This window comes from Microtus pennsylvanicus, chromosome 5 (assembly GCF_037038515.1).
Source record: "Microtus pennsylvanicus isolate mMicPen1 chromosome 5, mMicPen1.hap1, whole genome shotgun sequence".
Lineage (NCBI taxonomy): Eukaryota > Metazoa > Chordata > Mammalia > Rodentia > Cricetidae > Microtus > Microtus pennsylvanicus.
Genome location: NC_134583.1, coordinates 36607347 through 36679435, shown reverse-complemented (window position 1 = coordinate 36679435; position 72089 = coordinate 36607347). Strand labels below are relative to the sequence as shown.

The following is a 72089-nucleotide window of genomic DNA, read 5'->3' as shown; positions in this document are numbered from 1 at the left end:
GTGGAGGGCAGCGTTCAAGGCAGGGTTTCTCTGTGTAGCTTTGTAACCTCCTCTGGAACTCGCTCTCTGTAGCTCAGGCAGGTCTTGAACTCACAAAGATTCACTTGCCTCTGTGTGCTGAGTGCTGGGATTAAAGACATGTACCACCACCACCCGACTGAAAATTTCATTTTTAATTGCTGAATTTAGATAATGTTTTGTATCAAATTCCTGAGTGTATTGTTATTCTTTCTATCTATTGTTGAATCTGGTGTTAGGATTATTTCGGTTTTCTAAGGTCAGGAATCATTCCTTTCTCTGTTTTTCAGAGCTACTTGAATACTGTTAAGAGCTTTTGTTATTGGAGTCTTCTTAGAACTTGTCTGAAAGACTAATTTGACTGATAATTCCTTTAGTTTATCAGATATAATAACCGTTTCTATTGTTTTTAATAAATGACTATAGTTTATTCAGATTATACTTGGAAAAAAAAGTTTTGTGTTTCTTATAGAAATCAACAGCTTTTATGATTTTAAAAATAAAGCCATGTAATACTATTCTTCATTTTCTTACATGATATTCTATTACTTTATCTGTAATTATACATCCACTTTCAGTGCTCCCTACTGTGGTTATTCTCAAAGAAGAGAATTTACAAGTACCCCTGTGCATGGTAATTACAAAATAGCAGTAATCTAAAAAGATAAGCATGACAAAGAAATTGCTTGAGTTTTTATATGTATTTCTTTAATATCTGTGTTCCTCTTTAGTAATGTTTATAAAAGGGTACTGCTTCAGTACATAATTTTTCTTTGCCTGCATGTTCTTTATAAAGGCATTCTGTGAGACTTTAGAAGAGACAAACTACCATTTACAGAGAGAACTACTGGAAAAGCAAAAGGAGGTGGAGTCCCTGAAGAAACTACTCGGGGAGAAGCAACTTCACATAGACACTTTAGAGAGCAGAATGAGGTGAGTCATGGCACATTCCCTCCAGTCCTGCAAGCTGACCCCTCACATTCTAGGCCCAGTGGCCTTTAGATCTTAATGTGACTTAAGAAATTTCTGATTCTCCATGCCCTGGGCTCTTGGCCTACTTTCTTGTAAACCGATTGGATGTAGGAGGCTGAACATTTCAGGATGAGAACGCTCAGGAGATAGAACTCTGACTGTTGAGAAAGCTGGGGTTTCCTCCCCACTGGTATATACTAATGCATGTGGTGGGGAAGACTCAGTTATTACAGCTGCTGAGTTCACTCTTGAGTCCTCATTCAGCAATTTACTAGCCGCTTGACTGCAGACCTAGTGGCTGGAGACTAAGAACGCTGCGTGTTTTCATGACAGCGAAGGCACACCCGTCTTATTCAGAAGAAGTAACTTTGTGTTGTAATGTCCTTGTAGAACATTGTCCTTAGAACCTGAAGCATCACCGTATGTGTCAGGAGCAGAAGGTCGGCAGATCCGAAGGGTGGAATCCTCTGTACTTCAAGTCAGTCGGGATGTCTTGGATGAAGACTCTAGGTATATAATTGTCTTAGGGTTTCTGTGGCTATGGTGAAACACCAAGACCAAAAGCTACTTGGGGAGGAAAGAGTTTATTTGTCTTGCCTGTTCATCTTTGAATGGAGTCAAGACTCAAACACGGCAGGAACCTGGAGGCAAGAGCTGATGCAGAGGCCATGGAGAGGAGCTGCTTCTTGGCTTGCTTCCTCTGGTTTGCTCAGCCTGCTTTCTTACAGAACCCAGGACTGCCCAGAAGTGGACACTACCTTCAGTGGACTGGGCACTTCACTATGATCATCAGCTAAGAAAATGCCCCACAGGCTTTCCTATAGCCCAATCTTGTGGAGACATTTACTTAATTGAGGCTTCTCCTCTCAGATGCCTTTAGTTTGTGTTAAGTGGACATAAAACTATCCAGCACAATAATGTTTAGTTTTCTACAGCCTGCACATTTCGATCCAAAGAGTATTCTTCATGAACTTTGTGTTACTAGATCATGAATCTGCTCATGGAGAAAAAAAGAAAAGAAAGAAAGATATTAAAGTACCCTAGTTTCTCCCTAAGAAGTGAGTTGGCTGGCTCTCCAGTCTTTCCAAATTGGCAAATTGCAGGCCACTGTGAGACTTTTCTTGGGAAATCAGGTAGAGGCCAGTGAGGTGGCTAATTGAGTAAAAGTGTTTGCTGCCAAGCCTGACAACTGGCATCCAGTTCCTTAGTCCCACCTCAGTGAGAGGAGAGAACCAACTCCCTTAAGTTTTCCTCTGACTTCACACATACAGGGGCATACACGCACGCACACACGTATGCACACACTCTCTCTGAATGAATGTAACTTTTAAGTGAATAGCATGTAAGGAATGACACCTAAAGTTCACCTGTGATCAAGATAAACTTGCATATACATGTACATGTACACATAGACACACAAGTAATTTCTGGTTAAATATGTAAAGACTCCACATTAAATGTGTAAGTAGCCTTTCTGTGAGAAGATAGCAATGAAGTGAACGCATGTGTCTGCCCTTGTCCACTTCACTGACGTGATCCTCTTCTTTTACAGAGCTAATAATAAGCCACACTTCAACCCTAGAGAAACCAGGAGTACAATCGCAGACATAGAGGTGGCACAGTTGGCGTACAGTGTTGAAGATGACTAACACTGGTGACAGGGCTCTCCATCTCAGCAGGCTGCTCTGAAGAAGACTGGAACAGAAGAGAGCACGAGTGCACGTGTATAAAGTTTACATGAAGTTTCCTTTTTTAAGTTATTGGAATAAGAACTATATTCATGGCTGCTTTTAACTGTCTTTTCCAACATTGTATTTACTACACTGAAAAAAACTATTTAGAATTGTTATCAGGGCCCATATTCTTAAATACTTCACATAAATTATTACAGTGTCTTGCCTGTATATTGCTCCAAGCTCTACTGTGTGTGTGTGTTTGTGTGTGTTATGTGTACTTGTCTTAAATCACCAGTTATATTAGGTGAAAACAAATTGCATGTTAGAATCTGGGTAATGTTTCTATCTCGGACATGATATAGGTTTAAATCAGTGGACACCATAGGGAAGATAAAGATGAATCAGTTTGAAATGTTGCCTTGTCTATCATCTCTAAATAAAAATTGCTTACTTGAAATGTTAATACTATTTTTTTTAAAAAAAAAGATGACTTTCTAAAGCCAAAGATAATGTGTCTTGAAGATCTGTAATTAGATAAGCAAAATGATAAAATAGCCTTGATTTAAATGATGATTAATTAATGTCAGGATACTTACTATAAGTGTCCCGATTTATTAATATCTTATACTTGGATATTTTCTGCATAATCCAACTCAATTCTCTACCCATTGGTCCAGTGGAGTTTGCCTCATTCGGAACACTACCTCTTTGTGCTAATCAAGGCATATTCTTTTCAAAATAGATTACAGTTTTGAGGCAAGTGAGTTACAGAAAAAGAAAACAAAATAAATAACCATATATACTGCAAACTCCCCAAGTAGCTTGACTCCTGGTGTCCCATCTGTATTTCTCTGTGTGTGAAGATGTTATGCTATATGATGGCTGACTTCATTTATAATGTATTTAGCCAACTGATGCACTTTATGATCATTAAACTCTTTTGTGCCAAGTTCAACTGGTGAGTTTCTTTAGTAAGTGGAGTTAGCTGTAAGAATGATGTATATCTTTACTGTTATTACAGAAGTCTTCTAGGTCTGTGAGCCAGCCTTGTGAAATGTTAGGTCAGCTCTGGTACAGTTGTAGAAATGCCTTCCTTCATCTTGATAATGCGTGTTTTCTGTTTCCACTGTTTGCATATTATTCTTAGTGTGTATTATAATCACAGTAACATCTCAAAATCCCAATTGGCATTCGACTACATATGCTTTCTAAAATCTGAAAGACCCTCCTGGAGAAATGAAAACATTCTCATTTCTCCTTTATAATCTAAAGTGGTATCAGTGTCTAAAGATACATATTGTGGTGCAGTTGTTTAAAGTTCTGCTCACATACATGCAATGACTCTTGTTAACCTTTGATCTTACAAGGAAAATACTTTTTACCAAAATATAAAATTAAGTCTTTGTCAGAATACACAGATATGCTCTGAATCAGAACATTTTTGTTAAAGAGGATTAAAAATGTGCTTACTTATCCTTGGAGATAGAAAAGAGAATAATAAGTGAGTCTGCTTATTTGTGTTAGGTTATTGTAGGCGTGGCGAAAAGCTTGAAAAGAACAATCCCTTAAATGACTCGATACCAGTTGACCACAATGGTCTTTGTGAATTATGTGAACGTACTGGTGTCTGCCTCAAAGGGAGCTACAAACTTAGACTCCAACTTCTCAATGACAACGTCTGCGTATTAGGTAAACTAATATTTAGAAGCTGAATATTTTTTATTTTCATAATACATTTTACTCCCAAGTATCCATAAGTGAATTTTCCATTACCAGAGTAGCTGTGTTGTCAGATGTTGGCTACTTCTCCTCTCCTTTGCTTTCTCTGTGCTCCCTGTCCCTGCAGCTTTCACAAGTCAAACTCCATGTAAGAGTCGTTTCTCATGAATGGAGTGAGCTTAGGGTTCTTTCAAGCTTATACTTGATATTCTTGGTGTTCTGTAAAGTCTTTGTGAATAGGTGTCATGCCCTTTAAAGTAAGCTGGAATGTAGCTGAAACAACAGGTACTGTGAATAATCTTTCAACTTCAGCTCAAGAATCCTGCCACTCACTGATTGCAGAAAACTAAATTGCCCTTGCCTTAGCGTTTATTAGTGACTTTGGATAGCACATTCTAAATGCTAGCAATTAGTAGCCTATCAAAGGACAGTGGGTTGACCACAGTCTCAAATGAGACATACATTACCTACCGCTAGCATTTGTCATTTGCGAAGATCTGTGTCATCTCTACACAAAGTAAAAAGCAAACATCCAGATTATGCATGAGAAGTGAAATGGAATGCTTTGTCATAGTGAGGATAAATTAGTCTTAATACAATGTGTGTAGCTGAAGGTAGCCGCACCTCACGTAGTGCTACACATCCCTTTGAAAAAGTGCAGCCAAAGCCCCTCCATGGACTCCTTAGTTGGTCTTCTGCCCAAATTTCTTGTTTCTTTAGACAGCAGCCACTGTCCATGAGCAAAGTCAAAGGGGAACAGAGTTTTTGCAAAGATAGGATTTGGGAAAACTAAGCGCTGTATTTCCCAGCTCCCAGGAGGTAGATCAAGCCCATGCCCTCATTGTGGCTAAAGAGTCAAGTAGGAAGCAACTGGTTGACTTTGGGAATGTGTTCCTGTAAGAAGGTAATCAACCACTCAGAGGCCCTTGGTCCTGCCTGAAGGCAATGTGCTAGACTGTTGACTCTCCATGGGAAGCCTTCCCCTGGGGGGGGGGGGGTCAGGAGGAGGGGAGGGCTCTTTGTTAAACCACTACAAATTGAGGGTTTTATTATACTGAGAAAATCTTCCTAAAATTTGGAATCGAAATTATAAATGGAGGGGAAGCTGTTCAAAAAAGGCTTTTCTGTCTATAATGTGTGTCTTCCAAGCCAAGCAACTGTCATCTTGGAGAGTACAGTTGTGTTTCCCCTGCTCCTTTGCGAGATACCAGCTGGGCTGGTCAGCAGTTCACCCCTGCACAGAGAGGTGGAGGAGTACCCAGATGCTCACCACCATCAGGCAACTCTGCACATGGACAGTGGGAGGGTCCTATAGTGTACAGAGACCCAGGGAGGTCTTGAACTGGCCTCTACCTGTAGGGCTACTGGAGAAGCACTCATCCCTGCTGGGTAAGTCTTTTCACTTGCCGCTGGTTAGGCTTGAGAAGTGCCCACATTAAGTAACCCCTTCTCCCCCACCTAGGCTCTGTAAGGAAGTTCTGTAAATTCAGTGGTTCCCCAGAATGAATTTGGGTGGAATCCTGCCTTTGTTGTGAGGACCTCCAGAGGAATTTTAGCAACAAAGGGTACTGTATATTTTGTTAACAGCAGAATTAGATGGATAAAATTTGTTTTCTTGAAAATGAAAGGACATTTATTGAAAAATATGAGACTCCTTATAGTAGTTTGAATGAGAATGGCCCCCATAGGCTCATACATTTGCTTAGTCACTAGGTAGTGGCACTATCTGAGCCGGATTAGGAAGTGTGTGACCTTGTTGGAAGAAGTATGTCACTGTGGGTAGGCTTTGAGTTCAAAGGCCCATGCCAACCCCAGTCTCTCTCCCTCCCTCTCCCTCTCTCTCTCTCTCTTTCCAGACCAAGATGAAACTACTCCATGCCTGTCTGCATGCCACTGTGCTCCCTGCCATGAACTAAACTCTGAAACGGTAAGGAAGTCCCTAGTTACATTTGCCTTGGTCTAACACATAGTTGGTACCAGGCACTGGGGTATTACTGTGACAGGCCTGACCATGTTTTTGTTGAGGATTATGGATGGTTTGGAGACTTTGGACTAGAAAAGCAGCTGCACACGGAAGTGAGCCATCCTAGTAGGAGCACAGAGAAGTGCTAAGGGGGATTTCAACTGTGAAGTCCTAGCTGAAGGGGTTCCAGAGGGGAAGAATACTAGTAAGTAACCTAGAGACTGATCATTCTTGTCGTAGAGATTTCAAGACAACCTAGTATTGACTTAGTTCGGTAGTTATTAGTAATCACTCTTATGCGAATCTATAATGAAAAGGAGCAAGATAGACAAAGAGAAATACAAAATGTATGGTCTGAGGAGAGAAGCAACACCAGGAAGTGTGATTGAGCTAAGTCCAGTGCTCAAGGAGATAAACACATGAAAGAAAAGCCTGATAATAAATGGAATAAAGGGGGTGGTGACCTCAGAGCAAGACCCCACCCAGCTAAGCTTCCAGCTTGTGACAAGAAATTAAAGAAAGGCTTAAGCAGTGGGGAAACCACCACCAACAGAAAGCTGATACAAATGCAATCGAAAGAAGGGGTCATGTTCCAGTCTCAGCAAGCAACACAGCTTGGCAGCTTAGCTTTGGCCACGTGAGTCTGGCTTTACAGTAAAGAACACAAGAGGTGGGGGTGGAATCTCCCTCCCCAGCTAATGCCACTGAAGCTAGGTATGTGTCAGGTGCATGTCTGCATGAAGCATCCAGAGAGGCCTTGGCCTCTGAATTTTGAAGGTAAAGCCTAGATTGTATTACAGATGCTAAGATGCTGGAGATGACAAAATTGTAGAATACTTGCCAAAGAAAGCTGCAGACTGCATTTGGAACCAGCCCAAGAGAAAGAAGTGTGTTCCAGTCAACAAAGCTGAAAGGAGTTGGGGATCAATCAGAAGAGCGCTTTGCCATCAGACATGGAGATGTAGAGTTTGGAGTTTGCCCTGCTGGCTTAGGTCTTACATGGGTCCAGAATTTCCTTACTATGCTGCTTTTCCTCCATTTTAGAATGGAGTATTTAGTCTGTGCTGTGCCAGTTTATGTTGGAAGTAATTGTAATGTCTATTCTATACCATTGTATTGTGCAAGTAATTGTAATGTCTATTCTATATCATTGTATTCTGGAAGTAATTGTAATGTCTATTCTATACCATTGTATTCTGCAAGTAATTGTAATGTCTATTCTATACCATTGAATATTGGAAGTATATGATCTGCTTTCTTATAGAGGAGCCTTTGAACTTTGGATTTTTAAACAGTGTTGAGACTGTTATAGATTATGGCAGCTTTTGAAGTTGGACTGAATGCACTTTTGCATTGTGATAGAGCTACAAGCCTAGGAAAGCCAGGGACTGAAATGTTGTGCTTTGGCTAAGAAGGGCCCCCATAGGCTCATCTATTTGAATGCTCCTTCGCCAGGGAGTGGAGCCATTTGATAGGAATAGAAGGATTTGAGGGCATGGCCTTGTTGGAGGAAGTGTGTCACTGGGATGGGCTCCTGCCAGGCCCAGTCTTTCTCCCCTCTCTGCTTATGGATCACACGTACTCTCAGCTATTTCCAACAACATGCTTGCCACTGTGTTCTCTGCCGTGATGGTAATGGACTGACCCTCTGAACTGTGCGCAAGTCCCCAGTTAGATGCTCTCTTTTTCATAAGTTGCCTTGTTCATGGTGTCTCTTCACAGCAATAGAAACCCTAAGTAAGACACTCCTATTTCTGCATAAAGTATGTATGAAATAGAACATACATATATATCTAACTCAGGCTGCTATAGTAAAAGTCACAAACTGGATGGCTTAAACAACAAATTTATTTTCTCATAGGTCTAGAGGCAAGATGTTGAAGATTGAGGAGCTGGCAAGGTAGGACTCATGTATGTTCACGTCAGCACTTGCTTTGCTCAAGGTAGGACTCATGATGTTCATGTGATCACTTCCTTTGCTCAAGCACAGACCATGCATCCTGAAGCCATTTTTATTTTTTGAGAGTTTGTTTTATAATTATATTCATCTCCCATTTCCCTCCATTATCCTTCCCTTGATAGTCCCAACTTGTCAGCTAGTCTCCAGTCTAACATCTACTTTTCTGTCTTTTTCCTTTTTCTTCAAGTTGCTTGTGGTCACAGTCTTTATCACCAAGATAGAAACCCAACTGTTGCCAACTGTCCTCATGCTGCCTGCCTGCTCCCCAGCCAGTTAGACCCCAGTGCCTTCCCCACCCTGACACATCCCTGGACAATAAATAATAAAGGGCCTAATCCCCTTGCTGGGGTCTCCTTCTCAAGTCTAATCTCATTATCCACCGAAAGCATCCTCACAGTGCCCCAAATTCTAAGTTTGCTGTCTGCTTTTTAATCGTCTCTTTCAACTGTCTTCCTCTGCAGTTGCTCCAGGAAACATTTTCTGTTTCCCTCTATTCTTTCCCCTATATCTTGTACTTAGAAAAAGAGCTGTCACACAGTGCATATTCAGTTGTTATGGAGTGACTGACATCATAAAACCTGAAACTGGGTTATTGGAGAAATTAAAAGTCAAAAGCAAGAGATGTTTGAAAAAACATTTTAGTCCGAGGCCTGATACTCTTTGGTGTCACGCTCCTGACTGAGAGGGTGGTGGCGCCTCAGACCCACAATCCCAGCTCAGTGGAGCATGCTAGACACTGTGACGAAAATCCAGCTGAAGCGTTCTAGGAGATGGTAGATACACTTGTCCTAAATGAAGGGGAAGCGCCTGACTTCATGGAACTGAGGTCAGATTATCAGGTACTCTCCTTCTCTTCTGTGTCTCTCACGCATGCCGCCCTGTCTAGAAGATGGTAGAGGCCCATATGGTAGCAGAACGGAAATGAAGGTCAGAAAGACAAGACTCCACATTGCCACGGTGACATCCTGAAAGACAAGACTCCACACGTGCCACAGTGACAAGTGTCCTGGAAGACAAGACTCCACACATGCCACGGTGACAAGTGTCCTGGAAGACAAGACTCCACACGTGCCACGGTGACAAGTGTCCTTGAAATACACCTGCAGGGCCCAGGCGTCGCATCCAGTTCATTTGCTTTTCTTTCCTCAAGTTATTGATTATCACAGAATATTGTGTTTTCCTTCCAAAGAAATACAAAATAGCACAGTACCACACAGTTTCATTTTTGCTTATTTTAATAAAAACTTACTGTGTAAAACAAATGGTAAGAAAAAGACATTCAAACACAGTACATTTGAGCTCATAAGTAGTCAGAAGTGCAAGACAGCCATGGCCGTGGGGCGGGGTGGTTGTGTTTCCACTGCAGTGTGTGGACATGAGCCCTGCGTGGCTGGTAGGACTAACTTGACAAGATCCAACTGTCAAAGATGTTTATAGCAGTCTTTCCATGAGAAAACTGAAAACAAATGCCTGATATATACGGTCTCAAAACGAACAGTGCACTGTTCTCAAACATTCAGCACGACGTTTCCGTGTGGTCGGCTGTCAGGTCACACAGTGCACTGTTCTCAAACACCGCAACACGGCATTTCCGTGTGGTCGGCTGTCAGGTCACACAGTGCACTGTTCTCAAACACCACAACATAGCGTTTCCGTGTGGTCGGCTGTCAGGTCACACAGTGCACTGTTCTCAAACACCGCAACACAGCGTTTCCGTGTGGTTGGCTGTCAGATCACACAGTGCACTGTTCTCAAACACCGCAACACAGCGTTTCCGTGTGGTTGGCTGTCAGATCACACAGTGCACTGTTCTCAAACACCGCAACACGGCGTTTCCGTGTGGTCAGCTGTCAGGTCACACAGTGCACTGTTCTCAAACACCGCAACACAGTGTTTCCGTACGGACGGCTGTCAGGTCACACAGTGCAATGTTCTCAAACACCGCAACACGGCGTTTCCGTACGGACGGCTGTCAGGTCACACAGTGCACTGTTCTCAAACACCGCAACACGGCGTTTCCGTGTGGTCGGCTGTCAGGTCACTGCCGACACACAAGCCTCCCACACTGACATTTTTGGGGAAGTGACACAGCCAAAGAGGAGGAGTGGTGTTCATGGAATAGCAAGAAGCAGACTCAAGCAGCAGGACCTCGCTGGCAGAGGTTGAAAATATTCTGCTGTGTGTCTCTGCACGGCAAGAATAGTGGGCTGATGGCTGTACTTTTTCCGTGAATTATGAAGGAATCTTTTTCTTCTTTTCACTTGCCCATCTTTTCTCATTTTTCATAAAATAGGTATATATTCTAAAAATTATGTGTATGGATCGTTTTGCCTACATGTATGACAGTGCACATATGCATGCCTGGTCCCTGCAGAAGTCAGAGTCCCTGGAACTGGAGCTACTGACAGCTGTAAGACACCTTATGACTGGGAACTGAACCCACATACATCCACACAGGGATGGAAGCTGGTAAAACTGGACGCGGACTGCCTGAACTAAATGCAGCAGAAAACATGGCCAAAGATTGATTCCTGAGGACACAAATCACTAAGGACAGCGCTGTCCGGATCTTCTGTGGATCCGCATGGGAAGTCCTCTCAGGTTCTTGAGAGCACATTGGGTGATGGTATACCAAAGTCACAGGAACAAAGAAACCCCTGGCTCCGACTTTCCTGCTGCAAGTGCTTTAGACCCGGCAAGGCCACCTCAGCCCTGAAGGGCAATCACTAACTCTGGTTTTCATTTGTTTATTGTTTTGAGGAAATACTGTTTAGGATCTTGGAGGGTCATTTTATAACATGTGAACAGCTTTAGAGCCGCAGAAAGGCCTTTATTGTGTGCACTGAAAACCATAAACTAAGACCCTGAGAGCTGTCTGTCATCTGTCAGCTGGATGGCCGCAACTCACCTGAGGGTTGACCTTACCTACACAGACACGTAAACTATGTAGCCTGGGCTATCTTGGAGACTTAGAAGCTGTGATCAGCCTCCTGCCTCTGCTTCCTGAGTGCTAGGATTACAGGCATGTGCATCACACCCAGCCTAAAACAGAAAAGGGTCTCTGGGCATAGCTGGCAAAGGAAGAAATGTGAACTTGTGTCTACTTGAATTAGCTAAAAGATGTGCAGTCCGGGAAGGGAAGAAAATGTCACAGCATGTGCAGTCCGGGAAGGGAAGAAAATGTCACAGCATGTGCAGTCCGGGAAGGGAAGAAAATGTCACAGCATGTGCAGTCCGGGAAGGGAAGAAAATGTCACAGCATGTGCAGTCCAGGAAGGGAAGAAAATGTCACAGCATGTGCAGTCATCATCCCAGAGGGCAGAAAGATGGCCAGGGAACAAGGCTGCTAGCGCGAAGGCAGGAGGACAGTCTAGTAGATTCGTCCTTTGACCTCCACCCACTCTGCTCCGAGAGGATAGCACCTCATTTGCCAGGGCCCTGGAGGGTGGTTTTGTAATATGTGAACAACTTCGGGGACAAAGCAAGACCTCTGTTAGCTCTACTAAAAGTCATAAACTTGGAACTCCTTCATTTCTCAACTGGATGACAGCTACCCTCCTGAGGCCTGCTCTTACCTACACGAGCCCATAAACAGAAGGTTTGACAAATGCTTGACTTCCCTTTCCAGTGCTTTGTGTCTGCCAAACGTTTCCAAGTTTGCAACAGGTCTTAGAGCCCTAGAGCCCCCATGCTCAACCCTACCTCCTAATTTCTTCATGTTAAGAACCTATTTCAAATTTGTATAGACCTATGCTTACATTTACGTTCTGCTTCTTATCAAAGAGGCACGTTCATTCACTTTTCTGAGTATCGGTGATCATGTGTAAGGGAGGACTTGGATAGAGTATACAATATGCCCAGCAGTATGCTTAAAATCTTTACAACAGTCAGAGGACCCAGCTTCATTGACCCTGGGAAGCAGGGATGTCCTGTCCATGCTGAGCAGTGTGCTGGTTTCTGTGTCAGGTAACTACGGTATTCTCCTCATTAGACACTTCTGTTTCCCCAGAGCCTGCTACACTGTGCTCCAAGAAGATAACAGCTCCCCGAGAGTCAGGAGCTAAGCAAAGATGGCACCTGCAGTGTCAAGCCAGTCACGGTCTACCTTCATGGGCCTGTGTGGAGATGCCGGAGCCCCAGACACTGCCGTGAAATATTTTTAAAGCACTTAACTAGGCAATAAATGGGAGATTAACCTTTTCAGTCTTGTCTCCCAGTACTTGTTAAATTCACATAGAGAATTCCTGTTTCTCGAATGTTCAGAGCACATCCCTACCTCAAAACCTTGAAGCAATATTTTTCTCCACATTTCCTCTCTACGGAGAAATAATGCCTAGACACAATCCACCTTCATGTACCATTATATAATGCTTAAGAATTGTTTTTATAAGCACTGAAAATTAAAACTTTCCACATAAATGTATCAGTTTTACAGAGGTATTAATTATGGCCACAAAGAAATCAAAAAGTAAATGTTGACCTAGTCAGGATCAAGTTTCAGATTCCTCTAAGTTTTTCTTGGAAGCCTTTTTTTCTTTTGGCTTGTGTGTCAGCTGTGTCAAGGGAATGGTGGTGATTTTGTTTGCTGTCAAGACAAAGACATTACGCACAGGCATTTCTTCATTTCCAAAGTGCAAAATGGTCACATGATAAAAGAGTGCTCCCTGGAAGCTGACTGCTCATACGGCGCAGGTTTTGATTTAACGTAGTTAAAAGTGGACATTGTTTGAACCCCTTTTCCACACCTTTCTTCACCAGCTGTCTTCTAAACTTTAGAAAGGTAACTTGAATTATGAATAAGAACTCCCTCCCGTTAACCCCTCTATCCTGAGGTCCCTACCTTCTTCCATGGAGCTCTGGAACAGAGAATAACAGAAACACTCTGTTCACTGGCACGTATCCAGTTCCTGTAGATGAATATAAGTATGCCCGTACCACACTGCATCTGTGGAGGTCAGAAGACAACCTCACCTGTCTAGCTTCACCTTCCACCTTGTTTGAGACAGAGTCTCTTTTTTGTACAAGCTGCATTTGCCAGGCCAACCGGTCAACCAACTTCCGGGAATTCTGTTTCTGCCTCCTGTCTCACCATAGGAGTGCTGGGCTTACAGGCGCACACTCCCACAGCCTGCTTCGTGTGGGTTCTATGTATTTTAACACAGGTTCTCATTCTTGTACAGCAAGCACAGCACTTTATCCAGTGAGTCATTTCCCCGGCTCCATAGCCCAATGCAGTTTAATCTCTAATCCACACAGATTTCTGTCTCTCTGCGTGGCAGGATGTGTCTTTGACATGTGCTACAATAAGCAAAGACCTTCATGACACTAATATTTCTCCTGTCTCCTCTGCACAACAGTGATCGCCACCAGCCTTGCGCTAATCCTTCTTTGTTCCATCTGTTATGTGCTGCTCCTCCCAGAGTTCCCAGGAAGTTAGCGCTACCATAGAATGTTCCTCTTGCAGCCTACTTGCCACTCTGAGTTGCATTCCTTCATCTATGTCTATCCACGAGAGTGGACTCTAAGGACCCTCGCTACCTGTCCTAGTAACAGGACAAGACAAACTCTGCAGGGGCTCAATACATACTTCTTGTATTTGAACAGTCCTGAAAAGAGCACTTAGAAATGGACTATTTGGGGGCTGAGAGACAGCTCAGTGGTTAAGAGCACTGGCTGCTATTCCAGAGGTCCTGAGTTCAATTCCCAGCACCCACATCATAGCTCACAACCATCTGCAACTCCAGGTCCAGTGAGATCTGTCATCCTCACACAGACATATACACACAAGCAAAACACTAACGCACATAAAATAAAAATAAAAAAATAAAAACACAAATAGACTATCTGGAGCCAAATGTGCCTGTAAAGTTGACTCAGGAGTCTGGGGGAGAAGGGTCACAAGTTCACGGCCAGGCTAGATTGTATTTTATACTGAGTGTCTGACTCAAAAAGAAATAAATAGTATTCATAACTCTTAGGCCCCAACCAATCAATATTTTATAATCCACACACAAGTAATAGAGCCTAGAAGCTTAATAACCAAAAGTACTTCAGAAAGCAGTTGGACCAACTTACCGCAGCACATAGTTCCTTTCCGGAAGCTGCCATATTCACGCCTGCCAGGAATTCAGGAAGCTCTTCCACGTTCCCAGCAGGGTAGCAGTTTGCTGACCAACTTCACCTAGCTAACTAGCCCGAAACCTGCATCCCAAGAGAACCTTCCAAGCCTTCACTCCTAGCTGCTCATTTCACAATGAAACCTCAGATCTGGAAGGGGATGTGAGACACAGTGGGCACTGCAGCCTTGTGGAAAACGGCTGCTTGACTGCCTGCCGAGCGATTCCTATCCGCCTCTCCTGCAGAAAGACTGTCGGGGCCGCTTTCATGGCAGCCGGACCCGGCTGGACCAGCGCACCTCACAGTGCTCCTCTCTGGACCCCAGGCTAGGCACACCCAAACACAAACACAGACGCAAATTTCTAAGCACAAACCAAACGCAAAGAAATTCATTTCTGTTGTTGCTTTAACTTAATGTTTTTATTGATTATTTGGAAATTTCACATAATGCGCCCTGACCCCATTCACTTTCCAATCCTCTCAGGTCCATTCCACCATTATGGCCTCCCTCAAATCAAAAGAAAAAAAAAAGATACCAAGTCCAGTTAGGGCTGCCCCTATACTCACTGGAGCATGGTCAAACTCCCAGTGGCCATCCCCTTAAAGAAAACTGGGTGCTCCTCCCTGCCCCCCTTTATTAAGTGAAGCCAAGAGACAAGGAGGCTGAATCTGAATAGGGCAGAAACAGCAGCAGCTTTGCAAGTGCTGATTTATGAGGGAAAAGGGGGAGCTGGGTTAGAAGGAGCTAGGATGGGTTAGTGAGTTCTGATTGCGTATTTTAATTAGTTTAGTCAAAATAATAAATTTTGGTTGCTGGACCTTGGTGTTTTGATAGTTGCACCTTGGTGATCAGTCTCAGGAATGAGTCATTGACCAATCAAGGGAATAGGCCTTGGGGGCTGGCTTTAGAAATACAATCTAATGGGTTAGCAAGGGAGAGAAGGGTAAAAGGCAAAATCTATTGGTGCCATGTTTGGCATGCTTGGGCCTCCGTTTGCTATGCTTGGGCCTGTGTTTGCCTGCTAGAGTCCTTCAGGTGTGATCTGTGAAACACACGTTCATCAGAGCCAGGGGATGGAGTTCTCCATCTTGTTCCTGACCCCTGAGTTCAAGTCTATTTCATAGGCTAAATTGAGTGTTCTGGATCACATTTTAATGCCACCAACCAAGACAACAACCTCCACCTGAGGTGGCCACAGACACCTGGGCCCCCTACCAACACTATCCCCTGGCCCCACAGACCCTGAGTCCCCTACCAACACTATCTCCTGGCCCCACGGACCCTGAGCACCCTACCAACACTATCCCCTAGCCCCACAGACCTTGAGTCCCCTACCAACACTATCCCCTGGCCCACAGACCCTGAGCCCCTGGAGCAAGTGCTAACTCCTCATGTTAGCCCACGGTTCCTGGACTCAGCTAAAGACTAAGAACCCAAGGATCTGGAAGCAAAACAGGACGTCTATCCTGACAGGAGCTCAAGCAAGACAGGTCAAACCAAACCAAATTAGAAGAAACCCAGGTTTAATGGGTGCCAGTGCTCCCAGGTGGCCCTCTGGGAAAACACACAGAAGGGGAAGGAAAACCAGGAAGACCACATGTTTGTTCTCTGGGGAGCAGTTTAAACAGCCTGTGGGAGTGATCTTGACCCTTCCTGGGGAGGGGTCACTGATGTGGGAGTCTTCTGTTCTGTGTTGATTTCATTGGTTAATAAAGAAACTGCCTTGGCCCTTTAATAGGACAGAAAATTAGGTAGGCAGAGTAAACAGAACAGAATGCTGGGAGGAAGAAGGCAGTGAGGCAGTCACCATGATTCTCCAACCTGAGACAGCTGTTGGCTAGAATCCTTCCCGGTAAGCCACCACCTCGTGGTACTACACAGATTATTAAATATGGGTTAAAGCAAGATGTGAGAATCAGCCAATTAGAGGCTGGAACTAATGGGCCAGGCAGTGTTTAAAATAATACAATTTCTGTGTAATTAATTTGGGTAAAGCTAGCTGGTGCGGGAGCCGGGTGGCGGGTGCAGCCTGCTGTTCCTTCTACAGGTCACAGTCTGGTGGGCTTTCTCAGAGGTGGGGTTTGGACTGAGGCAGCTCACGGGGAGGGGACTTTGAAATAGAACTTTCCACCCAACATTCCAAACTGGATGCCAAGAGCTGAGGTGAAGCTCCCAACCAAACAGTCGAGACTCTCTGGATAAAAGGGTGCCAGGGAGTGGAGGTGGCGCTTCCAACCAAACAGAAATCTCAGCCCCTTATAAAGCTGCTCTCCTGCAGTGGCTGGTTTATAAGTCAGCTTGACAGGCCAGAGTCACCTGCGAGGTCTACAGTCAATTGAGAAACTGCCTCCATACCACCTGTAAAGCGTTTTCTTAACAATTGAAGGCGGTGGGCCCAGCCCCTCGTGGGTGGGGACATTCCTGGGATGGCAGTCCTGGGTTCTTCAAGAAGCAGACAGCAAGCCAGCAAGCAGCACTTCCGTGTCAGCTCCTGCCGCCAGGTTCCTGCCCTGACTGTCTTCTGTGATGGACAGTGATGCAGAAGCGAAGGCAAAATAAACCCTTTCCTCCCCACGCTGCTTTTGGCCATGTGTCTCATCCCATCAGTAGTAACTATAACGAAGACATCTTCCCCAATCTCTACTTTCTTCTTCAGAATTCCTTCCATTCCTTTGCAGGTTCCAGGAAGGATGCTGGCCCTTACCTCCTCAGCTTCAGCAGCAAAGAGTGATGCGGACCCTTGCCTTCACTCTCTGCGTTCTAGAGGAGGAGTGGGAAGCCCTGCAAACAGGAGGGAACTCACCGGGTGCAGCTTCAGGGAGCCAGAGCCTCGTGAGTCCTGAACATGGAGACAACCAAGATGAACATTTTTACCTGTCAAGTTCAGAGTTTATTTCAGGGCCACCCAGGCCCCTTGCATTCAGAACAGAAGCATAGCACTCGGAGTGCATGGCTGCTTTAGAAATCACAGAACACTGAGTTTAAACTCTCGCCCCTGTCCCTTCCCTGATGCGGTTCCTCCCACACAGCCAGTGTGGCTTAGATACACTAACCTGCTTCTGCAGCTTCCCTCGCCCTACTGCCTGGAGAGAAAAGAGCTTGGCTTTTTACCACTGCATGGCTACCACCTAATAGGATGCCTGGCACACACTGGTGCATTAGTAATGCATGCTTAGAGACACTCGGAGATATTTCAATATAGATTGTTGCATGTTTTAATTAATAACAAGAAGCCCCCACACTCATGCCAATTCAAAATACTGAACAGAATTATACATGAACAGATTCCCAAAGCAAAAGCTGTGTCATCTTAACTCCCAAAGGGCCCCATCCTTTCTGAGTGGCCTTGCAGATGGGCTGAGGGGATAGGCCTTGGAATGACGAGACTACCCTTGATTGTCTGGTATCCCTGTGAAGCAGATCGCCATCTCCTGGCTATTATCATAAGTGCAACGAGGTGGCTTTGAAGATTGAGGGAGAGGTAGGAATACCAGTTAGTCCCAGAAGACGACAGCCCTACTACCCACCTTCTTTGTAGCCTTCTGAGACCCTTGAGTGTTTAACTTCCAGCCTATAAGATTTAAGATGGCTCATTGCAAGCCCCGTATCCTGTGACGATCTGTTAGATTTAATAGCAACAGGAAACACACAGAGCCACAATCCCCGGCCCTTCACAAGCCAGAGCGGATCATTCTGAACCTCTGCTTCCTCGTTAAAGGACGCTCGCCTAGGTGGATTCCCGCGAGGATGAAAGGCGAGACTGCGGGACACAGTGCAGTGCCTGGACCCTGCCTGTAAGGAAGGCAATGGTTCCCCCAGCTTCTGTCCCTTCTGCAAAGAGGAGCCCGAGCCCAGGTATCTGAGACTGCTGGTTAGACTAAAATCTATTCTGATCAAGGTTACTGAGTCTTCCATAAATTGCTTCCCTAAGCATAGGTATCACGTCCCAGTTTCTACAGTCCCAGTGTCTACAGTGGAAGGTGGGCACGCACTCCCAAGTGTCATAGCCTCCCGTAGCCCGACCCCAGCTGTACTGATGAGAGAAGGAAGAATGCAAACAAACGCCTTCTCAAATACCGTATGCGCTCAGAGATTTCGTTAAACCATATGGTCTGGCCTATTACCTCGTTTTTAAGCAATTATTTTCATTTACAAAGCCCAATTAATAGAATACAAACTGCTGTCAATTTTCTACAACCGCAGTTAGTGCGCCTTCCTCGCATTTAGGACGGGATTAGAGCGCCGCCTCGTGGCGACTATGAGTAACAGCACACGATGACATTCTGCAAAGAAAACAACTCCCAAGGGAGAATCAGGCTGGCTGAGGATTGAAAATCCCAAGGTCTCAGCCGACTGGCCAGCTCGTATTTCATAGACTTGCCTGACCTAAGGGAGGAGATACATCCCAAGATTTATCTGAGATGGCTGAGCGACTGCCCCAGTTAAGATGGAACCAGCCGAATCTGTGTGTTTCTTCTCTCCATTTACCTCTCAGTCTCAACGGTGGATTTCATTTACTGAGATTTCTTTGGCACATTCAGAAGAGAACACAGCTAGATCCTGTGCGTGTCTGTGACCAAAATACCTGAAGGGAAATTTTAAAGGAAAAGAAATACTTATTTTGGCTTCTGGTCTCGGAGCTTTGGTTCTGTCGATTCAGAGCTAGCAATAAATCAGAATAGCAAGAAAGCAAGAGCCTGTACTAAAGGAGGCAGATCACCTTGTGATGCACCTTCAAAGGGCTAACCTCCGCCATCTAATTCCTACAAGTACTCCCCACCTAACGTTTCCAGAACCTTCCTGGGAATCAAGAGTACACTGTATGAACCCATGGGGGATATATCAAATATAAACCATATCTTTTTTTTTGCCTTGGATATTTTTATGATAATATTTAATATACACAATTCTGAGTTGTTGTCTCTGTCTTTAATAAATTTTCAATTTACTCATTTCTATTATTTTAACTGTGTATTAGAAACTTTCCTTGTTGAAGTGTCAAGTACCTGACAAAAGTGACTTAGGAAAGGAATTCCTGATGATGGCTCAGCTTTAGGGTACAGTCCACCACGCGTTGTACCTGCAGTCACAATACAGGAAGGAAGTCTGCAGTCAGGATGCAGGAAGGACGGATGCTGTGGTCCACTACGGATGGATGCTGTGGTCCACCACAGAGAGAAGTCACGATAGTGGGGTTTGATTTGCTGTTCACGGTCTCCCAGCAGTCACAATGCAGGAAGAATTGCTTCAGGCTCATAGTCTGATGGTCCTGGCCGTCTTGGTGGGGAAGTTCTTGTGTCGGGAGCCTGGGACAGTTGGATGCTGCCGCTCTGGAGACAGGAAGACTATGCTGCCCAGATGACTTCCTTAGTCCCAGCCTCCACAAAAACAAGCACTGCCCACAATTACAATGGGTTTCCCGCCTCAGGTTACCTAACCGAGAAACTCTCACACAGACTCAGCCTAAAGGTTTGTTTCACTGCAGCTCCTGACTCCAGGAATCCAAATAAAACCCTGCTGCACAGGAAGGAGGGTGGGAGTATGGGAAAGCAGTGGAGGGCCTTCTTAAAGAGCACTGGGAAGGAGACAACACGCAGGATTAGATAGGAACACTACCAACTAACCCACAGCCCTGAACGCAGCGACGGGGAAGGGAAGAATTGTCCCTCCCGGCTCCAGAAGTGAATAGAGCAGAAACACAAGTTTGAAAGCAGAGCCACGTTTCATGAAGCAGATGCTAGGAACCACCAGGCTCCTGCCGGTCTACATCCCTTGTTTTAAGACCCTGCAACTCTAATTAAAGCAGTTCTGCAAGAGGCAGCGCCAAGAGACCTGGAAACCCACAGAACCACATGAACACCACACAGGAGTCTGCAGACAGCTCAGGCTCTGGAAACACCAGCGCACCCTGCCAGAAAGGTAAATGCGAGGATGGAGTTGGCCACACAGAGAACCTACACAGTGATACTCACGTGCGGGAAGCTGGTTGTCCAGCGTAGAAAGAAAGTGGATGGAAACTACCTTGAGCTGCGCTCCAGTTGAGGACTAGACAATTGCTAAGGGAAGGCTGACCTACCCCCAGTGACTTCTGGGTAGAAATTCAATCCAACAGAAACAGGGTTACTTGTTTGAACCCCTCCGAGACACTGCCCACAGAAGGAATCTGATCTGACACGTTTGGACTTGAGACACCAACAACAGCTCCTCCAATAGCGTTGACTCTGGAACCCATCTCAAGGGAGCACCCATCCAGCGCCATCCAGAGCCATCCAGCGCCATCCAGAGCCATCCAGCGCCATCCAGAGCCATCCAGCGCCATCCAGAGCCATCCAGAGCCATCCAGAGCCATCCAGAGCCATCCAGCTCCATCCAGAGCCATCCAGCGCCATCCAGAGCCATCCAGCGCCATCCAGAGCCATCCAGCGCCATCCAGAGCCATCCAGAGCCATCCAGAGCCATCCAGCTCCATCCAGAGCCATCCAGCGCCATCCAGAGCCATCCAGAGCCATCCAGCGCCCGCCCGATCCGGAAAGACTCCTTTGTTTTTATTTTTCATTCTTTGCCCTCGCATAACCACATTTTTTTAAGCTTTGGTTGTTCTGCTTCTGTGCCTGTGCTGCAGTATCTGCTCCACTATTTCTTACCTAAAACCCACAGCGTTTCCTCTCATAGCCATCTGGTCCTTTCTCCTACATTAACCCCTCAAACTCGAGGAACAAGACCACCAACCCAAACCATGGCCAAATTAACTAAAGCAAGCTTTATTCGTGTGAACAGACTGTCTCCCCCTAAGGTGGGATTCATGAAATCAGCGTTGTTGTGGGGAAGTTAAGGGTTTTATAGCTCAGGAGAAGGGGCTTTCCCAGTGGGGGATTTGGCAGGAAATAATCAGGGGTCACAGAAGCAGAACACAAGCATAGCAACTTGGTCATAGCAACCTTCTGAACAAAGGCGTGGTTGCAAGGTGGTCATAACAGGGTATAACTTAGGAGCTGTGGAGGTGATAACGGGGAGAGATGGTAATAATGAAATCATGGTGGACACGGTAACTTTGCATTAGTAAGCAAAGAAAAGGGAAGGCAAGAATTAAGGCTAAAGAAACCGAGAAAGTAAGCAGTAAAAGCAAGGAAGAGGTTTTCAAACACAAATATGTCATCTGTGGTTAACACACACACACATCTGCAGGGAATATGGCTTAAGACCTTATCTGAAAATCATGGGCAGACCAAATCATGTACATACATGTATACATGTGCTTAAATACACACACACACATAGCTTATATTAGACACAGTCAGGACTAAATTAAATCATTCCGACAATATAACAGTAAAATTACATGTTCAACTATTCTTACCCTTTGAGTACATTACTAAGTAAAATAAGGATTACTTGATCACAATCACTGTTATACTGTGACAGTCTGATAACCAAGGCCACTAATGTATGTGTCAGGTAGCACACACCATGTGGACACACAGTGCAAAACCCACGTCACATCCGAGGACAGGTGCACAGGGAGCGTAGGATTTCATCAGCACACACTTACAATTCCACTTTCTGATTTTTTTCCTTTGACATGTTCAGGTTGTAGCTATCCATGGGTAATAGAAACCATGGAAACCAAAAGTCAGAGGGTGAGGTGGTGGGCTGGAACTTCTATAGTCAATATAATGACTGCACACATCTGCATCCCAAGGGATGCCCAAATGAAGGGACCGCTATGGCAAGGGACCGCTTACTGCCGAGCGCTATAGATGTGTCTCCAGCCCTCTGTGGCGTGTCAGCACAGAAGCAGTATCCACCATCACAGGATACCTGTGCGTATGGAGGTGACCATGCGTGTGGAGGTGACCGTGTGCGTGTGGAGGTGACCATGCGTGTGGAGGTGACCGTGTGCGTGTGGAGGTGACCGTGTGCATGTGGAGGTGACCGTGTGCGTGTGGAGGTGACCGTGCGTGTGGAGGTGACCGTGCGTGTGTGGAGGTGACCGTGTGGGTGTGTGGAGGTGACCGTGCGTGTGTGGAGGTGACCGTGTGCGTGTGGAGGTGACCATGCGTGTGGAGGTGACCGTGTGCGTGTGGAGGTGACCGTGCGTGTGGAGGTGACCGTGCGTGTGTGGAGGTGACCGTGTGCGTATGTGGAGGTGACCGTGCGTGTGTGGAAGTGACCATGTCCTTTCTGAGTAACACTCGACGGCTTTGTCCCGGCTTCATGCACTCCGTGTTTCCTAGCTCGAGTGTTCTATAGATAGCGTGGCAGAACTTCTAGTAAGCCAAGAAACAGACGATAGAAAGTGGGTCTGAAGTTGGGGAAGGATTGCAGCTGTTATAAGAAGCATTTTCTCCAACAGAATCATTAATGTTGGTCTTAAATTAAGGAGATGGGAGAAAGGAAGGGAAGAGGAGATGAACATGGACTCACAGGTCCTCACTCTATTTCCTGGGGCTGGAACGTAATGGCTCCTGATTAGTCTTACCATCTTTGTTGCTGTCTGTTTGCTTTTCTCTTGCTAGGCTCGCTGGCTTTACCATACAATCTAATTTGTTTACCAAGACAGATGCCGCTGTGGAGCCTAAACTCTTCACTACTTCAGTTTCTGCTGAAGAAGCCGGTTCTCTGACTCCATTTTCCATGGAAGAAATATTAGTTAGGACTGAACAGTTCTCCACTGTTGACTGAACAACCATGGCAGCTGGTGGTGTGTTGAAGTTTTAGGTGGGCAGTGGCAGGTAAGGTCACCTTGATTCCATCACTGTCACCCCCCAACTTGCTTTCTCGTTTGGGGGGTCCAGATGGCTGACTAAGAAGTACATACAGGAGCCAAGTTTGAGCATCCGATGTGCTGACCCTGGACCATGACTCCTGAGAACACCTGCCTGAATGATGGCAGTGTGCTGTTCCCTTCCGTTGTCAGCTATGGCTGCCCTGTTTCCGGGCACTCCTTCCATCTGCATTTTAATAATCTCCTTTGATTCTCATCACCAGCTGGGGCTTGTTTTTTAAATTATCTTGACTGTGTTTCTTACACAACAAAAGCCAGAGGTCTACTACTGCAATCCCTGATAAAGGGGGTGGCATATATATATTATATATATGAATATATATTCGCAAACATCCCAGAATGTATAAATTCAGAGTTTTGTTATGCTAAGAATGCTTTACCGTGTGGGACCAGGATGCATTTCTAGGGCTTGAGCTGGCTTTTGGAGCCCATTCCTTACAGAGGGATTTCTTGCTCAGCCTAGATATAGTAGGGAAGACCTTGGTCCTGCCTCAAAGCCATGTGCTAGACTTTGTTGACTCCTCATGGGAACCATGTCCTCTCTGGAGTGGATCAGAGGTGTGGAAGTAGGAGGAGGGAGTAGGAGGAGGGGGAGGGAGTGGGAACTGGGATTGGTATGTAAAATGAGAAAAGACTGCCCAATCAGGCCTTTGAATTAGGGCAGCCTGCCTTTGTGGCTCACTCGTTCCACTTCACTATTCCCTCCATGTTGTCAACAGGGCTGGCATCAAGATTCACTTCAGAGTATTCTTGTGTCTTTACAGTTAATATCATCTCTTTTTTTTTGTATTTCAGCATTTTAGTGCCTCAACTCACACATTACCTGTATACTCGGTGACAGAGTGGAGCTGGTCCTGCCCAGAACTAAACAGTGGAAATGTAATGAGACCATAGTTACAGTTTTAAGTTTCTCAGGAACTACATGTTTTAAAAAAATAAAAGACGTAGGAAAGCTAAATTTCAAATACTTATTTATTCAATGCAAAGCATTTAAAATAACATTTCTACATATAATCAAGATGCAATTGCTAATGAGCTATTTTACAGTTTTGTTCACCAAGTCTTTGAAACCCAATGTGTATTTTACACTGAGAGTGCCTCTTAGATCAGCTGTAACTATCGGCCCAGTGCTGGGCACAGCGAAGGGAACCCGTAATTCCAGGGCTTTGGAGGCTAAAGACAGAGCGTGAAGTTCAATGTCAGCCCGAGGTATAAAGTGAACTCGTGTGCTACATGGTGAGGTTGTGTCTAAAATCTCAGAGAGATGGAAAGAAGCGAGGGAGGCATAAAGACAGGGCAGATACAAATACTGGCCCATAAACAGTTTACAAATTTAACTGCTGAAAAGGCAGAGCTAAGGTGCTGAAATACTTCAATGTTTCTAATGAATGCATTGAGAAATGTTTTTTTAATTAAATTAACTAAAATTAAGCATAATTAAAAGTCACTCACCTTACAAGTTTCACAAGTCTGGTGGGGGATTTGTGCCTCCCGTCTGGAAAAAAAATTTTATGTTTCCCAAGATGGAATATTTTAGCCAGAATTTAAAGAATGAGGAGGATTTGGTGTGTGTGTTGGGCAGTGCAGGAAAAATGCCAAGAGAAAGAACAAGTGCCAAACACCTGCTGCCGAATGGGACCACTGAGCCGGAACAAGGGCTCAGAGATGCGGCGGCGGCGGTGCTTCTCCTCCGTGCTCCTCCGTGCCGCAGCGTTGCTCAAAGGAGTGCAGAGGGCATCAGAAAACCTCGCATGGTGGTGCTTGTCATTTTACCGTCTGATATGGCATGCGAGATACCTAAGTTTATACTTTATCTTCATTTAACCATAATTATGAGCAAAATTTTACTCCAGATATATTTTTAATTGCCAGTATTTTAGTATTTTTATGAGGCGCGTGCTGCGAAGCATTGTTTCGTTTTGTTGGTGCACAGGAGAGCACACACCAGGAAGCAATGGCATTCCAGCGGCAGCATGGCAGCCTGTGTTCACTTGGCTTTCTAAGTGGCTGAATCCCACCGGAGAGCCCTGGTGAGCAGGCCACACTGCTTGTGCAGTCAGACACTTGGGGCGACGCATCGTCCCCACTCAAAGCTCAACCTGCATAATAAATGTCAACTCAAGCTCCGCGAAGATTTCCAACCCTGAGACTCAATTGAAACTGTATGTATAGACTCACTAAGGACTTCTCTTCAGACCCGTTCTAGAACTGTATTTACATTTACTGTGGGTGACCTGGACCACAGCAGCCTTGGATTTGCATAGACATCGCCCCCAGTTACCCTAGGTATCGCTCGAGGATGACTTACAAGCTGGAATATGTATTAAATCAGTAGAATCAGTTTTCTTTCAATACATATACACAAAGAATCAACTTGTACCAGAACTAAAATACAGTAGAGAATAAAGCAGATAGCCCCCACTCCATCAGTCTGGAAGGGTCTTCTATGATGCTACCAGCCCCTTTCCATGCCTGACGTGTCTACACATGACTTAACTGCTTTGTAAAAGACAGCAATTCATAAAACAGGTAACTGCTATCTTCTAAGCTTTGCAAAAGCATTTATGTCTTATGTGTAGTTCAATAATTTAGGCGTCAGAGGTTCCCATTTTAGCTTAAGTAGCCCAAGCCGCCAGCTGCTGGAAGTCGTCATCGTCCTCTGTCCTCCTGGACGACGCTGGAACACAAAAGTGAGGAAACAAGTCATGAGTGTCATTTACACTGCACAGGGGAAACGGGTAGGAATGGCATACTAGATGTGTTTATGTATACAGGTCAGGTATAAGGAGGCGCTGAAAGCAGCAGCCTGCCTACTGCTCTGAGAACCTACGTGGGCACGGGTTGTGGGGTGTGCACACACCTGCTCGAGATCGGTGTGCACTGGAGAGCATGCTGGGTTTCGTGCTGGGCTGTGAGGGGAGGGAAGAGGCCGGCACATTCGGAAGCTGCATCTTTGTCATCTTCTTATTTAATTCTTCCTGCTCCAGTTCCTCAAGTTCTGCCAGTAGCTCATCCTGAACACAGAGGAGAGAATTACGGAGTTAGTGTTACAGGAGGTGGCTTCCCTAAACACAGCGAAGAGAACATCTGCCACCCAACTGATGTGTGCTAACCCAGTGGAACGGAATATTTATTATTTTAAAATTAAGCAACACTGAGCAATGATTGGAAATGAATGCTTCGGGTTGTACAAATTTGTTGTAGTTAATCTTATAATACTTCAGTAAACAGCCATTCAAGTAATTTGGGCTGAATATATAATCTCCTCTGGTTCTGGAAATTTACACCTTGGCTGTCATTTTTTCAGTATGTTCTTTTTCTTTCTCTCCAGTTGAGAATCTCTGCAATTTTAATTCGAGGAAATAAATATTTTCAGTTGAGTTAATACTATTGAAACTAACACTAGCATAGAAAATATATTGCACAGAAAGTAAAAAAAAAAAACCATAGATCCTCTATCAGATCATTGAGGGCAATATAAATTGTGTTTAGGTGATTTTGTTCACAGTGCTGGGGATGGAAACAGCAGTGTCTGCTCGTGCTAGGCAAGTGCCATGCCACTGGATCACACCCCAGCCCCTGTGTTTGTGTGAGGGAAACTCAAAACTAGTATAATGGATTTTTCCTTTAGAGTGGGCTCAGAAAGTCTGGCTTAATCAAACTATCCTCCACCCAACACTTGTAAAAAGAAAAACTCCCATCATCTTGAGGTCTTAAGGACATCGGTCACCTCCTGCCTAGTCTGAGATAGCTCACACCTGCCTGATCTGAGATAGCTCACACTTGCCTGATCTGAGATAGCTCACACCTGCCTGATCTGAGATAGCTCACACCTGCCTGATCTGAGATAGCTCATACCTGCCTGATCTGAGATAGCTCACACCTGCCTGATCCAAGATAACTCACACCTGCCTGATCCGAGATAACTCACACCTGCCTGATCTGAGATAGCTCACACCTGCCTGATCTGAGATAACTCACACCTGCCTGATCTGAGATAACTCACACCTGCCTGATCCAAGATAACTCACACCTGCCTGATCTGAGATAGCTCACACCTGCCTGATCTGAGATAGCTCACACCTGCCTGATCTGAGATAGCTCACACCTGCCTGATCCGAGATAACTCACACCTGCCTAATCTGAGATAGCTCACACCTGCCTAATTTGGGAATTCCTCCAGCATGCATCAGCTCCCGCAGAAGTGAGGACTTCAGAGGCTGTCATGAGGAAAAATGATTAGATGACAGAAGGGGGAGAGCCCGGTCTGACCTTAGGCGGGACCATGTTTACTCATAGCAAAGGGGCATCTTGTCACCCATGTGTGTAACAAGAGCAGGGATGACTTCCTCCATACACTACATTCCCTCTCGGCATCCACTAGGGAAACTGGGAGGTGCAGTCGTTCAGCAGGGAGCTATCAGAGAAGGTCTAGCCTACCTGTGTATTCCTCCAGTTAGACTCTTTATTCACCCATCATTCAACAAGGTTATTGAGAACCCATTACTGGGCAGTGCCGGGGTAAATCAGCACGCCCTACATCCAGGGGCCATGTTGAATCTGTGCACGGGTAATTGGCTCCATATTTGGTTGTTCTGCTCCTGTTGTTTTAAGACAAGGCCTCCCTATGTATCTCAGGCTGGTTTTGAATTCACCATGTGACCCAAGGTTGACCTTGAACTCACAATCCTCATGTTCTTCTACATAGGTCCAGACAGTAGTATTTTGGGCTTTGTAGGCCAGATATCTTCCTGTTGCAGGCTCTTCTTTCTTATTTTCTACAGCTCCAGAGAGTTGAAACCATTATTGCCTTGAGAGCTATACAAGAACAGGCCATGACTGATATGACCTACAGGTCAACTCCTTATGTGTATGAGTGTCCTGCCTGCATGTCTATAAGCGTATCACATGCACATCTGGTGCCCACGGAGATCAGAAGAGGGCATCAGTCCCACAGAACTGGCAGTATGGATGATTTTGATCCCTGCTGTGAATGCTGGGAGCAGAACCCAAGTCTTCTGCAAAGGCAACAAGTGATCTTAACCTCTGAGCCATCGCTCCAGCCCCACTTCCACAGCAGTTTGGAACATCGCTAGCAGCGAACCTTCACTTCCTAAAACTCTATGGGCCACATCGGTCGCTTGTGACTCATCATCTGTTGTCAGGAGCCGTGTCCTCCTAAAATCATTACAGGAACCATCACCCTGGGGAGTCTGCAGATCTGTCAGGAGCCGTTTCCTCCTAGCATTATTGCAAGAACCATCACCCTGGGGAGTCTGCAGAGAACCCCACACCTCTAATTGTTCTGTTGACAGAGCCTACCCCACACCCAAATTGGCTGTTAATGGAGAGCTATCTGTTAGCGGAACCCGCCCCACATTCCAAAGTATCTAGAGAACTAGGTGTGTCAACCTGTGAACTCCTGGCCTACGTGACCTGACCGAAGGTAACCTCCTGGACCACGTGACCAACGTGAACCACGCGGCAAGAGCCCAGGCCCCTGTGCCCACCCCCAACTCCTTACTCTATATAAGCTGTACCCCATCTCTAATAAACAAAGGCTTTGACAGGAACCCCGCTTAGCCTCCTTCTTCTTTCCTAGCCCATTATCTTCCAGATAGTGCCTCTCTGGGACCCTGGAATAACTGAACTGCCAGGCAGGTTACTAACCCTAGACTAAGTAACCTGCCAAGGCAATCAACAGTGGCGCCCGAACAGGGACTCGGAGCACGGCCAACTATCGGACAACGAAGTGTGGTCCCGGGACAACAAGAAGAAAAAAAAGATTTTATGGCTGTAAAACTCGGACAGATCTACAAAATGAGGTAGGCACAGGATCACTGTCGTCCAAAAAGATATGGGACTTTCAAAGGAAGAAAAATTCATACAAAAATTTAATCAATCAATCAGGGAGAAAGGAATAAGAATCAAAAAGAGAGATTTATATGTTTGCTTTATGTGTTTACTTGCGGACTCAAAAGGGAGTCCCTCAAGATGCAAAAAGTTAGGGTACAATCCACACAGCTACGCCTGCCAAGCAGGCTGGCTGCTAAGGCTAGAGAGCCTATGTCTTTAACCCCCTGCCATATGGAGCAAAAGCTGACAGGCAGGTTTGCTATACAGGAATCTAGACTCAAAAAGCTACAGCTTCATTCAGGACAGTAAATATGCTTTTTTTCCATTTTAAAAATCATGCTTCTTGGTCAAACATCTTTAGTTTGTAGGTGTATAAGTTTATATCTAAGGTAGATTAATTTCAGTACTGTGTTTCTGTAAAAAAGTTTTAAAATCAAAGATTATGATACATTCAGAGGATTTTTAAAGTTGTTTAGGCTATCCTGAGTTTTTATTTCTTTCGTATAAGGTTGGGAATTGTTCTTTTGAGTTCTGTAAAAAGTTTTGCTATAATTTTAATAAACATTTACATTAAATCTGTATATGAGTTCTGTAAGAAATGTTGCTATAATTTTTAATGGACATTTACACTGAATCTGTAAACTGCTTTCAGTAAAATTGTCATTTTTGCTATGTTTCTTCTGCTTTCCCAAGAAAATAGGGGATCTTTCAAGATTTAAAGTTCTTATCCTACAAGTTTTTCTGTTTGTAAGGCCCGCTCTTGGGTGGGAGTCTTATTGTTTCAGCTTGAGGTCCTTTCCTGCTGCTAGGTGTGGCTTCAGGGCAAATTGCTGAGACTCAGGCCTCAGGCCTCTTAATTAAATTTATCAAGAGCCAGAGTTATACTCTAACAAGTGATAATGGTTAAAAATAAAAAACATTTCTGCCTTCACAGGCAGAGATGATAGGACCCAAAACTTCTGTCCTGCTTGCTTAAAGTTATTCCAAGATATTTTATGGTATTCATGGATATTTAAAAGGAGGATGTCTCATTTATCCTAGATGTAAAAGAGATACATTTGGGTTTTCAGATTCTGGCTATGATAAAGTAATTCTGCTGTAAGCAAGGCTGAACACATGTTCTTATTGTTAAACAACTTTATATTTAGGCCCAAAAGGGGTATTGCTAAGTTTTGAGATAGATATTTGCCTAATTTTAAAAAAATAGACATAATGGGGGACCCCTCAATGCTGGGGAGACTCTCACTCAGGTCTCGGGATGGCGCGGCCCCCCCATAGCTCGCTGAAGGCCGTCCTTGCTGAAGTCGAGCACAGGTGGCTTTGGTTTGCGGGGGAGGAGTTCAACCCCGAGTGACTGGGAGAAAAATTTTTAAAAAATGAGGCCACAACCCAATGGTCCAGGAGGGTCATAAATTCCAAAAATCCAATGGTGGTCGCAGGAGGACAGCTCCCTGCCTCGGGACCACTCCCAAGGTCATAATCAGCTAGTTCCTAAAACAGTACTGTGATAATTGCCGCTGACAAACCTGTTTTCTGAGGTTAAGGTCTGGCTTTGTCTTTGGCTAGTTCCTGGTGCAGGGTCGCTGAACAGGCTGGCCCTGGATTTTTGATTCTCTCTTCCTGCTGAAGGAGTCTGGTTTGTCCAGGTTTTTCAATACTATGTGTGATCCAAAGGTGACTGTCAGTTTACACTTCCAGCAATGGAGTTTTTTCCCTACCCACATTCTTAAGCATAAATTGTTAACAGTAATTTTTAATCTTGGTCATTTCTACAAGGATAAGGTAAAATCTCAGAGTTTTGGTTTGCATTTCTCTGACGGCTAAAGGATGTTATGTTTAAACATTTTTTAAATGTCTCTCAGTCATTTTTAGTTCGTCTGAGAGTTTTCAGTTTAGGTCCATAGCAAATATTTTTATTGGATTAATTTTTAATAACTAATTTCCTGAGTTCTTCATATATTTTTGGAATGGGTTTATGATAAGTAAAGATCTTTTCCCACTCTAGCCTTGTTATACAAAAGCTTCTCAATTCAGGAGATACAGTTTATGGTTTTCCCTAATGTTTATGCCACTGAAGCTGTGTTTGAGATGTGGCAAAGTGTGCTTCAAATTTTTTTCTCTGTGAGGTTCAAAATAATTTTTATATGCTGAGGCCTTTGGCTCATTTAAACTTGAGTTTTGTACATGGAGATGGATATGGATCTATTTTCATTTTTCTACATGTTGGTATCTAATGAGGCCAGCATTATTAGTTAAAATGCTTCCTTTTTCCATTTTCCTATCTGCAAGGCAGACTTAAAACTTAAGAGGAGGATGGCTTACAAACTTTTGGTTGGATGTCCAATGGTTAAAGCCCTAGTTATAATATTCTTATGGGAGACCTTGAGCCGCTAGGTAAAATTCTTACAAAAAACAGTTTCCAATAGAGAGCTTAAAAAAGCTGCCTAACAGGTACTCAAGCAGGTAAAATATAAATCAACAGGTAAAGTATACAATAATCAACAAATACAGTATATTAATTATAATTCAGCTATAGCAAATGTGTATATTAAATGTAAAACTTATTCTACAACAGATTTATAAAAAAAATGCTGTTTATGGCTAAATCTTCCCAGTTTTGCCAGTTCAAATATTAAACTCTTAATTTAAAACAGTAGCCTGTCTGATACAAAAAGGCAGGATAAAAGCTGAAAAATGGTTTGACAAAATATTGACTATGATCAATGTTTCTTATACTAAACAATAGATTCATTGATAATTTTAAGACTGATTCCTGGACAATTGTCTTTGCTCAATTCAAAGGCAAAAACAATAATCTTTTCCCAGATGATCATTGCTACAATTCACACAACTGTATATTACTAATGTTATAGCAAAAAATCCCTTAAAGGATTTTATGCTAAATTTTACAAATGGCTCTTCCAATGAAAGAAATGCATATATGGCTAATTAAAAAAAATGTGGAGCGTAACAAGGCTCCTTGAAAGCAACTCATAAAAATTGCAAGCAGATCCTGACACAAATGGATCTGGCGTGATAATACCAAGCTGACCTTTGCTAGGGCAAGGTGGAAAAGCCCTTGCAATGCATTATGAAAAAACCCGACCTATATATATTTGGGGTCAAGGATATGTTTATGCTTTTTTCACAGAAAGAAAATAAAATCTGGACCTGATGATGTCATGGTTGCGGACACACCACAGAGGAGTTCCAGAGGCGACTGGGGAGAGGTCCTTGGTCCGGCCTTTCCTGCCCCCAAGGAGAGGAGTGCCTAATAACAGAACCTGTTACCCCACTCTGCAGGGTGTCAATTCTGCCTCCAGAGTCCAGGGAGACCCACCTGAGATAATTGTTAGGATGTGCTTCAGATAGCTGAATCCAGCTCACCTCACTCAGGAATCCCACCTGCCCTGAAGCACAAATGCTAAACTACTTCTACAGTTTAAATCCTGTTTGCTTTGGAGCTAAGGTACAGACTAAACATCAGACTGCTGTAATCCTTGGGACACATAACTCATTTTAATTAAAATATTAACGCCTCTTCACTTAAGAAGGGGGAAGATTGGGGGTTCCTGTCACTGTTGCTCAGAGACTGGAACTGGTGGTATTTGATAACAACAATGTATGTCATTGTACTCTTACTACAATTGATCTAATGATATTTGTAACTGCTTATAGATGTTTGGAAAAGTCTGACACACGCTGTAAAGTGTTTGGGTTTAATGCATATGTTAAAAATTTTAGATTTAGACCCCTTTTACACTGCCCTAATTGTTGGCAGGCAGCACACGTAATTTCATGTTGGAGTAGGCATTTAGGAAGGAGGATATACCTTAGGCCAGACTAAAAGGTGAATACTGGGTTTGGAAAATGCCCTTTCTTCTTGTCTGGAGGTGGAGTTATTGGTGCCCAAATTATATCTTTACTCAACCTATACGTAATATCTTTTGTTTGAGGAGCTCCTCGCAGTCTTTTCATTAATGATAGACGCAGGGGCCCAATGACAGGAGTTAGTGTGGAGTTCTCGCCTGAATAGCACACCATACAGAGGCTATAAAGGCCTGCTCAACATGGCATGGTGTCAGGACGAGAATCGCCCTCCACAGGGCCTAAGACAGGGTGGCCTGTAATCTGCTTACTTTAAATCTCGCTAGATATCTTTTATTTGAGGAGCTCCAAGGATGGGCGACTTGTGGCAGGACATCCCCCAACCTAAGACAGGGTACTGGAAATCCTAGGACGGGTAAGTGGGGGGAGGGAAAGACCTGGTCCCCACTCGACCTAAGAATCATAAGGCACCCCTCTGTTCCCAGGAAAGGTAAATTGCTTCACCATTTGAGAGGAGGGTCTCTCCTTGTCCCAGTCCCTTCTCCTTTAGATTGGACACCATGGTTGGACTCTGACCTGGTGCCCTCCACTTAATATCTGCCTGTCTTTATAAAAGGAAGGGGGATCTGTCAGGAGCAATGTCCTCCTAAAATCATTACAGGAACCATCACCCTGGGGAGTCTGCAGAAAACCCCACACCCAATTGGCTGTTAATGGAGAGCTATCTGTTAGCGGAACCCGCCCCACATTCCAAAGTATCTAGAGAACTAAGTGTGTCAACCTGTGAACTCCTGGCCTACGTGACCTGACCGAAGGTAACCTCCTGGACCACGTGACCAACGTGAACCACACAGCAAGAGCCCAGGCCCCTGTGCCACCCCCAACTCCTTACCCTATATAAGCTGTACCCAATCTCTAATAAACAAAGGCTTTGACAGGAACCCCCGCTTAGCCTCCTTCTTCTCTCCTAGCCCATTATCTTCCAGATAGTGCCTCTCTGGGACCCTGGAATAACTGAACTGCCAGGTGGGTTACAAACCCTAGACTAAGTAACCCACCAAGGCAATCGACAATCTGTCCTATCACATAGAAACAGAAAGCTGTGCTAGCCGGGCGGTGGTGGCGCACGTCTTTAATCCCAGCACTCGGGAGACAGAGGCAGGCAGATCTCTGGAAGTTCGAGGGCAGCCTGGTCTACAAGAGCTAGTTCCAGGACAGGAACCAAAAAGCTACAGAGAAACCCTGTCTCAAAAATCAAAAAAAAAAAAAACAAAGAAAAAAAGAAAAAAGAAAGAAATCTTCAGAAAGCTGTGCTATTCTGTCCCTCGGGAATGTGCCTAAGAATGTCCTCACCCTGGGCACGTGTAACTTGAAGGGAACCACTGACATTTCCACTGTGAACACCAGCACTGCAGCCTTCCTGACATTTCCACTGTGAGCACTGCAGCTGCAGCCTTCCTGACATTTCCACTGTGAACACCAGCACTGCAGCCTTCCTGACATTTCCACTGTGAACACCAGCACTGCAGCCTTCCTGACATTTCCACTGTGAGCACTGCAGCTGCAGCTTTCCTGACATTTCCACTGTGAGCACCAGCACTGCAGCCTTCCTGACATTTCCACTGTGAGCACCAGCACTGCAGCCTTCCTGACATTTCCACTGTGAGCACCAGCACTGCAGCACTGCAGCCTTCCTGACATTTCCACTGTGAGCACCAGCACTGCAGCCTTCCTGACATTTCCACTGTGAACACCAGCACTGCAGCCTTCCTGACATTTCCACTGTGAACACCAGCACTGCAGCCTTCCTGACATTTCCACTGTGAACACCAGCACTGCAGCCTTCCTGACATTTCCACTGTGAGCACTGCAGCTGCAGCTTTCCTGACATTTCCACTGTGAGCACCAGCACTGCAGCCTTCCTGACATTTCCACTGTGAGCACCAGCACTGCAGCCTTCCTGACATTTCCACTGTGAGCACCAGCACTGCAGCCTTCCTGACATTTCCACTGTGAGCACTGCAGCACTGCAGCCTTCCTGACATTTCCACTGTGAGCACCAGCACTGCAGCTGCAGCCTTCCTGACATTTCCACTGTGAACACCAGCACTGCAGCCTTCCTGACATTTCCACTGTGAGCACCAGCACTGCAGCTGCAGCCTTCCTGACATTTCCACTGTGAGCACCAGCACTGCAGCCTTCCTGACATTTCCACTGTGAGCACTGCAGCCTTCCTGACATTTCCACTGTGAGCACTGCAGCTGCAGCCTTCCTGACATTTCCACTGTGAGCACCAGCACTGCAGCCTTCCTGACATTTCCACTGTGAACACCAGCACTGCAGCCTTCCTGACATTTCCACTGTGAGCACTGCAGCTGCAGCCTTCCTGACATTTCCACTGTGAGCACCAGCACTGCAGCCTTCCTGACATTTCTACTATGAACACCAGCACTGCAGCCTTCCTGACATTTCCACTGTGAGCACCAGCACTGCAGCCTTCCTGACATTTCCACTGTGAGCACCAGCACTGCAGCTGCAGCCTTCCTGACATTTCCACTGTGAGCACCAGCACTGCAGCCTTCCTGACATTTCCACTGTGAACACCAGCACTGCAGCCTTCCTGACATTTCCACTGTGAACACCAGCACTGCAGCCTTCCTGACATTTCCACTGTGAGCACCAGCACTGCAGCTGCAGCCTTCCTGACATTTCCACTGTGAGCACCAGCACTGCAGCCTTCCTGACATTTCCACTGTGAGCACCAGCACTGCAGCTGCAGCCTTCCTGACATTTCCACTGTGAGCACCAGCACTGCAGCCTTCCTGACATTTCTACTATGAACACCAGCACTGCAGCCTTCCTGACATTTCCACTGTGAGCACCAGCACTGCAGCTGCAGCCTTCCTGACATTTCCACTGTGAGCACCAGCACTGCAGCTGCAGCCTTCCTGACATTTCCACTGTGGACACCAGCACTGCAGCCTTCCTGACATTTCCACTGTGAACACTGCAGCCTTCCTGACATTTCCACTGTGAGCACCAGCACTGCAGCCTTCCTGACATTTCCACTGTGAACACCAGCACTGCAGCCTTCCTGACATTTCCACTGTGAGCACTGCAGCCTTCCTGACATTTCCACTGTGAGCACCAGCACTGCAGCTGCAGCCTTCCCGACATTTCCACTGTGAACACCAGCACTGCAGCCTTCCTGACATTTCCACTGTGAGCACCAGCACTGCAGCCTTCCTGACATTTCCACTGTGAGCACCAGCACTGCAGCTGCAGCCTTCCTGACATTTCCACTGTGAGCACCAGCACTGCAGCCTTCCTGACATTTCCACTGTGAGCACCAGCACTGCAGCTGCAGCCTTCCTGACATTTCCACTGTGAGCACCAGCACTGCAGCTGCAGCCTTCCTGACATTTCCTCTGTGAGCACCAGCACTGCAGCTGCAGCCTTCCTGACATTTCCTCTGTGAGCACCAGCACTGTAGCTGCAGCCTTCCTGACATTTCCTCTGTGAGCACCAGCACTGCAGCTGCAGCCTTCCTGACATTTCCTCTGTGAGCACCAGCACTGCAGCCTTCCTGACATTTCCACTGTGAGCACCAGCACTGCAGCTGCAGCCTTCCTGACATTTCCACTGTGAGCACTGCAGCTGCAGCCTTCCTGACATTTCCTCTGTGAGCACCAGCACTGTAGCTGCAGCCTTCCTGACATTTCCTCTGTGAGCACCAGCACTGCAGCTGCAGCCTTCCTGACATTTCCTCTGTGAGCACCAGCACTGTAGCTGCAGCCTTCCTGACATTTCCACTGTGAGCACCAGCACTGTAGCTGCAGCCTTCCCAGGCTGCGGGACTGACGGACATGCACAGAACTCCACAATGACTTGTTTGATAGACTGAGGGATGAACGGAGCAGCCTAACTCCTAACTTAGCCACTACAGAGCAGTCATCTGCTGTTACAGAGCGACACCGTCTGCTCCATGGGCAGATGTGAGAGCACGTGATCCCTCATAATGAGACTATTTTATACTCCAGCCATTAAACATCTCTAACTCCATATAACCGCGCTGTTTTCTTTTTCCTTAATATCTAAAAACCTAATTAAGAAGCCGTATGCCAAACCATAGTCATCTTTCCTTGAAATCAGCTACTAACACCTCATTCCCCGCCTGGAAAATGATACTTCCCACAAATATCATTTATTTATTAAGCAATAAACATTGTCTGCCATATGTGATAGGAAGCTGCCCTTGAGAGCAGCCACACTGCCACACTCTTTAGGATTGCACCTACCTCATCAAAGCCATCAGCAAACTGAACCCTTTGAGAAAACGCTTCTGAGATTTCCTGGGCAATGTCCTGCTGCTCGGTGATATCCTGCATCAAGTCATCAATTTTGTTCAGATCCCTGGGGAACATTTAGTTGGAATTTTAGAGTTTCATCTTACAATTATAAATTTAGACTTAATTCCATATGAAAACAAGTTTATTTCAGATATACTCTTTAGTTACATCAGCACCATAACAAAAATTCCTGGTTCAACAGTCATCAATTCAGAAAAATAGTAATTGGAGTATCAAAAAATTAGTAACCCTGGACAATCACATGTATTTTCAATATTACCTTCTACCTTCGAGAATCGCTTGAAATAGAAGAGTGCAGTACCCCTCTGTGGATGCCCCTTAATTCGCTGAGAACTACAGCACAGCAGTTCTCAGCAGCCAATCCTGAAGCAGCTCTGTAGAGAAACTAAACTTTGGGACTGGAGAGTCACTTTGTATAACACAGTAGCTCTGAAATGCTGACTCTATGAGGATTTCCCTTGCAGAGATGCGGGGGGGGGGGGGGGGGGAGGGGGGAGGTCGGGGGGGGGGGGGGCTGAAACAGTAGGATTCGACCCAGCACACCCTCAGGGAAGCTACAACCTCAGCCAGTGGCGCAGAAGCAAGCAGGTCTAAGGACAGCTGCCTCACAGTTAGTCTCCGAGGTCTCCAGGCCAGGCTCTAGCTTGCTTTTGTAGCCCTGTTTCTGAATGTTTCCTCCAGCTCAGAAAGCAGGCCAAGCTGATTAGACAGAAGAGAAGTGAGCGTCCTTCATTATGAGGTAGCCTCACCACTGAAAGGCTGAGCCCAGGACTCCCCGTCTTTTCAGTTCCTCAGACTCTACTACGACAGAACTGAGAACATCGGCATGTTTTCATAGGTGATGGAAAGGAATTATCTTATCATTTTCTTCCCACCCGTTATGCTCAATTCTCATTAGAGCTGTGGCAAATGTGTTTGCTAAAGGGAGCACAGGGCATGTACGACCAAAGTCTGGGGCTGAGACTAAACCTCTCTCCAAAGAGCATGATTGTCTCATGCTGCTAAGGGACTTAGAGGTAAAGCCCAGCTTTGCAATCCACTTCAGCACTCAAGTTTTCCACCGTGGGGTACTGGGAGTCCCACCGTGGGTACTGGGAGTCCCATCGTGGGGTACTGGGATCCCACCGTGGGGTACTGGGAGTCCCACCGTGGGGTACTGGGAGTCCCACCGTGGGTACTGGGAGTCCCATCGTGGGTACTGGGAGTCCCATCGTGGGGTACTGGGATCCCACCATGGGGTACTGGGAGTCCCACAGTGGGGTGCTGGGAGTCCCACAGTGGGATGCTGGGAGTCCCACAGTGGGGTGCTGGGAGTCACACAGTGGGGTGCTGGGAGTCCCACCGTGGGGTACTGGGATCCCACCGTGGGGTACTGGGAGTCCCACCGTGGGGTACTGGGATCCCACCGTGAGGTACTGGGATCCCATCGTGGGGTACTGGGAGTCCCACAGTGGGGTGCTGGGAGTCCCACAGTGGGGTGCTGGGAGTCCCACAGTAGGGTGCTGGGAGTCACACAGTGGGGTGCTTGGAGTCCCATCGTGGGGTACTGGGAGTCCCACCGTGGGTACTGGGAGTCCCACCATGGGGTACTGGGATCCCACCGTGGGGTACTGGGATCCCACCATGGGGTACTGGGAGTCCCATCGTGCATATAATGGGCTCTGAAGTACCAGTATGGCAGCTGGTTGATGAGTTACTAAGGCAAGAAGATGGCCTCAAAGACCTTTGCCTCTTCTGGCCCTCTGGAACAGAGTCTGTATCTCAGCACTTACTACTCCTTGGCCAGGAGTCTACTGTCACTGTCCCTAATCAGCAGAGGGCCAGGTCGCAGGTCTGCATTGCCCACAGTGAACATGGACCACGGTACCTTCCCATATCTCAGAGACTGACTGCTCAGTGCTTGCTTGCAGCAGGAACTGTGCTATGTCTAGCATCTCACTGAACTTCTCAACAAGCCGAAGTAAGTAAGAAATGACAGGTGAGGAAACTGAGTCAGGGAGACATAGAAAGTCATTTGCCAGGGTACAGTCAACTTTGGGAATGGGATTACAGCCAGAAAACTATAAACCCTGGTCCCAGAAACTAATACTTTGTGTCAGGGGCTTTCAAAAAGTAGGTGATGTCCGTCTTGGCCTGGGGAACTCGGTTAAAACAGAAGTTCTATTCTCCAGCTAAATTCAAGGAGGCTGGGTATCTGCATGCTCTTAACAGCTTTTATCTAGATGATTGTCATAGGCACCAAAGAATGGCAACCACTATTCTACAGTTCTAATACCTTCACTGACCTTAGAATCCTAGAATTACTGTTTTTACAGATAGGATTTCATAAAGGAACTGAGAAATGGTGAAAACAAAATTCTATACTTTTATCCTTTTTTTTATTTTGTCACTGGAAATTCAAAACTACTTCTGAGAGAGCATTCCATTCAATACCAGAATCATCATACGGTTTCACAGGCTCTCCCCAACATTAAGGACAAGGAGTCTGGGTCACTCACATGTTTTCATGAACAGCTTTCATTGCCTTGGCTGCAAAGCCCATGTTCCGTAAGACCTCAGTGTTGGTGTGCGAGTTCTCTAGCGCTTCCCGCTGGAACTCAATGGTGGACAGGGTGCCATCAACCTGCGAGAGCTGCTTCTCAAACCTCTTCTTCCTTTTCAACGCCTGCAAGGCAGCTAAACAAGGAAGAAACCAGTGTTTGTATCAGAAGAAACAGCTACACTCACTTAAGAGGCTCAGACCATGCATGTACCCAGAACTGCTGAAACCTGAGGACCGATATCACATTAAACAGCCCCAAGACACGGGGAACATCTGTCTGTCCGTCTCTACACCAGCTATTCTCTCAAAACACTCGGTTATTCTTTCTTCTGAAGGTCTGGCAAGTGTAAGAGGAGAGAAAGTCAACTTGCATAGTCACAAAATATGCCACAGAAATATGTATGTTCATGTCGTATAGGGGGTAAAGGTTAAGTATATAAGGAAAAGCCATACCAAAAAAAAATCAATCTTTACAAGAGGCAAAGACCTTAATGGCTGTCAAATCTAGCCTCCTTTCTTGAAGGCAAATTTACTAAAACTCAAAGAAACACAGTGACTTGCTAAAGACAGCCAGTTTAAGGCAGCTAGAACTTAAAGTCTTGAGCTGAGCATCTTGATTTGAAGGGAGATGGCCCTTAGGCTGATGTCCCGAAATCAGTGCGGCTGGAGTCCTGCCCCGGGGTCAGATGGCACGCTGCTGAGAAGGCAGAGCACTGTTTCTGAGAAACAAGATCTGAACAACCCTACCCCTGGCCAGTTACTTGCTCCACCTGGAAGCCACAAAACCAAGAGTCCTTTAGACTGTGGCACCCTGTGACATAGCCTCCAAAAGGGCTCAAAACATCCAGGTTGACAAGACATTTGGGGAAAATCCAAGAAGAGAACAGTAGGACTGTGTTAGAATACGTACAATGTATAATATACAGACAAAAGATAACTAAACAGATTTGGCAAAGGAAGTCAAGTGGTTTGTGGATTCAGAAGGAAGCAGGCAAATTATCACAACAAATCTCTGGGGAAACCTCCCAGTCTGTGCTGGCCAAGGGTTTCTTTGCAGATCCAGTGGATTCCGCTATTTATTCCATTGTGCCCAGACTCTCACGCAGCCACGGCCTCTTGGTAGTTCTACTAGTGATTGATGGAGCTCTATTCTTCCCAAGTGCCTGTCGGGCAGCCACCACCATAAATGACACAGTAACTGTCTGGAGCGGGGATTTGACAGAAAACTAATGTTTATTTAATGAAACCCTCCACCCTGGGAAAACAACAGAATCCAAGGCAGAAATCCAAGAAAATGATAAAGGAGCATGCACATCCCAACCCAAGCCACCTTGGTGTCTGTATTCAGAGTCCACCTTGGTAACACTAAGGTACTGTCGTATGGTTTGTGATTCCGCAGATGGTACAAAGAAATATTAACCCAAATGCAATGGCTGTGATGTATTAGGAGAAGGAACAGTCAAGCGAACCATGGGAAAAAATCTAAGAAGCAAATGAAGAGACTCAGGACTGCAGAAGCCAGCACCAGTGTTGACAGAAACGAAGAGAATCAGGACTGCAGAAGCCAGCACCGGTGTTGACAGAAATGAAGAGACTCAGGACTGCAGAAGCCAGCACCAGTGTTGACAGAAACGAAGAGACTCAGGACTGCAGAAGCCAGCACCCGTGTTGACAGAATACAGAAGAGATTTGCAGTGACTTTATTTGTGGAGATAGGCAACTATTTTGTGAAAGATTCATGGACAGCGAAAATTTTTTTGAAAACCCGTATAAAAATACCCTATCCTATTTTTATTCCTTTCCTCTGAAATCCCATTTTACTTTATTTAAAATTAGTATTTTGAAATTCTTTTTATTATAATCTGTCTGCAATAATTTTATGTAAATCTCTATTTCAAACACGGTTTGTTAGCTTGTTTGCTTGTCTTTGAGACAGGATTTCATTATGTAGTTTAGACTGGATTCAAACTCATGAATGCCTTGTCTCACTCAACTTCCAAAGTCCTATAATTTCAGACATGCACTACCATGTCTAACTCAAAAATAGGATACTTGGTTTTTTTTTGAATGCTAAAAGATTTTCCACATGGTTATACAGGTGAAGTCTATCTCCAGAGTGAATTCTTTAGAACATCATGGCAACAGGAACTGCTGAAGACTTTGAACAATACTTAAATGGATATATGCATTAGAATTCTTTCCAGTATAAATCTGTGCGTGAGTTACAGAAACTGGATGTGCTGAAGACTTTCCCACATTACAGACACTGTGTGAGATCTTTATGCTTGGTAAAAGGACAAGAACAAAGAAATAGTTTATATACCATGTGTACATACAAAAGGTTTCTATCCATTGTGAATGTTTTTACTCTTGGACCAAGTGAATCTAGTAAAGACTTTCTGACAATGATTACACACATTAGGCTACTGACTAGTGTGAAGAGTTTCACGTCTGTTATGATCACAAGAGCAGCTGAAGGCTTTTCTACAATTTTTATGTGCATAAGGCTTTACTTTCAAGTGTACTATTTTATATCTGTCTACAGAATGAAGTTTCCACATCTTTTACACACAAAGAGTTCCTCTCCAGTGTGATTGTTTTTCGTGCAAATCAGGACAAATTGTAAGTGTTGAAAGGTTTCCTGTAAGGTTTACATGCAAAAACCTTCTCTCCAATTTGAACCTTTTCATGGATGTTCAGCTGACTGGAGTGGGTAAATGCTTTCCCACAATGCACACATATATAACACTTCTCTTCAGTATGATCTCTTTCATGTTCATGAACCTTACATAAATAGAAATTGATGAAGGGTTTTACACAATACTGACATGAATAAGGCTTCTCTAAAGTGTGACTTCATTCATGTCTGTTATGACTACTGAGGTCACTGAGGCTTTTCCAAGATGTTTACATGCTCAAGACTTTTCTACCATGTGAATCTTTTCCTGAATGTCCAGGTGATTGGAGCAGGTAAACACTTTTTCACACTGCTTAAATGTATTAGAATTCTCTTTAATGTGAACTCTTTTCAAGAGTCTTACAAGAACTGAAACTTGTATAGGCTTTTTCACAATGCCTACATGAAAAACGTTTCTCTGCAGTGTGACTCCTTCCATGTCTGTTACAACTTCTGGTGTTGTTGAATGATTTTCCACAATGCTTAGACCCATAAGGCTTTTGTCAGTGTAAATTATTTCATGGATGTTCAGATGCCTACACCAGAAACAGTTTTTCCACAATTTTTGCATGTATAAGTCTTTGCTTTTCTGTAGTGTGGCTCCTTTCATGTCTGTTACACCTACTGGATTTGTTGAAGGCTTTTCACAATGCTCATGCATAAGATTTCTCTGCAGTATGGTTCCTTTCATGTCCGTTACAATTACTGGAGTGGTTGAAGGCTTTTCCACAATGCTGACATGCAGAGGTTTTTTTCCAGTGTGAATTATTTCATGCATATTCAGAATCCTGGGACAGAAAAGGGCTTTTCTACAATGCTTGCATGTATAATTTCTCTCTGCTGTGTGCATTTTTTCATGAATGTTACAAGCACCGGAATTGGTGTATACTTTTCCACAGTGCTTACATGCATACGTTTTCTCTCTAGTGTGAATTCTTTCATGAATATTTCAATAAGAAAAACTGGTGACATTTTTCCACAATGCTTACATGCATAAGCTTTTTCTGCAGTGTGCCTCCTTTCATGTCTGTTACAACTACTGCAACTGTTGAAGGCTTTTCCACAATGCTTACATGCATAAGGCTTTTTTCCAGTGTGGATTATTTCACGGATATTCAGATTACTTGAACAAAAAAGGCTTTTCCACAATGCTTACATGCATAAGGTTTCTCTCCAGTGTGGCTCCTTTCATGAATGTTTCGATAAGAAAAATGGGTGAAGTTTTTTCCACAATGCTTGCAAGCATAAGGCTTTTGTTCAATGTAACTGCTTTTGTGACTTTTATGATGATTGAATTGGGTGAAGGCTTTTCCAAAATGTATTGTCTCCTTTGTGAGTTACTTTATGTTTCTCAAAGCATGTTGCATATTTAAATGTTTTGCCACATTGCCTACAAATGTACCTCTTCTCTTCAATATGACTTTTTTCATGGTTGGTAAGCTCACTGGAATCAATGAAGGATTCTTCACAGAGACTACATACATATTGTTTCACATCTTTATGGGTTTGTTCATCATTCTGGCCATGTGTGTATCTCATGAAGACATCCTCATTGAGTTTATCTTCAGTGTGAGTTCTCTCCTGAGGCTGATCAAAACAGAGACTCTTACAAGCTTCATTACATTGTTGTTTTTCCCTGGGTTTCTCTTCAGGAGAAGCTTCAAATACCTGAAGTGATTCAAAATAAATGATATCTTTCCAATGTTTCTGATGTTTAAAAGCTTTTGCCACAGCTCGCTTATACAGTGGTGGTTTCCCTCTCCCTTTTTCTCTGAGATACCCATGTAAGGATAAATGACCAATAATGTTTGTTACAAGCAATGAGTCTCATGAGCTCTTACTCTGGAAGACATATCTTTATTGATCACATTCTCTGGAATAGGTTGCTGGTTTTTATCACACTCATTATGACATTCATTTACATAATCTTTCTCAGTGCTCTGAATTTCCATATTCCTGCTGAGATCTTTATAGTCCTCTTCAATATTTTCTTCTAGTGCTTTTTCTATGGAGATCAGATTAGAAAATGTTTCCTTCATCACATCTCTGTAGAGATTCTTTTGATTAGAATCCAACATAGACCACTCTTCTAAGGCAAAGTTCACTGCCACATCCTCAGTATTTAATGGCTCCATCTCGTACTTCTGATGTGTCTCAGTTTCTTCCCAAGAGGCCTGTGATACTTATTTTAAGTAGCATATAATTGACAGTTTACTCAATAGTCACTATTTAATACATATTTTCGTCTTATTTACTGTAATAACTTTTTGGTTTATGGATATATTTTATGCATTTTCTGACTACTATACTCTTTGTCCTCTTTTTCCCTTTATGTGAGATGATAAATACCTTTGTTCATTTTTTACTTTGATTACTTGTGTATACTACATTTTTTCCTCAGATGCATATATTTGTATTTACATGTAATGTATTTGTGGAGTTTTATAGCCCTTTTAAAAATTAATTAATATCACCACCAGCAAAAATTAAAATCAAAGAAACTAACAATCACTGATCATCAATATCCCTTAATATAAATGGATTCAACTCACCTAAAAAAAAAAAAAGACACAGGCTAAGCCGGGCAGTGGCAGTGTATTCTTTCAATCCCAGCACTAAGGAGGCAGAGGCAGGTGGATCTCTGTGAGTTCAAGGCCAGCCTGGTCTATAAGAGCTAGTGCCAAGATGGGCTCCAAAGCCACAGAAAAGCCTTGTCTCGAAAAAAAAAAAAGACACAGGCTAACAGATTGGATACAAAAACAGAATCCATCCTTCTGCTACATACAAGAAACACACCTCAACTTCAAAGACAGCTATCACTGCAAAGTAAAGGGCTGGGAAAAGATTTTCCGATCAAACGGACCTAAGAAACAAGCTGGTGTAGCTATCCTAATATCTAACAAAATAGGCTTCAAACTAAAATCAATCAAGAGACAAAGAAGGACATCTCATATTAGTCACAGGAAAAATCCATCAAGAGGAAATCTCAATACTGAACATCTATGCCCCCAAATATGAGGGAACCCTCATATGTAAACAGAAATATTACTAAAGCTTAAATCACACATTAAACCCCACACACTAATAGTGGGAGACTTCAACACCCCATTCTCACCACTGGATAGGTCAGTCAGACAGAACATTAACAGAGAAATAAGGAAACTAACAGATGTTATGACTCAAGTGAACATAACAGACATCTATATAACATTCCATCCAGACATAAACAAATATACTTTCTTCTCATCACCTCATGAAAACTCAAAAATTGACCACATGCGGCTTTGTTGGAGGAAGTGTGTCACTATAGGGGTGAGCTTTGAGGTCTCTTAAGGTCAAAATACTGTCCAATGTCTCAGATCACTTCCTGTTGCCTGAAAGTCAAGAAGTAGGAATCCCAGCTCCTTCTCCAGCACCATGTCTGCCTGCCATGTCCCACCATGATGACAATGGACTAACCCTCTGAACTGTAAGCAGGCCACCCCAATTAAATGTTTTCTTTAAAAAAAAGAAAAATTGACCACATGCTTGGTATCAAAGTAAACCTAAACAGACACAAAAAAAAATTGGAATAACTCCATGTATCTTATCAGATCACCATGGCTTAAAATTAGAATTTAACAACAAAACTAAGTTCAGAAAATCCACGAACACAAGTTTAACAATGCTTACCTGAATCACCATTGGGTCAAGGAAGAAATAAAGGAAAAAATTAAAGACTTTCTAAAATTCAACAAAAATGACCACACAGCGTACCTAAACTTATGAGACACAATGAAAGTGGTGTTAAAAGGAAAGTTCATAGTACTAAATGCCTGCATAAAGAAACTAGAAAAATTCCACACCAGTGTGCTAACAGAACACCTGAGAGCTCTAGAACAAAAAGAAGCAAACACACCCAGGAGGACTAGAGGCCAGAAAATAATCAAATTGATAGCTGAAATCAACAAAATAAAAACAAAACAATACAAAGAATCAATGAGGACAAAGGGGTGATTCTTCAAGAAAAATCAAAAACTAGACAAACCTTAACCCAAAGAAAAACGACTATCCACAACCCTAGAGAACCTAGACAACAAAGAAGACCCTAAGAGAAACAGAGATATACATGGATCTAAATAGGAAGGAAAGACAAGATCTCCTGAGTAAATTGGGAGTGTGGGGGTCATGGGAAAGGGGAAGGAAGAAGATGAATGGAGAAAAATGTATAGCACACTAAAAACAATAAAAAAAGAAAGAAAAAAGAAAATTTATATCTATATGTTGTTTGGAAATTAGATTATCTTATCATCACAGTCTATAATATCTAAATAAAATAATCAAAAATTTTACTTCTATAATCCCATCATTTCAGAGGCTGAGGGTCACAAATTGGAAGAAAGCATAGAGCATGATAGCCAGTTTCAAAACAGCCTAGTCTATACAATGAGATCCTTTTGTTCATCAAAATACATTACTATTAATAACAGCAGTATTGTTAGTTGATTATTGCTAATCTTTTTATCCTTTTAATATTAAAAGGCTCTTGTTAATACTTGTATTAAACTTCACAATTTCAGTTATTTTATAGTGTTTCAGTTAAATTATAGTGTTTATTCTTTCTTATTTTCTTATTATTGCTCCCTCTATCCCACATTGTTCTCATTCTTAGACTTAAAACATTTTTCTGGAGTGAGTCTTCTTTTGTTCACCCTCACACACACACACACACACACACACACACACACACACACACACACACACTAACGTATAAAGGTGGACACATAAATTCTCTGAATACCTACACGTCTAAACTGTCTTCCGCACTGGGGACAGTGCTGTGTCGTCTGCTCCTTCCTCTTGCCCAGGAAGTTCCACACCATCCATTGCAGACATGAAGACATGGCTGTTGCTCCTCCAGCTATAGTGTCTGGACACTCCCGTGCTGGAGAACCAGTCTTCCTTCAGACTGAGAAAATGATTTTCTATTGTTTCCTTTGTTACTTCTTCTCCGTTATTTCTATGTACTCTCTTCTGAAATCCTTATTTTTTAGCCATATCTTTTTTAATTTTATTAGCTATATTTTATTGGCTATATGTTTGCTCCCTTAGTGAACATTCTCTTTTTTGTCTCTGTTTCAAAATCCCTATAAGTCTTAATTAACATCTCTGCATTTTTGTTAGAAGTTCTAGGACTCCTTGACTTTGATTTTTAGATCTCTAATTTATCTTCAGCTATATTCATTTCTGCTATTTTTTTTTAAGTATTTTGCTTGTTGTGTTTCAGTTTGGTAACTCTAACACTCAGTTCTCATCCACAATGAGGGTCTATAGATGTTTGGAAATGGCAACAGTAACATAGTTTATCAAAGTCTACAGCTTGCTTGGTGAACTCATCGTTATGAGATTTCCCGGACAAACACAGATAGACACAACTCCGAACACTCCTTATTCCTCTAGTCTCGGACAACTGTGTTGAGGCTGGTATCAATGTGCACTTCTGAAGTTCCTATCGCCTTTATGGAAAAGCTGCAGATTTCTCTGAGTGCCTGAGAGATACAAATCCTAAGGGCCACTCATAGATGTGCTTTATGAATATTCGTGGTGCACTCTGGTATCACTACCTCCTTGATAGCAGAACATCCCTTCTTTTTCTCAACATGCTTCCTAGCAGGAGACTTTCTGGGCACCCAAGTTGGAAAGAAAGTGTTTGAGCTTTTTGAGATATTTTGATGTAGGATTCTCCTCTGTATGCTGTAATTACCATTGATTAATAAAGAATCTGCTTTAGGCCTATAGCAGGGCAGAACAAAGCTAAGCAGCTGGTGGGAGGGTACGTAGGGGAGGGACACGAGGGATGCTGCGAGAAAGAAGGTGGAGTCAGGAGATGCCATGTAGCTGCCAGAGGGGAAAGATGCAAGTTGCTAGCTGGAACCTTGCCCATAGGCCTCAAACCTCATGATAAAATATAAACTACTAAAAGTAGGTTAACCAAAGATATAAGAGTTTGCTAACAATTACGCTTAAGTGATTGGCCAAGCAGTGATTTAAATAATAAAGTTTCTATGTGATTATTTTGGGAGTCTGGGCAGCTGGGAAATGAACAAGTAGCCTCCCCCAACAGGGTCTTGTCGGGCCCAAAATGGCCCTGAAATTCCTGTCCTCCTGATTCTGCCTCCCAAGTCATAATATTAATATATATTCTTTTAACAGCTTTTATTCCCAACATTCTTCTCTCTTGGGCCCATTGCTTGCTTTACTTAAGATACATTTCATTCATACAGCTGCCTTCTCTCAAGATTCTTATCTTCTTCTACAGCTTCACATTTGTAAACTAAATACTAGCAAAGAGTGCACTTTGTGTGTTGTTATAGCTCCCAGAGAAGGCCATGGTCCTGTAAAGGAAGGGTCATGCTCTCCTTCCATGGCAGGACAAAATACACAGCTGGTAGTTCCTGCACTTGCTACTAAAGGCTTGCCTGTGGGTTTGCAAACACTGACATCCCTCCCTACCCTCCCTGATCCCATCCCCACCTGCCCAGCTGGAGGCCAAGATATACTTGGGAACTGCTCTCTCTCTCTTCCTCTTCAGGTGCAACACCCACAGTTGGCACCTTGACAAAAAGCATCTACAAGCTGGGCGGTGGTGGCGCACGCCTTTAATCCCAGCACTCGGGAGGCAAAGGCAGGCAGATCTCTTTGAGTTTGAGACCAGCCTGGTCTACAAGAGCTAGTTCCAGGACAGGTTCCAAAACCACAAAGAAACCCTGTCTCGAAAAACAACAACAACAACAACAACAAAGCATCTACAATTTAATTACAGACTAGGTTTTATGTATGTGACCTGTCCTTTAGGGAATATCTAAAATTATTTTTTTAAGTTAACTGATCTAAAGTCCTTGGTATAACATGACACTTAAGTAAGGATGAGCATATTAATGACCAGGTGGGAGGGGGGCTCTCGGTGCACACAAGAATGGCCAGATGACACCCTCTTTTGTCACATTGAATTAATTCAGAACTACCGTTGGTCTATGACACTGGTCTGTGGTTACGTACAAAGTCTGTTCCACCCCACCTCACCTGTGCCTGATTATAAACCCTTTGAAAAAAAGACCAAGCCCCTTATGACCTATTACCTTAGCACCTGCTCCAATTACTGGTACATAATCAACCAAAAGCACAACAAAAACTAATGATTTTCTATATATTTCAGTGCGGTGGTTTGAATAGAATGACCCCTTGGGTTCATATATTTAGATGCTTAGTCACCACAGAGTAGAACTGTTTGAAAGAATTAGAAAGATTAAAAGGTGTGGGCTTGTTGGAGGAAGTGTATCACTGAGGGTTGACTTTGAGGTTTCAAAGGCCCACGACAGGCCCAGTTTCTGTCTCTTGGCCCGAGGATTGGGATATAAAACTCTCAGCTATTTCTCTAGCACTATGTGTGCTGCCATGTTTCCCACGAGGACAAGAATGAACTAAGCCTCTGAAATTGTAAGCAAGCCTTCAATTAAATGCTTTATCTTATAAAAGTGGCCTTAGTCATGGTGACTCTTAATAGCAAGAGAGTAGTAACTACAATAGCCAGACTGGGATTAAGAAATTTATGAAATTTGTGTCATTAATCCTCAAGTACCAAGAGAAGGCAATTTTATTCGCAATTTTACAGGAGGTGCAATGAATGGTGATATTGTGCTTGTGTTCCAACAAATAAAGCTTGCCTGAAGATCAGAGGATGGAGCTAGACACTAGTAAATCATAGCGGCCAGGCAGTGGTGGCACACACCTTTGATCCCAGCACTTGGGATCTCAGGCCTTTGATCCCATCACTAGGGAGACGGAGACAGAAAGTGAAATGACTGGGTGGAGAGAGGAATATAAAGCAGGAGATACTATGGGATAATGCTCTTGTACACTGTAAAGATTTGTTAGTTATTATGGCTTAATAAAATGCTGATTGGCCAGTAACCAGGCAGGAAGTATAGGCAGGGTAACCCGACTAGGAAAATTCTGGGAAAAGGAAAGCCAGAGGCAGAGGAAGCAAGATGAGAATACCTCACTGAGAGAAGGTGCCAAGCCACGTGGCTAAACATAGATAAGAATCATGGATTAATTTTAAGTTGTTAGAGCTAGTCAAAATAAGCCTGAGCAATTTGTCAAACAGTTTGTAACTAATATTAAGCCTCTGAGTGGTTATTTTAAAAGCAGCTATGGCATCAGGTGGGACATGAAACCTCCACTTACAAATGACACCCAACATTCAGCAACTACATCCACATAAAACCTGAGAGACCTTGGGAAGGAATTCTAGACACAAAAGAATAGAGTCAAGCACAGCTTCCTGGTAACAGCAATTTCTCTTGTGGGATCTGTTTGATAGAGACAAGCAGAGACACAGCTCCTTTAAGAGAGGCGTCCTGACTCAATGTTAGCAGCAAAAACCGTGCAGCTCTAGCTCTGGCTGTCCTGGAGCTTGCTTCATAGATGAGGTTGGCCTCGAACTCACAGAGATCTTCCTGCCTCTGCCTCCTGAGTGCTTGGATTAAAGACATGCACCACCGCTGCCATGCAACTCTTTTAAGAGGCCCTGCTACCAAACACTTAAATGGTGTTTATGAGCAGCTGACAACATGCTTATTGGTGGTGGCATGAACCTAGAAACTCCACAGAGTTATGGCAATAAACACAGCTCCTGCCAATACCTCCTCCATGAAGCTAGACTCTTAGGAAGCCAAGAAATGGGGCAGAGCCAGCCTCCAAAGCCACTGTTTTAATCCTAGCCATGCTGCTAAGCAGATTAAAGACTCATGTGGTCAGAAAAATAGAGACAGTAAAGACAAATTCAAATTAAAAAGAACCTCTAAACAGTTTTACAGTGTGTTTAAAAATATATGTAAAGGGAACCGGGCAGTGGTGGTGCACACCTTTAATCCCAGCATTCGGGAGGCAGAGGCAGGGGGATCTCTGTGAGTTCGAGGCCAGCCTGGTCTAGTTCCAGCTAGTTCCAGGACAGGAACCAAAAGCTACAGAGAAACCCTGTCTTGAATATATATATATATAGGATTGGAAGAAAAAAGAATAAAGGAAGTCCTTTAAAAAGAAATATAATAATAAATAAAAGCCACATAAAGATGGAAAATATACAGAGAATTTGAATACTGTATGTTATTGTGTTTTCTTTGAATTGTTTGACTGCTGAGGAAGGAGCAACAGCTGCTAAAAGACATTTGATTATGAATGATGCTGGATTAATCCAACATATATATCTTAAAAATACCTTGACTTCAAAATTTAAGTCAGAACATATTCTCTTTGGGAAAGAGGTTCTGTTTTTATTTCCACAGGAAATGAGAAGCTGTGGATTCATTCTAGGTTATGAGAAATCAGGTTTGATTGAGAAAGATCCCCTGAAAAATCTCTGTAGGAGCGGGTGGCCCAGATGATCCAATCTCAGAGGACCACTGCTGCAGTTTCCTCTGAGTTCTACATTTAGAAAGTCTCAAGGTGGCTGGTTGAGGTGGGCCAGCCTCACATAATTCTCCAGTCAGGATTTGATCATAATCCTAAATTTTTTCAGTGTACCCCCAATCAACAGGAAGTAGCTTAGAAAACCATGCCCACATTCCCCCCCAAAAAATGGATTAAGGATGTTTGGCTTTTTTTAGAGTGTTGGTTACAAGTTGTTATGGATAAAGACCAGGGAAAAAGCTAAACAAAGGAGATTAGATTCAGAGTTCTTGTTTTGAAAAGGAAAATGCTGTGGGATAAGGCACTGTAAAGATTTGTCACTCATATTGGCTTAATAAAATGTTAATTGGCCAGTACTCATGCAGGAAGGTGGGGCAATAGCACTAGCAGAATTCTGGGAAGAGGAAAAGCAGAGATGCAGTCACCAGCCAGATGCAGAGGAAGCAAGATGAGAATGCCTTACTGAGAGAAGGTACTAAGCCACATAGCTAATCATAGTTAAAAATTATGGGTTAATTTAAGTTGTAAAAAGCTACTTAGTAATAAGCCTGAGCAATTTGTCAAACAGTATGTAACTAATATTAAGCATCTGAGTGATTATTTTAAGAGCAGCTGCAGGACCAGGCAAAACGAGAAACTTCCAGTTATAGGAGGAGACAGGAGTTCAGCCTCTGAGAATCGTAAAGCAAGAACTCTCGTGACTGGCTGCTCTGATTCTCTGATCTTTAGGCAAGCTGCACAAATAAAATATCATGACAAGTGAGTATTAATTGTAAATTGCCATAATTTTCTGAACCTGTATAATAGTACAGTGCCGCAGAAAACATATGGCCCTCAAGCCTGGGGTGTAAGTTTTCTATGACTTTTACAAATACCTGCTCTTGGGGAAAGCCACTCCCTTGTTTCAAAGTTCAGTTTGCTAGTTCAGAAATTTATATTAAATGAGACCAGGGAATTCCAAGAATTGGTGATAAATTATGAGACCATCTTATATACTCCTTGTGTTTTATTTAGTAACTAAATAATTAGCTCTCTATATAACATTCTCAATTAATGAGTTTGTACATTTTATTTGTTAATTACCATTGACAAATTGCCAACTGTTTTCAGGATAACTTTCAACATGAACAAATATAATAAAACATCTCCATCTGTCCATTGGCACAACAAATAATGCTATTCAGCAGATAGCCTGAGAAGCTAAATTTCAATTGTATATCTCTACCCAACATCCTGGAAGTAGAAGGCCAGTACATCATCCCTATCCTAGCAGACTGGTTCAGAGTCTGTGCTCATTAAAAACTCACCAGCATATTTTGAACACGAAAGTGTTCTTCCTATTTTAAAGATAATTTTAGTTCTCCATTAATAAATATGACATGTTTACTCTTTAAAATATGTATAGATTACTCTTGAAAATCAAGAAACACAATTTGGTTTGTGCCTATGATTGAATACTACCTCAAGCACTTAATAACCTGGGTGTATATTGACCTCTATGTGTGACCTTCCCTAGTCCTGGTAATATTCCTCTCCCAGATAGTAAGAGCCACACCCAGAGGACAGTAGGACACTGTGCCCTGGAGCTTGTGTTCCCCAGACTGTTACTTTTAAACAATTATGGATTTGAATGGATAAAAAGCCATCCAGGTTTTTAGGCATTAGGCCAAATAAACATGGAAAATGTCCATTGAGGTGTCTAGAACATCATGCTCATTTCCTTCACAGGTGGTCAGAATCCCACGGACGGAGCTACAAGACACAACACCCAACCTTACACATGTTATTTATCAGAGACTATTTTATTCCATGTGTGTCCATGTGCACATGTGGAGGGGAGTGCACACTTGCCAACTGCACGCAGGTGGAGGTCAGGACAGCTTTCAAGATTCGGTTTCTGATTTTCCATGTTGAGATAAGGTCTCTCTTTTTATTCCTGCCAGTGTGCAGCAGACTATGCAGGCTGCTGGCTCTCATGACTTTCCAGTGGAGAAGCAGCCATGGTTGTAAATGCCGAAGCCAAGACATTGCTTCTTACATTCAAAACACGAGGGAGAAATGGGAAAAACTCATCTAGATTTGGGATCTCAACTCTACATTATAATTCCTGATTCTGCAAACTCCAGATATGACAGAGTCCCAGACTCAGAAGTCAACAGGAAATGACAATGGGTGAAGCAGAGAGAGTCACTAAAAAGGCAAGTGTTGCTTTCTCTCCTGTGAGAGAAAAAAAGGATTCCGTAAGATGGCAGTGATAATAATAATAAGGATGATGATAGTGCCGCAATGGTAAGACATGGCACTGGACACGGGCTTTCATCTCAGAACACTAAGGAGGGGCCCTGCGATGTGGGAGTGTAGCCTTGTCTCAGCAGATGTGGCACAGCTGGGTCCCTCCACTGAGGCACTCAACCACATGTTCCCAAGAGCAACGCATCTAGAGTGCATTCAGAACTGAAAATTGAATTGCTTGTCTTAATCCTGTGCCAATAAAACCAGCAGCTTCTGTATTGTTGAATCTGATCCCAAGACTCTTGAAAACCACAGTGGCTTTTTCCTGGCACATTAAAGCTTCTCTCTCAATCGTTGTGACAAGTTTTAGCTTGTAGCTGTCAGTTCCTAAAAGCCAAGAGGTACAGGTTGCTCTCTCCATGAGCTGCTGCTAAATGGCGTCATGACGCCAGTGACACAGCCAGACTGGCCTTAACTTTGGTTCCCAATTGTCCACAACTGGAGAGAGAAACAGCTGTCTTTTTTTTTCCAGAGGCAAACAAGAGTGACAAAGCAAGAATTGCTGTGATTTGGCAAAGGACACTTTTGGAACCATGTAATTTAACTCACTTTGAAGGTACAACTCAATCTTTCAACCTCCTGTGTGTGCCCCTGAGCAGCTGGTGAGACCTGGGCAATAGTCTTTCTACAACAATGGCACCTATTGTTTGCTCTTCTGGGTGAGGAACAGCCAGGGCTTTGTCCCCTCCCATAACAGTAAAGTGTCCTCAACTCGAGAGCTGCAGAACCTGCATCGCTAGCAGGACACCTGCCGGAACATTTCACTCGCTGGGGACTACGGCCAATGTAAGAATTATCCGTGCAATCGAAAATTAAACCAGACCTATATAATTCCAGTCTACCATGTCACCAAGGGAGAAAGGATTTCAGAAGTCGGTGTCACATAATCCAAGGCAGCAGGAAGAGTCTCCACTTCACTAATTACATTATAAGTAAGACAATCTTTCTGGGCCCGGGCAGCTGCGGTTTCTGTTGATGTCTGTGGCTCCTAACACCACCAAGGTTGAGAGGATAGGGCTGTACAGAGTTGGCCCTGATGATCACTGGCTGCAACACTAAGAAGAACTGGTCCTGCCCCTCACTGGCTGAAGCACTCAGAGGGCCCTCCACTCACCTGGGCAGCACAACAGAGCTGACCCTGTTCACAGGGGCATTGGGTGAGCCGGCCCTGAGGGTGTGAGAAAGGGAGAGCAGGTTGAAGCCCTCTCATATGCCATGTGGTGGCATGAACACGGGAAAATGACCCCTCCCCTCAGCCTCTCACCACCTCTAGCAGCCTATAGTACTTGACCCAGCCCTCACCAGCTGTACCTTGCCTGGGCAGCACAGCAAAGTTGACCCTGGAGACAGGGGTGTGGGAGATCCTGACCTGAGGGCCTAAGAAGGGCATAGCTGGTACCACCTCCCTCATCATGGTGGTAGGAGTGAGAGAAAGATGCCCTCCCCTCACCAGCTGCAGCACTCGGAAGAGTGGGCCTGGACCTCCCCTGGGCAGCACAGCAGAGTCCAGGTGTGGGAGAGCCAACCCTGAGGGTGTGAACGCAACAGAACTGGCCCCACCCCTTGGTCATCGCTGTAAAGTGTGAACTAGCTGGGGCAATTCTGGAGAGCTCACCCTGGTAGTGAGAATGGGGGAAAGCTGGTGGGCTGACCAACCCTGCAACTACCCAAGGCCAGAACCCCAACATCCACCCGGTCTATGACCTGTGAGAGCACATGAAGGTACCAGTCCTACAGACCCAAAGCTGCAGGATTTCCATGACACAGGGCAACGGCAGGATAACCAGTGAGGGCCCAGCATCCACCGGCGAATAGAAACCGGAGGCCTCTAACTAGACAGATGACCCTGCCATGAACACTTGCAAGTAAAAATATATGGATAAACGGGTTACTGCATGACTCATTGTTCACACTACAGCTTCCATGATGAAATTTTTCTTTCTTTTCTTTTTTCCTTTTTTTTCTCTTAAATTTTATTTTATTTTCATGGGGGTGGTTGGGGTGATGCAAGAGCAGAGGATAGATATGAAGGGATGGGGAAAGAAATGAGATCGAGATGCATGATGTTAAAGACATGAGAAATAAATAAAAAAAGTTAAAAATAAATCTTAAAAAAAGAAAACATCTTGACTTTTAAGTCTATTCCCCTTCATCCAGGGTGTATAAATAGGACCACTATTAAGCCATAAGAACCTTTGAGGAGCCAAACAATGCAGTGAGCAGATATGAAGCTGTTTGTGAACTTGACACCTGGATACCATTGCCCTTCTCTTGCCCAGGAGTAGATGATGAACTCTAGGGAAGAACTAAATAACGTGGCTCCAGAAACTCGGCCAAGTCATGAGAGTGCTTGAGAGACAGATGTCATACATAATTGGTTATGTCATCTTCTGTTTTTTACTGGAAAGTCTCATGATCATGTTTTATTGGAGAATTTTAGAATAAGCCCTGTTATTACACATACATATTTTATCCATTAGGAAATACCTCCATTAGCAGCACATGGCTTTAGTTCCCACAATATCAATTTAAACAGTACTGTTCAAAGTCATGGATTAAATTCAAAACATCTGAGGAAACAATATAAAATTTTAAGACTTTTGCCCAAGACCATCTCGTTATGAATTTTCCTGCACTTTTATACTTATAATAAATGTTCTTGTTTAATTCATTTCAATCTCTTAAGTATGTACTGAGTATCTACCATATGCCTGGCACTGTTAGGACATAGAAATAAGGTGACAATTTCAGTAAGGCAAGGCATGAAATGGTAACTTTATCACCTATTCCTCATTCCATAAGCCATACACATCTATTATGGATGGAGTGGGGCTCAGTGACAGAGGATTTGTGAAGTGCTTTGGAAGTCCTATGGAAAACCAGGAGAGGTAGTGTTTATTACCACAGTGTAATGGGCCCATGGATACTAACATGCATAAATTACACTTGGTCTCTAGTGATAGAGAAAACGTAGAGGAAAACAGGAGAGATCTGCAAGGTACAGTGGGCACACAGATATTTCAAAGCTCTCTACACATGTACTTAACATGCTGATCAATAAAACGTATGACTTTTATCCAACTGCAAATCTCAGACCAACGTGAACTTCCTGACTTGAATGTATGAGAAGCCAGGAACTTCTACCTTGAAAATAACAGCAAATCACACCAGCTGGTTCCTAGGCATAACCTAAGCATTTTCAGAGGTCTCCCCAATAGTAAATTTCATAAAGACGATAAATAGCAAGCTTGGGGGCGGGGCTAGACCACAGCAGTGATGTAATGGGAAAGTAGATGCAGGACGGCAAGAGAATGAAGCTGGAAAAACAAGTGAACGTATTCTGAGGCAGGAGAACTTGGCAGTGGTGTATTCCGTAAGCAGAGCACTGATTCTGAACCAATCAGTGCATTTTAAAATATATGTGATGGATTAATATCACACAGTGTAAACAATGAGAAAGCCAGGCTGACCAGGGCACTCTTCCTCCTGCAGAGAGAGAAAAGGACAGAGAGCGTGCAAATGGACCAAGAAAATTGAAATTATTTTCTGATAAAGATGAAGCTTCTGTCCTCATTCTTGAGACGACACCAGAGTACCATGGAGAGAATATTAAAGGAGGTAAATCTAAGAGAGCAAACTCATGATTCAAAAACTGTTACTGTCCTCGAGTTGTCAGTAGCGTAAGCATGAAGACGAACGTCAAATGCCCGGTACAGCTCTCATCCCCTATCTTCTTCTCGGAGACCAGTTGCCAAGCAGGTGAAGTACTCAGTTACTGCAGCAGCATACAAATAAATTCATTACAATCTACTTGATATTCTTTGTATAAAAGCCAATTAAATTGTTTGATTCCAGGCAGAATACATAACCAGCTGGAAGTGTTTGTTTTTATTTGCTACTGGTGTTATACATAACCTCACAAATTAGTAAACTTTATGGAACATGTTTGATTTAAAATGTAGGGAAAATGTATGGGTATGAAACTAGTGAATATTAACAGAAAATGTCAGGAATAGCAACTGTGCTTAACTTCACAGGGGAGATGTCCTTAGGGATGTATGCGGTATATATAACATGCTTATATAATTACTGTATACATATTCACCATGGTTCTATATTGTAATTATTAAAATTATCACAAGAAATTAGAGTTTTAAAGTTTAAATGTTTAACAAGTACTTGATTAATCTTATCAGTAGGGGCTGGAGAGATGGCTCAGTGGTTAAGAGCACTGGCTGCTCTTCCAGAAGGCTGAGTTCAATTCCCAGCACCCACAATGCCTTGCAACTGTCTGTTAAGTTCAGACCCAGAGGCTCCAATGCCATCTTCTGGCTTCTGCAGACACAGGGCATGTGCCACCCGTACGGATAAAACAGAAATATTATAATAATCATAATAATTTTATTATTCTAAATTTCTATTCTAGCCTAGTATAAATATTTAAACTCTATTTCGTTTAAGGTAGATAATAAATTTTAATTTTTTTAGACAGGAATTTATCTTCTAATGTAAGATTTCCATCTTTAACATTCCTTTTTCTTGCCTATAACTAAAAACCACTGCTCATGCTTGCTTGAGTGTTTTCTCTCATAGATAGCAATCAACTGTGTTGGTATTGTGAGTCAATAGCAGGCTGAGGAAGCAACAAGGGAGACTCCACAGAGCTGTGGGAATAAGGTCTTCTCCTATCCTAAAGCACGCCCAGCTGCTCACTGGAAATGCCTACAGGTCAGTGCTTAGCAGTGATGGGCAGAGTCAGAGGTGCAGATGTCCAAGCTCCTATCACATTAAACAATGACCTCATAGCTTTAGAATGGGTCCTCAATATTTCCTCTCATGCAATTAAATTCCCTGTGCACACCAGCCGTCTAAGGGAAACAGCCAAAGTCTGCAGTGCAAGAGAACCAATCAGAAAATGGCTTATTATGTATGATGCTTGCTTCCCCCCTTTCGTCTCCTTTTTCAAACTTTGAAACCAATGGTGTGTTTATTGGAACTTCTACCAAATAAGAATCAGAAAAGGGAAAACTAAAATAACCAGCTTCCACTAAATGTGAGGGACCAGGTAACTTTATCAAGGCAAAGATCTCAGGAACATGATTTTTAAAATCCTCAATATTATCTGTTATTTCAAGTATCTGTGCAATTTTATCCCTTATAGGTATATCCACATATACTTAGGACTACAAAAAGAGAAAGGAAGGAAGAATGAAAGAAAGGAAGGAAGGAAGGAAGGAAGGAAGGAAGGAAGGAAGGAAGGAAGGAAAGAAGGAAGGAAGGAAGGAAGGAAGGAAGGAGAAGAAAGGAAGGAAGGAAGGAAGGAAGGAAGGAAGGAAGGAAGGAAGGAAGGAAGGAAGGAAGGAAGAAAAAAGGCATTGTGGTGGTTTGAATAAGAATGGCCCTCAAGGCTCATGTATTTAGATGTTTGCTTCCCCAATGGTGGAACTTTTTAGGAAGGATTCGAGGGTTAGGAAGTGTGGCCTTGTTAAAGAAGGTGTCTTACCTGTAGTTGCTTTGAGGTTTCAAATACCTACACCAGACTCAGTCTCGCCCTCTCTGAGTCCTGCCTGTGGATCAGTGCTATGTTTGCCTGCCTGCCACCATGCTCCTCACCATGACACCTCTGATAATGTAAGCAAGCTCTCAATTAAACTGTTTCTTCTCTAAGTTGCCTTGGCCATGGTGTCACCTCACAGCGATGGAAATAGATCACTCATGCCCACTTCAAAACTGACCTACAAAGCAAGAATCATAAACTCAAAAAACCTGAGTATTAGGTAGTATATCTTATAGGTCATTGACTAGAACATACTTTTCTATTATGAAACTATCTGAATACCAACAAACATAATGGTAACGCTAAGGACACCCATGAGAAGCTCACATCCTCTGCCACAGCTTCTCAGAATTGTTTAAGGCTTATGATTATGGTACAACCACATCAATAAAATGCAAAATAATATAAATCAAAGAAAACTAGAAAAATTCAGCCACACATATTTGAAGAAGGATTCAAAAGTCTACTCTCCGAGGGGATGGAAAAAGAGCACAGCAATTACTAGGATCCAGTAGTACTTCCCAAAGAGGTTCTAATCCAGCAATGGCTTCTTTTCTCAGCGGTTGTACTGGTGCAAGAGAAAGCCACAGGCTACCCACGCGCACAACAGAATCATCCAGAAATAACTGAGCACCTCAATCCTGTCACTCATTCTCAATCTCTTGGAACAGTCTTCTGGTATGTTACTGTAAAAAGCCCTCTAGTGGATCTGATGAACAGACATTATCAGTCCATAAAACATCATCTGTGAACCACAAATATATGCTGATATTTTAGGTTTGGAAACATAATTGACAAGGAAGAAAAGAAAATACCAGAAATAAGATGACAATGACTAGAATTATGGATCAGTTGTTCCATATCTTTATGAATAAATTCTCTCGCCAAGTGTGCATCTGTCAAAGTCCATCACAGGCTTGGCCAGTCCTTTGGTGAAAGACACTGCTATTCTGCAGCAGCAATCTTGGAATGAGGTCTCTGGCAGCAGCCACAGGGCCTTGTCCTTGCATCTTACCAAGACACTTTAATAAATATTTATGCAACAACAAAAAAAAAGTCTGATTGTAACTGGTTCAACTAAATGAACTAGTACACATAAATTGGAATTAATTTTTTTAATTATAAGACAACTGGAGATATTGTTTATAAATATAAAATACTAGACATAAGCTTAATATACTTATTTGAGCAAGGAAAGAGGATGTTTGTAAGCATGAGAATTGTGGTAGTTTGAGTGAAAATGGCACATAGAATGTGGCTTTGTTGGAGGAAGTACATCACTGAAGGGTGGGCTTTAAAGTTTTAGATACTCCAGTCAGGCCTAGTGTCACTCTCTCTTCCGACTGCTTGTCAATCCAGATGTAAAACTTTTGGCTACCTCTCCAGCATCAAGTCTGCCTGTGTTGCCAAGCATCCTGCCACGATGAAAATGGACTAAACTTCTGAACTGTAAGCAGCTCCAATTAAATGCTTTCCTTTATAAGAGTAGCCATGGTCATAGTGTTTCTTCACAGCCATAGAAACCCTAACTAAGACAAGAATCTTATGTTGTGATAGGAGTGGTGAGCTACGTTCCTGGCCCCCCACAAGGCTAGCTTTATACCCAAAATAATTACACAGAAACTGTATTCTTTTAAACACTGCCTGGCCCATTAGTTCCAGCCTCTTATTGGCTAGCTCTTACATATTGATCTAACCCATTTCTAATAATTTGTGTAGCCCACGAGGTGGCTTACCAGAGAAGATCTTAACCTGTCTGGAGTGGGAGAATCATGGCAACTCCCACTGACTCGGCTTCTTTCTCCCAGCATTCTGTTCTGTTTACTCCACCCACCTAAGGGTTGGCCTATCAAATGGGCCTAGGCAGTTTTTTTATTAATTAGCCAATGAAAGCAACAGATCAGAAAGAAATCACTCCCACATCATTTCCCCTTTTTCTGTTTAAACAAAAAAGGCTTTCATTTTAACATAGTAAAATTACATATAGCAAAACAGTTATCAAGCAAGAATTACAGTTACAATATTTATATTTATTTTATCTTTTATCATAACTAAGGAAAACTATAACTATAGCTAACCATTCTTCAACTCCATCAAAGACTCCAGAAGGATATAATATTACCTAAGCAAATAAGAAATAAACGACAGAGACATCTCACTGCCTGGACAGTCACCCAAAGTTCCTCTGTACCGTTGGGGCATTCATCTTCAGCCTACAGGCCCATAGTATCCAGCAGACCCCTTCACGAAGCAGGAAATTTCAAAGACAGTTCAGTCACTTTCTTCTGTATCCTGCAGAATGTCTCGCAGACTCTTTCATGAATCAGGAAACTCAAAAGACCATCTCACCTTTAGGCAAGTTCAACAGTCCTCTTTCTGTGGGTTCTTTGTGTCCAGTTTATGCATCAGTCCAGGCAAGATCAGTTTCTTGCCCAAATGGCTAACTAACTCCATAAGGAGCCTCTTCGATGCCCATCTTCCTTTTGAAGTAGATTGGTGCTGCCAGGAGCAGACGTGTCTCATTGTCATGAAAACCCCTAAGTTATTAAAATATTTTAAATGCCATATTCTGCAGTCTTTGAAAGATATGAAGCATGCCTATCTAACTGAAGTATATCTCTATATATCTAGAAAATCTAACTCACATGACTACAAGCTTTACTATTATCAATAATTACCCATTAACAACCTATATTTCCTAATTATACATTACATTTTAAAAATGAACTACACAATCACAATACCTTAATCAAGATCAGAAATACATATACATATAACAAAATTGACCTTAAAATCCATACCAATGCAAATTATTCATATCTACATCATACCCCCCTTTAAATGTAAAAGAACATTTATAAGCAATATTTGGGAACATGGGCGCAGTTAAAAAAAGGGGGGTGGATTAACTGGTTTGAGGGATGATTGGTATTTGTGATTTACTGTTTTTAGAAAATTGTATTGGTACTGTTTCTTGTATACTGATATATTAAATATTAAATGTGAATGTTCCTACCTCTATTTTTGTATAAGAGTATGCTTATAATTTTGTCTATGTTGTATTGATACATCTACCATATTACAATGTACATTTCTACCTCTGATATTACTTATATAATAACATTGTTTACATTTGATATGTAATGACATTGTTTACAGTTGAAGATCATTGTCTTCATATATTGTACAGTTGTTTATTCTCTTAGTCTTCAAGTTAGATAGGTATTGAGAATTAATCAGGTCTTTTAGATACATAGATATTATATTTAGTATAGATAGTATAATCTTCAGCCTCTTCGAAGAGCTGTAGAAAATGGCCTTTAATCTAACCTAGAATTCTGTGCCAATGAGACACAATCACTCCTGGCTACACCACTCTACTCCCGAGAGAACGTTGAGCACCAAAGACACTCCACTGGGAGCTTGTCTTCTTGGCAAAACTGGCCTTTGGGTTAAGAAAAGCCCATACCTCAACTACTGACAAAAATACAAAATATTCATAAGTGGATGAAACAGGATTGTCTTATCTTGCCAAGACAGGGTAGGATAATTCTAAGAAAGTTCCTTGCCTTTAATAATGGTATGTCAGTTATGTTAGGCCTTAGCCAAAGTTGGTTGACTCAACATTGCAAACGAGACTTTGGGTGATTGCCCAGGTAGTCAGTTGTCTCTGTCATTTGTTACACATTTTGGATATCTCTCGTTTGTTAAGTAATATTAATTCCCTTCTCAGATCTTTGACGGAGTTAAAGATTAGATAATTGTAGTTACTCTCTACCTTATTTAAACTCCTTGAGATATAATGTTTAGCAAAACTTTCGTTATATGTTTCTTGCTCAATATTGATTGTTATATTTATTTGTTACTACTGTATATAGTTGTATTTGGTTTAGTTCTGTCTTATTTAGACAAAAAGGGGAGATGTAGGGGAAACTCCGCCCAATGGAGGGCGTGTTTGCCTCGGGCTAATGTTTTCATATAAATCTGGCAGCGTGAGCCCCTCCGCTCTATCTCCTGCTCATGGCTGGATCCCTGGTGTTGTAAGCTATTCCTTCATTAAAATTTGCTGTTTCATATTAAGCTAGTCTGGTTATTATGCTGCCTACAATTTTACATTTTTATTTATTATTTTTCTCTCTCTCTGCACGTGTGTATGAGGATGTGTGTTGGTGTGATACATGAATGTGGACACACATGCTATGGTGCATGTGTGGAGGTCAGACAACAACTTTTGCAAGTCGTTTTTCTCCCTTACAGCCATGTGAAGCCCTCTATTTAATCTAGAAACAAAAAAAAAATTAAGAAACAGCCAAGAAAATGAAAAACCTGGTTCACTCCATGCTGTACAGTCCCCAAGCATGTGGCTGAGAGTATAAGCTTTATAAGTCCTTTGCAGGGGGGCATAGGGACACAGATAGAGGGGAAAGTTAGAGATTTCTCAATAACAGCTTATGTGGGTGGGGTTCACGTAATACTTTGCATGAATACTGATTAATATTCTAATCATACACCTCAGTTTCCTTCAAGAGCTACCATACTGAGAGTAGCACAAACCAAACAGATTCCAGAAAGTCAAAAAATCAACATGTGGTAGTGGCTGGTTGTAACGAGTATGAGAAAACAGAACTTCCATATCTGAAGGAGTCCTGGAACCAGGAGAACCAGACACTGCTCACACAAGCCAAGCCCAGAGACAACCGAGATGCCCAACAGCAGATGAACAGAGAGTGAACCTGTGGCGTGCCTACTATGCCAATCTGCACACCATCACCGTGATGAGAATACCCGAGAAAACCAACCCAACGGAGGCAAGGACTCTTCAGCTCCGTTTCAGACTATGGTCCACAGTCTCCATTACTCAGGACCTACAGCCAGGTGGACGTTAAGCCAGAGGGGCGTGAGACCTAGAGTCTGATCACTTCATGACAACCCAAGACAAAACTCCCAAGTGTGCATCCATACTATTCAATGATGACCCACCTACTGAGTTCTTATCCTCTTCCAACAGCCAATCAAATGAGCTCCATCAGTGGACAAATCCACAGAGAAGGTCAGAGAACTAATTTTCCCAAAATCCCAAAGCCCACTTTGCACATTGCTAAACTGGGAACCAAACCTTTATTTACCATGTTGCATTTGGGGAATATCTAAATATAAACAACATATACATCCGTGTTGCCGTGCAGAAGGATAGTATCTCAAATGCAAGCATATGGGTTGAAGTGAAAGATTTCATATTAAGCAAAATAAGCTACACAGAGAAAAAATATTATCTCATGCTTTTACTGATATGGAAACAAAACAAATGCATTGAAAGTAGAGATGGAGCTATGGGGTAGGGAGAGAAACTGGGGAGAAGACACGGAAAAGAGGGTGCACTCACCAAAAGTGAATTTGTATATAAATTTATACATGTATATTGAAATATGACAGTGTAACATACTAATTTGCATAATTAATATGCATCATTTTATCAATAATAAAAATCATAAGCCTAGTTCTTAAGAAGCTAACTCAGGGTGCTAATGAAGGCCTGTGAGGAGCCCCTCAAACATTTCTTCTGGAGTAAACAGAGGGAGTAGGGAGTAGAGATTTCTCATCCAGGTTTCTGAATGACAGCAGAAGGAGAAACGATGGGAAGAAAACAATAGCAGTTAGGACCTCCAGTTTAGTGGCTCCAGAAATAACAAGGCATAGCTTCTTAAGTGTAGTGGCTATCAGAATCACAGAGTGTGCTCCAAGTTCAAAGTGTGGAACCTAACAAGAGGCTCCTAAATTAGAATCCCCTGTGGGCACCTGGGAGTGAGCATTTTAATAATCCAGAAAAAACACCAACGCCATGATCCAAGAGCCGCATCCTTTCTCTCCAGAAAAGAGGTCATGAGCTAAGCTGCCTCTCCCGGGAGACTTTCTCCCCGATTCTGTATTCTGTGGCCGTCTAGTCTTACCCGAGCCTGAGTGCATTTGCCCTCACCGTCCCTCAGCCAGCGGACTCCGCAGTAGCTCTCTTCACACCAAAGTCCCCAGGTCTTTGACGGGAGAATTTGGTAAAGACAACTACCTAAAAAGTTAAATCAACAGTACAAAGGGCTCCTCACACTGAGGTTAGAGTGGCCTGTGTCCACAGCCCCACTCCAGGACACCAGCCCAGTGCACGAGTCTGCATCCAGACTCCAAAAGGAAATTCAGCCTTGCCCATTCACAGCCCAAGCCCCGAAGTGAACTAGCTCGTTTCCATAGAGGACTCTGCTTGCAGGTTCACATCCTCAGACCCTTGAGAAGGACTGTCAATGGCCCCAGCACTGTGTTTCACTGGACACCTGTAAAATGCCACTGAGGGGTTTTTTTTGCCCAAATCTGCTCTCCCTATCGTGCCCATTTCTATCAACACGCTCAATGCCTACGACCTCCAGATGACCCTCAACTGGATCACATCTTCTCACATAATTACATACTTGGAGCTCCTGCTCCACAGGTGTGATTTGGGGCCCCGGGCCAGATAAGCAGCAGGGCCAGGACCAGACAGGATAAGGAGCCACACACAAGTCGGTAAGCCAGGACAACACTCACTCCAAGGATCACCGCATCCTGTCCCAGGCATTGCGACAGCCTCTTTCTAAGCCCAGCATAGCAAGCCAGTCTTATCACAAGAAAGGTCTTCAAGGGAAGAGAACGGGAAATTTGAGGAAAGGGAGAGGTGAGGAAGTGACCCCTGTACTTGAATATATGAAATGAAATGGAGATTTACTCAGCGCTGTGACAAAATTTAGGCCAATCTCAACTAATATTGTTTCAGACTGGGGCTGATATTTACTAAGCACCGAATGCTTCATAAAGTGATGTCGCTCATCCACACAGCTCTGAGTGTCTGTGTTGTCACTGCCATATGAGAAGTAACTAGACAGGCCAGCTGGCTGGTGTGAGGACTGCGGTGGTTTAGATAAAATGGGACCCGAGGGGCAGCTGGGTCCCAGCACCCGAGGCCTCTGCGGCTCCCAGGCTGGTGAGAGACAGACAGACGACAGGCATGCCATGCAGAGTGGGTTTGGATAGTTTATTCAGTAAAAGGGAAGGGGCAGAGAGGGAGAGAGAAAGAAACAGAGAATAAAGGGAGGGGAAGGGAGGGGAGGGGAGGGGAAGGGAGGGGAAGGGAGGGGAGGGGAGGGGAGAGGAGGGGAGGGGAGGGACCATGGCAGCAGCCACCTCTCCCAGAGAGACTGGGCAGAGAGCTAGGCTGGGAGCTGAATGAAAATCTCCTAGCCTGGGGTGAGGGGTGTGGGGGAGTGGTGGGGGGAGTGGGCAGGGCTTGAGTCTTAAAGGGACAGGAGAGCCTATTACAAGGACTTTAACAAAGCAGGGCTGACGGCTCTAAAGCCCAAGCTTTGAGCGCCAACAACAAATACTCTGTGTGAAATTATAATAGTTACATTGGCATATTATAGTTAAGCACAATCCCCAGCCATCTGTCTGGGATATTATAAAAGAGACCTTAAGAAGAAATAAGAACAGACACCTCCAAAGGGTCTTGCCAAGTCAATGTGCCAGCTAGTTTGAAGTATGCTAAGATACCACCAGCCTGGGACACCAAGAGTTAAATGCTTCCTATCTAAAGGAAGTAAACAAATACTCGTGGCCTGTGACAAGAAAGTCAGAAACCTGGGGAGAGGAGGAGAGCTGGTTCTTCCATCTCATTAACTTTAGAAAATTCCACCCAGAACTGGGCAACAGGGAGGAATCATCTGGAAACCCTTCTGTTGAAAACCTGATACCTGACTCCCATTCCAAACTGTTAGAACTGAATCCCTGAGAGCAGGACTCTAGGGCTCGGGTGGCTCCAATAGGCAGGCAAAACACTGATCTGGGGGATGTGGCAAAGAAGTAAGGAAAGAATTAAATGATGTTTTAATCCCAGCACTCGGGAGGGAGAGGCAGGTAGATCTCCGTGAGTTCGAGACCAGCCTAGCACCACACTGATGCCCACTAAACTTGAGAAGTTAATTATTTGATATTTAAAGAGCTGGTAAATTGGAAGGACTGTTTTCTTCCTTTTTTCCTTCTGTTGTTATCCATAAACTTGAATGAGAAATCTCTATTTCCCACGTCCTCTATTTCACTCCAGAAGAAACATTTGAGGAGCTTCTCATGGGACCTCATAAGTACCCTGAGCTAGTTTCTTAAGGAAGTTCATACGGTTCTTATTATACAGATTATTTGGCATGTAATTCAGAGCTTGGGCTTCAGAGAAGTCCACCCTTTTTGACTTATTGTCTTCACTGTTACGCAGAGAATTCCAAGTCTCAAAAAAAAAATTTAAAAAAATAAAAGCTACTCATTTTACCAGTAACGCCAAGCTGTCTTTGGGTATTCAAAATGCTGCCCAAGCTTCTGATGTTGTAGAGACATTCCTCATTGAAGAACTTGTAGTTTCTGATGTATGCTGCCTGGCCATTCAGCTGGGATGCTGACACATTCGGTGGCTAGCTAAAGAGGTAAAGCTTCCACTGAAAATACACTGCATCTTTCTAATTACCGTGTAAATGACAGCTACTGTGTAGCCCAGGGACCTTTAGTGCTCGGGATTATAGGGTCTTATTTTCCAATCTTTCTGAAAGTATTCTTAGTGGCTAAAGGACGGGAATGACCATGCATCTAAGGAGTTATCTGGTTTATTTGGGAGACACAATACTTTGGATGGTGCTCCTAATGCGTAGGCTGTGACTGAATTCATTCCATAGCTTAGATAAAAGATGGTCTCATGGAAGCCAGTCCCTACTTATTCCCCGGGCCACTGGAGCCCAAGCCTGGGCTAACATCAGTGAACTCAGAAATCTAAATGATGATGAATCAATATTTACTCCAATTAATTACTTGCTCACAAGTGCATCTGTAACTTCCTCGATTTAAGGAAGCTGGATTGGTACTTGGCATTCCCTTCAGATGTTCTGTCCTTGTTTATAAGCTTGTGATACACTTTAGTGCACTGTCACCTAGAGAACACTTCTGGAAACCAATAAAATCCATATTATGTTACACTTCCTTCTCTGAAAGCAAATTCACATTTTTATAAATTTCTAGACGTAGATGTCCGATTTCTCATATTATTAAACAAATATTCATTGAGTTGCCACTGGAAACAAAGGTACACACAGTTCCAAAGAAACGACAAAGTGTCTGCGCTTTGGGGGACACTAAGCAAGTCCTAAGAGGGCACAACCAACTGAAGAGGAAGGGTGTTGTCACAACGTGAATACTGACTCTATTCTATGAAAACCAACCATAATGGCGTGGCTCTGTTTAGAAAAATGCTGCCAAATAAGTTCCCAAAATACTTTTCAACATGGAATAAAAATAGAAACCAGCCCTTAGCTCTAAGCAGCACTATATTGTGGCAAACGTTAGAGACAATTACAGAGAAGAATGAAACTTGGTCTTTCTGTAGTGAATAACAAGAGCCTGTGTCAGGCCGACTTCAGAGGTGGAGCTCTCAAGATCAGATCCGGGAGGCGTCCTGCTCCCCTGCACTGAACAAAAGAAGCTTCACAAGGATGAGCTAATTCTTCCCAAGGTTTCCCTGTAACCAACCTGGACTGAGGGTGTGGCCCAAGAGTAGAGCACTTGCCTGGTATGCATGAGGTACTGGGTTCTCTCAGTATCCCCAAGACCATAGAAGATGAAAACCAAAGATGGAGAGAAGAGGATGGGCAAGAGGAGGAGGAGCAGGAGGAAGCTTCTTTTCTCCCCCAAATCATTGACATGGTAAATGTAAGCCCCCAGTCTCTGGCCTCCAGGTTTGGAGGCCCTGTCCCTGTGCCCTCCAAAATCTTGACCACTCCCCCAGTCTATTTAAACTGCTTCCCTGAACCGTTTTCTCCTGGTTTCTTTTCCTTCCCCCTGGTGGTTGCATTAGTGGCCTATGGTTCCCCCTCAGGGCCACCCAAGAGTGCAGGGATCCCATTAAACCTGGATATTTTTTAATTTGTCTTGTTGTGATTTGGCTTGATTGGGATTTTTGCGTTGGCAGAGAGCTCGCGTTAGGAAAAACTCCTAACAGTAGAGAAGCCAGACACAGGGTCACAAGTGTTTAGTTTATCCATGAGCACCATTCATTGCCGTTTCTAGTGCAGGATCCTCCACTGACCTGGGTTTTGTTCACACAGCATGTGCTCTTGAGGCCTACTCCTACACAGAGAGGACAATGCAGAACGAACCAATGGACTCTGACATGGAGCAAAAGGTTCAAGGTGTGACAGGCTCTCAAGGGTCATTATTGACTCAAAGTCCTTTGTATGTACTAAAAGCCAGTTAAGGAAACTTAATATTTAGTTCTTTGATTCTTCTTTAAGACTGCAACTGTACAACAGGCAACTGAAGTTTTCAATAGCAGAGGAACAAAATAAACCAGAGCATATTAGAACACACTTCACCATGTGCGGCTAGAATACAAACATACAGGAGAAAACTGGTATGTTCAGCAGTAGAGTCAACAGACCTGGGCTAGAAAGTGGTGAGCAAGGGATAAAACCCAAGGGGGATCCAGAAAATGCAGTCACAAGCTAAATGTCCTTTGAATGCAATATTCTTAAAACTCAAAAATAATATACAAAATGACAATGAGCAAAATATCACATGAAAATAATTTTAATAAGGAAGTACCACTAAAACCCAAAACAAGAGAAAATGATCAGTGATATTCATCCTAACTTTAAAGTTTTAATCGATTTGAGTCATTTAAGTATTACATACAAATGGTGCTCAGGGCAATTACTGGAATTTTTGGCGCTGAACCTATTGCTTGCCTGGCAGGTGCCTGGCTCAGCTCCTCTCAATCACCAGGCCCTGGGGGTCAGGTCAGTTCCAAGAAAGGCAAACTAGATGGCCTGGGGGGACTCGCACATCTAGCTTCAGATTGTTCCCGGGGAAGGGCTGGGAGTGGGTGAGCGAGGCCTGGCCTGGGGCAGGCGCAGCCTACCTCGTTTGTTCTGGGAGCCGTGCTTCTTGGCTTGGGCGAGCTCCCTCTGGATTCGGCTCTCCAGGTACTCCTGCTTCTTGGCCAGCATCTCCTCGGTCTCCCTGAGGCGGGCCAGGGCCTCCTGGGGGCTGGGAGCCGAGCGGGCCCGAGAGGAGCGGGTCCCTCGAAATAACTTGCCCAACTTGCTCATGGCTGGGCAGTGGGGGGGACGAGCGGCCCTGCGCGCTGGAGACAGGTGAGCCACACACCCAGCCGGCAGCGCTCCCGGGAGTCAACAAGTTGCTTAGACAGGTGACACCCACTCTCCGGCATTTCCTGGCCAGGCTCGGCCCCGCCCTCGGATGGCCACCCCGGAGGAGGCTGGGCGCCGGCGCCACAGCCCTCTGGGAGTCAGGGAGCCGAGAAAAGTTGGCCAGAAGTGAGGGACTGTTTTATCCACAGTAGGGACACGTCCCGGAGCGACTGCTGAGAAAATGACCTGAGAAAAGCAAACCCACTTTGCAAGGGCCTCTGACTGGCTCTGAAAGACTGTGGGCGTGAGTGCAGGTGGCCCACCTAGATATGCAAGCTGCTTTTTTCAGAGTATGAGAGAGCTCACAGTATTTCCGACTCCACTCTCTGTCTTAAAAAGAACATTCTGTCTTCTTAAGCATGTGTCATGTGCAGGACACTGACTTGTCCCATCATGAAGATGTGGGTACAGAAGAGGCTGGGCTTGCTTAAATGACCTCTGCATTTCTGTGATCCTGCAGGCTGATGTGCACTTGACTACCCTTTGGGATTAGATGATCTCCATAAGACTTCAAGAGAGCCGAAGATGGCAGTCACCACTTCTCTTAACTGCAAGACTTTTGTATGTGCTTGGTGGTCACATCACTTCTGTAATTAGGAATACCAAGCTTGCAGTGTGATTGTTGTGTATCTGAATCTTAAATGGGACTTCTCTTGTGTTTGGATCTTTGTCTACCACCTTTCCATATCCTAGTAACAGGAGGTAGAAGATGTTATTCTTTTTTTAAAAAAATCTGCAAGATCCCCGCGGTGGTGGCGGGTCATGTGGCAGCAGGCAGTGGGCCCCAGGCAGAGACGGCTGCTGGTCCCTGAGCAATGGCTGGTTCCAGGCAGGGAGACACATGGCGGGCGGGCAGAAGACAGAAACATGGATAGACACGACATGCAGGGTGAGGTTGAATGTTTATTCAGGGGGTTATGGAGGAGGAAGGGTGAAGGGAGGACAGAGAGGGAGAGAAAGAGAGAGAAAGAGAAAGAAGAGGAGAAAGAGACAGAGAAGGGGGAAGCAGAGAAGTGGGGAGAGAGGCAGAAGCGAAGCTGCCTCT

At 43.7% G+C, this 72089-nt stretch overlaps 2 protein-coding genes across 3 annotated transcripts in view; one reads left to right on the top strand and one right to left on the bottom strand.

Annotated features, from left to right (window-relative positions):
- Snx16 (sorting nexin 16) overlaps nucleotides 1–3621 on the top strand; it is a 22630-nt gene extending 19009 nt beyond the window's left edge. For both annotated transcript variants that reach the window (XM_075971516.1, XM_075971515.1), the window contains exons 7-9: nucleotides 815–951; nucleotides 1381–1500; nucleotides 2543–3621. In XM_075971516.1, the coding sequence (XP_075827631.1) occupies nucleotides 815–951; nucleotides 1381–1500; nucleotides 2543–2639 (354 nt within the window). In that variant the 3' untranslated portion in view covers nucleotides 2640–3621. The remainder of the gene's footprint in view (nucleotides 1–814; nucleotides 952–1380; nucleotides 1501–2542) is intronic.
- A 20544-nt stretch (nucleotides 3622–24165) lies between these two features.
- On the bottom strand, nucleotides 24166–71079 carry Chmp4c (charged multivesicular body protein 4C). The gene is made up of 5 exons (XM_075971514.1): nucleotides 70753–71079; nucleotides 39764–39941; nucleotides 37194–37308; nucleotides 26072–26225; nucleotides 24166–25888 (listed from the first exon to the last, which is right to left on the bottom strand). The coding sequence occupies exons 1-5, from the start codon at nucleotides 70940–70942 to the stop codon at nucleotides 25827–25829; spliced, it is 699 nt and encodes a 232-aa protein (XP_075827629.1). The 5' UTR covers nucleotides 70943–71079; the 3' UTR covers nucleotides 24166–25826.
- Nucleotides 71080–72089: the final 1010 nt, after the last annotated feature.

What these genes read in the sequence shown, in the direction of transcription:
- Chmp4c (XM_075971514.1), bottom strand. Translation starts at nt 70,942, where the DNA reads ATGAGCAAGTTGGGCAAGTTATTTCGAGGGACCCGCTCCTCTCGGGCC. An exon ending in CGGCTCCCAGAACAAACGAG is followed by an intron (nt 39,942 to 70,752) that starts GTAGGCTGCGCC and finishes TTCCTTGTTTAG; the next exon opens with CTGCCTTGCAGGCGTTGAAA. An exon ending in TGCACACCGATCTCGAGCAG is followed by an intron (nt 25,889 to 26,071) that starts GTGTGTGCACAC and finishes TTTGTGTTCCAG; the next exon opens with CGTCGTCCAGGAGGACAGAG.